Genomic DNA, 72,089 nt, shown 5'->3' with positions numbered 1-72,089 from the left:
CAATCTGACAGAAATATTTCACAATGAAACAAGACTATCAGGTCATGTTCTTTCATTGTCTGAGCCACAGTAAAGGAAGCAAAAATCTAAATAACATCAATTATAAAAACTTTACAGGAAAAGGGAAACATGGCACACACACACGCGCGCGCAATAATGTAAAGACCCTTACATTAACAATGATTAACTAAAATGGCCAAACATAATTGGTCAACCAAATTTGTGCTTTTTAGTGTTGTTGTTATTTATGTAAAGCTGCTTTGACACAATCTACATTGTAAAAGCGCTATACAAATAAAGCTGAATTGAATTGAATTATCTGGATGCGACTTGCAGAGGGGTTTGGGGGGGATTGACCCCCCAAATTCCCAAATTAAGGTTTAATCCCCCTAAAGGATGTCAAAACAAGATGTATGGGGGATCCCTACATGAACCTGAGAAAAAGTTCACTCCGATACGTATTTTAAATAACAATGTTAATAATTAAAATAATAGATATCCATTTGGGGGGCGTCACGGTGCTGCAGTGAGTAGCACAATCGTCTCACAGCAAGAAGGTTGCTGGTTCAAGCCCTGGCTGGATCAGTTGGCATTTCTGTGTGGAGTTTGCATGTTCTTCCTGTGTTTGCGTGGGTTTGCTCCGGGTGCTCCATTTTCCACAACAATCCAAAGACATACAGTCCAGGTGAATTGAATAAGCTAATTTGCCCATAGAGTATGTGTAGGAATGCAAGAGTGTATGGGTGTCTCCCAGTGTTAGGTTGTAGCTGGAAGGGCATCTGCTGCGTAAAACATGTGCTGGATAAGTTGGCAGTTCATTTCACTGTGGTGACCCCTGATTAATAAAAGGACTAAGCCGAAAAGAAAATGAATGAATGAATGATTTCAATTTGACCCCCTCTATAACGATTCGTACCATTGTGAACGCATAATTGCGCCAATCAGTTATGAAAAAAAAGTTATTCAACAGTCTGAAACCGGCAGATTTAGAGCACCATAAGAGTTCACAAGACTTATTTCTCATAAAATAGGTCTTAAATTATTTTAACCTATTATGAAATAGGTAAAACCTAAAAGTAAAGTCAAATTAAGATGCATGGTTTGATCAGAAGTAAGCCAAAATAGCTAACCAGGTCAGAATACACTAAAATTTTGTCCCATAAAACACTAAAAATGTAAATATACTTTATTAATATGTTAGATGTAAATTAAATAAATACATCATTTTGATTCACTGAAGCATGAGTTGCACAAACTAATATTACAGAAAAAGTTGATATATATATATTGGCGAGGCAGTGGCGCAGTAGGTAGTGCTGTGACTGTCGCCTCACAGCAAGAAGGTCCCTGGGTCGCTGGTTCGAACGTCGGCTCAGCAGGCGTTTCAGTGTGGAGTTTGCATGTTCTCCCTGCCTTTGCGTGGGTTTCCTCCGGGTGCTCCAGTTTCCCCCACAGTCCAAAGACATGCGGTACAGGTGAATTGGGTAGGTTAAATTGTCCGTAGTGTATGAGTGTGTGTGGATGTTTCCCAGAAATGGGTTGCGGCTGGAAGCGCTTCCGCTGCGTAAAAACTTGCTGGATAAGTTGGTGGTTTTATTTAGCTGTGGCGACCCCGGATTAATAAAGGGACTAAGCCGACAAGAAAATGAATGAATATATATATATATATATATATATATATATATAACGTAATAATTTACTCACCCTGATGCCATTCCAAGCTTGTAACTTCCTTTCTCACAAAAGATGCTCAAGTTGTCTAAACATTGTCCATAATAATGTGAATAATTAACACACTCTCTTGGCAATTTGTAACTATTTTATGTTTCGGGCTCTAATATTTGATCACATTTGTTTCTGATTACACCCCTACTATAGGTGTTGGTTAGAGCCTTCGTGTTTACTTTGGTAAAATGTAAACTTTTTATTCAGGTTGGAATGGAATAGTTTGTAACTTAAAATAGATGCAATGTAATCACTGCATGTTTTAAGCTCAAGTTGCCCACTTGCACTTTGGCTCATAAGGAGAACCAATAGGCTATTTGCACAGCTAGTGTTTTTCAGCCAATGATGAACTTCCGGTGAGAGCTTTATGTGACTATTTTTAATTTCATAAGGTTTCTTTTACAACATCGATGTTGTAATGTAGTTTAAATATAATCAGTTAAATAGACTTAATCATCCATTTGGTTGTTAAAGCGTAAAAAGAGACGAAAGAGCGTTTAAACGCAGGCGCTGTCATTAGCAGCAGGCTAGCGCAGAATTTTATTTTTTTTTTAATACTGGGTAGAAACTAATTTCCATATTCTGAAGACATGTCGCAGAAAAATATAATTTAATGCAGTGCTTCATGTTTGGTCTGATAGCCACTTTATATTAGAAAGAAGATTACTGTTTTTATTTTAAAGAAATCAGATCTTAAACAGGGTGATTTTGTATGGGATGACAATTACCTGAAATTAAAAGTCTGTGTGCATACACGCCATTTAAGTGCTATATAGAAGCTATTTGAACCTGTATTGGTTCTCCAGTGGTTCTGTGGAGTGGTTAAGGTGCTTTATTGACCTTATTCTAAAATGCTGAAATGCGCCTGTTTTATGCGATTGTTTTAGAACTTCCGATTCAGTCGCCTATGGGAGAAATGACTAGGAATAATAAATGACAGAAAATGGTCAAACTACTTGCTCTACAAAACAAATGTTTGCATGACTATACAGACCAAGTAGAAGAATATAATAAGAAAATATCCGTTTGCAACATCAAACAGCAAAACGAGCAGTTTTTAATGTCTAAAAATGAATGGAAGTGAAAGAGCCAAAAAGTCAAAAAGATTTATATGACTGCGCCCACTCGTCGGCGAAGAATAAGGTGAATAGCACACACTATATACAAGATGGTGCGTCCCCTCTGAGTACAAGCAAAAGAACCACTTTTAGTGATACAATGCACCTATCACCTGAACCACCCCAAAGAACCGCTGGAGAACCAAGCACTTAAAGTCATGGTTTTGTTAGAGCTTTGTTTTTTAGAGTGTACAATTATCTCTATAAACCATTTTCATGTAAATTTAACACACTTATATGTAACTTACTTACTCCCAGTGACATTTTTATATTGAAGCTGATATTTAACCACACCATATTAGTGTTTCGTAACATCTAGTTTTGTAACATATAGCCCAAAGCTAATGCAACATTAGATTTTAACATCTAGATCAATGTAACATCTAGCTAAACCCCCAACCTGGAGGACCAGGACATACACACATACATTTTAGCTAACACAATTCACCTACAACACATGTCTTTGGACTGTGGGGGAAACCCACATGAACACGGGGAGAACATGCAAACTCCACAAAGAAATGCCGACTGACCGAGCCGGGGCTTGAACCAGCGACCTTGTTGCTGTTAGGCGGCAGTGTTACCCGCTGCGCCACTGTGTCTACACTAAATTTATAAGCAAATATATATTGTGTGTCTTTTCCACACAACATGAAAGTATTACATCAGTGTCTATCTATCAATATGGATGTTTTTTAAGGGGGATAGAAGGGCTCATTTTGATTAAAGATTATTAAAACAATTCTTTATTTCCATGGACTAGCTTGATAAATTGTAATGCGTGCTAAAGAATAATGCGCGTTAGCAAAATAAACATTGTACATTTAGATTTCATCCAGACCTTAAAAACAAGTGGGCTATAAGCCACTGAAAGTATTACAGTGTCTACCCGTTCACAACTATGATTTTTAAAAGAAATTTAATCTTTAAAAATAAACTTATAATAAATGATGTTGAACAAATAACCTATTTGAGTGTTAAAACTGAGTGTTTTATTTATTATAAATGTGAACAAAATAATAATGTTATGGGGTGCAAATCAATGATGTGACGACAATATTTGAATAAAACAAATCATAAGGCTTGATTGAATACTCTGGCTTTGAGAAAGGGGGTGGGGAGCGGAGGCGGGAGGAGCAGCAGCACATTGGTAAACCCTCTCTTTGTCCTCTCGCTATATGAACCCCGACGGCGCACGGGGAGGAGAAAAACGACCCACATGCTGCCAGACTCCGAATGGGTTAATGAAGAGCGTGTCTTTCATCGTCAAAGATAGCTGAGAAATGTGGTGATATTAAACGCACCAGAACAAACTCTTGCGTAGGACGTAGCTGAGGAAAAGAGTGGAAATCTACTCATCGAGGTATGTTTTTTCCCGCTTTTCAACTGACTGGAATTCGACAGGGACGCGACCAACGGATTTTTTGGTGACATTTCGCGCTTATACACCAAAAATAACAAATATTCTGCTTTGTTGAATGTTTAGTGTTAGGTTTTACGCGTATTTATTTCCACAACTACGCAGTAACAGTTGAGGCAGTGCCTTTAAGTTGTTTTATAAGGAACTGTCGCGTCTTTCTTGCGTCAGACGGAGAACAATAGTAAACTTGTGCGCTTCGCGCAGCTGGATGGTACATTTTCTAGTAATATGAAGGGATAACAGACAAACCTTGCCTCACTGTGTGATGTAACGCATCTTTGCTAGCAATCAAGTCGTTATCGGGTTCCTCTGTTAAGTAAGTGGCGTTGAATAGCCACGCTGCTCTTCGGAATGTTGGCTTTTTTTCTAGGAGCGAATCACCCCTGCAGGTAAAAGCGCGCCACCAATCCACATCGACACGTTGTGCTTGATTGGAGTTTAGTGGTTATCGAAATATTTAGTTTTTCCCTCAAAAAAGTCCTAATTACTATATTATGTTTAAATTTTGACCGTATTATTTACTTAAACTAAATATTGGGCAAGTTTTTGGATTTTATTTATTTTATTATTCGTTATCTCCAAACCTGTTTTAAACCTTTTTGACTTTTTATATTAAGTTTTTTATGTAAAAAAAAAATCTGCTTTTTTTTACTATATATACAGCTGTGGATTTAACAAATAAGTGATTTAAGCAGCTGCTAAGGGCCCCAGGAAATATGGGGGCCCCAAATAAGTACCTAGAATATTCTATAGATAACATCGTTTTCTATCATGTTTTTTTTAATCATTTTTTTTATGGTGAGGGTCTAACAAAAAAAATGATGTAATTATTTCATTCATGCAATTGTCCTACTCCTTGAATTATGGATCAGTCTAGCAGTCAAACCCCGTTTACTTTTAAAACTTTTTCCCCTTTGAACACAATATATTTTATTTTGTGAAAGATTTATAATATTTTGGAGCTGTAAACCTTTCAGGCTAAATAATTCAAATGAATCATTGACTCATGCTGTCTTTTATTAGTTTCAAAAACGCATTTCTTTACAATTTAAAACAACATCATTGGATATCTTTTCTGCTGGTGATGCTTTTGTCGTAAAAAAAAAGAAAAGAAAATTTAAATAAAAAAACCTCACACTTACCTTAGGAACAGTTTTACAGAAAATTTTGGTGGTTTTAAAACATTGACTTTTCCAAACCGCGGTATACCTTAATGTTTATCGTCCCATGCCTAAAATCTGCCTCTGTGTATATAATTTATTGTTAAAGTTTAAGTAACTGATGTTTTCATTGCTTAAAAACCAACATAAATTTTTCTCAATGATAATATTGCCTACTTTTTAGGCATAAATCCACACAAACTTAATATATTGTACGCTTACTCTCACTTTAGTCCTTTCATGGCAGAATATATATATATATATATATATATATATATATATATATAAATCCGTGGTTATTTGGTCAACATTTTGAAAGACAAAACTCACCCTTAGCCTGCATGTTATTCATAAGCGCATGTTTGGTGAGTTTTACTTGGCATGTATAAGTGAAAACAATGCAAACATGGGAGAAATGAACATTACCAGCAATTGCACAGAGCATATGTATGACCATTATTTTTATTTAGCAATTTCAAAATTAAGTGCGACTCCATATCAAACCAAAAAAAAAAAAACTAAGATGATGCTTTGGGGTGAGTTCCAGTCTCCTGTCCTTCCCCCAGAGCTGAAGGAATCTGGATTGGAACGATAACTACTTTCTCAGATGTCTCCACAAAGCCACTCTGTTCCCTCTCTCCTGAAGTTAATGTCTGACGTGGTAATGGTTGCTCCGTGTGGCGTTGCTTGACTTAAGAGGAGTTCAGGGTTAGGCTCTCCCAATCTCTGGACAACATTTGGGGGATAGTTGATCCATTTATGTGGTTCCATTAGTTGTTTTTCTCTGTGGGAATGTTGATATTATTACAATGGAGTCCAGTGTTGTTGATTTTGCTAAAGTTTATAATGACTTTGTAAATCAATTTTATTCTGCTTATGTATGCTTTCAATGTATTCTATATGTATATAAACTTTACATTTTAAAGTAGGTTGACTAGGTTCCTAGTAATCATAGGTGGCATAGTAAAGGTGTATGCACTTTGTTTTGAGATCACACCTTCATAAGATCTCTAAACTAGATGTTTTGACTAGATACTGTTTGGAGCCTTGCTGATGTGTAATTTGAGGGCCAACTGGGCACCAGCTGTGGAATGGTGCAACCACACAATTGTACTGCTTCTGGCAATCGGATATAGCCCTTTGTAGACTACAAATTACAGTGATTTCATGACTTTAAATGGCACTTGCAGTCCCTGTTCTTTTACCACAACAGCGCGGCCCTCACTTCATGCAACTGTCTCTAATAAACCCTTGGTCAGAAGTTGTGGCCATTAGCAGCTCGTCACCACCAGCTCCTTTGAGCTTTATTAGGCTTGGGCTGTAGTGTGAATCCAGGTTCACACAATTCTGGGAAAAGTGGTTCTGTTAAGTAATTTAAAATGCTAATTTGACCTTGTTCATGTTTTTCCCCATAGTTAACTTACTGGCTAGAAATTTGCATTTGGAATTTGACATTTGTCACACTTAAATGTTTATACTGAAGATTTTTGTATAGCAGAGTGATTTAAAGGGGTAGTTCACACAAATAAAATTGTCATTATTTAATCACCCTTTACCTGTTTCAAACTAATTGAAGTTTTTTTTTTTTTTTTAAGTTTTGAACGATGTTTCAGACCTGTAAACATTGACTTTCAGAAAACACATACTATGAATGTTAACAGAACAACAAATCTCAAACTGGTTTGGAACAAGTCAAGGGTGAGGAAATCATGACAGAATTTTCATTTGTGGGTGAACTATCCCTTTAAGTAAAATCCATAAATTCCCTAGGTTTTGAAAACCCACATCCAGTAATCAAAGTCATGGGAAATCAGTGGTCAATAAATAGTTGGAACCCTAGAGAATCATTGAACTTTGTGAAAAATCAAGTCACATTCATGCCTAAAGCATCTCTTGTTTATTTGGAGCCGGTGAGGATTGCATAGTTTGATTAGACCTGTGGATGACCCCATCCTTTTTTTACATTTTAAGCACTTGGGCTCCAGTTTGTGACCAAACCATGTTCAACTGGTTGCCTGTTTCGAGTTTACTTTCTAAGAGCTGCCAAATCCACACTGACTTTTTAGGCCTTGGGTTGCAAAGTAATTTATTTTTGTGTCTCATACATAAAACTTAGGGTCCATTTGCTCAAAATAAGAGCATGTGACGGTTTTAATACGTTGGTGTTATTCACCAGGGGTCTTATTACACAGAGGTGGTAAATTCCTCATGTTAATAATATATCCCCCTCCATCATCCCCCTTTTTTGTTTTAATCTTGTTTAAATGTATTTATTTTCTTGCAATTTATCATTTTATTTTATGTAATGGTATGCCTTTATACACAGTGAGATGATTTTTAACTACAGAACTTGGCAAATGCTGACTTTTGTGAAAGCCTGTTAGAATAATTACCTTTCAGCTCCATCTAGTGGACTAATTCGGCTTCCAATTTGTCCTGATGTGGGACAATAAAGCAGCTGTTACAGACTGTCAACATTTTGCAGAGACATGCATGAAATTGTAAAATTCCCTTCCCTCCTATTTTATATCATTGAATCAAAATAGAGTGGAGGAACTATGACGCCACCTTGTAGGCTAATCGGCTGCTAGCATAAGACTGGTTCCCTAAAATATAAAATCTCTACAGGATTTTCCATTAAGCTTTTCAAAGATTGCAAATAATAAGCTCTGTGTTTAAGCACAGTTTATTACACTTACACATTTTGTCCAACTGGATAATCCTCGCACGAAAATACAACTTTTAGCACTTTTTGATCTTAAATGCAATTGCAAGAATTAAAAAGCTAACATTAGGCTATAAACGGACTACAGTGCCTTCGGGATGTCGTCTGTGACATCAACACCACCCTGCTACAGACAACTTTTAATGCTTATTTTTAAAAATCTAATATATGACAGCTTTACTCACTCGATTTATTATATTATAACCCATGTTATTTATTATAAACAAATACAAATATGCAAAACACATCTGTATATAGATCTAGATGCCTTTTTGGTAGTTTTTTATGTGGGAAATACATTACAGTTTTGTTTTACAGTTGTTGCAAAAGTTTTAACACTGCAAGTACAAATGTGCCTACATAGTATTTCGATGACACGCATAAGTTTATCATGCCTGTGCATACAGCCTGCTTGCCTTTAGTAAAAGGATGACAGAAATGAGGCATGAGGGACAAGTCTATATGGATAGAGAACAACATTCAGGGTTCTTCTTTTTTTTTTTTTTTTGTTACAAACTACAGCGAAAAGCAGCCCATACCACATATGATATAAATAAAGCAGTAGTGTAAATTATAATATAGAGTTAAATGTTTATTAAAAATCAGTTGATCACATAAAAATTAGTCAGTAAGAATGTATTTGTACAAACTTATTCACACATTTGCATTACTGAGAGCAGGAGAGAAACACTGCACTGGTTAGCAGTATCTCCATAATATTGTTTATGTAAAATAAATGATCATCAAGTTAATCTGTCTTGATGGTCTTTACAAGAGAAGGCATTACCTGCACACAATAAAAATTCACAATTAGAAAAATACTACAAACTATAAAATACTATTTATGAAAATATTTAAATAAGACCTATCCAAAAGCCCAACGCAAGTGGACTGCGTTCCAGACCAGATCAGCTTGATGACGCATGTGTCCAACATCACCTGTAGTCCCATCTAGCAACTTCGTAGCAAATGTCTTTTTTTTTTTTTTTAAGTGTAACCGATTAAAAAAAAAAAATAAATAAAAGTTCCAGGAGTGGGATGTAACTTGTGTGTTTTATGTCGTAGAAAAAAAACCTGAAAATATGTTGAGTTAGTGGTAGCCACGAATCAAATTTAATCGAAATCCCATTTGAAAACCGATTGACTTCGGGACAAGGGAACCGGAACTGCTAAAATGTTAACTCTCTTTCGGGTTTTTGCATACAAATTGACGTCTTAGTTCCTCCACTGGGCTAATATTACTCTTGTCAGGCGATAAGTAGGAAGGTAGGCTATTTTCATGTCATGTAATGTGCTAATTTAAATAATGTGTTGTTGTTTCCAAATACTAATAATTAATATCTTTTTTTTTATGCAGGACTGAGACGGTGGTACTTCTTGAAGCACCATGAGCTGGAGTTTTCTTACGCGGTTGTTGGATGAAATCTCCAACCACTCCACCTTCGTGGGCAAGATATGGCTCACGTTATTCATCATCTTCCGCATTGTTTTGACTGTTGTGGGGGGAGAATCGATATACTACGATGAACAGAGCAAATTTGTGTGTAATACCCAGCAACCTGGTTGTGAGAACGTTTGCTACGATGCATTTGCACCACTCTCTCATGTCCGGTTCTGGGTTTTCCAGATCATTTTGATCACAACCCCCACTATCATGTACTTGGGATTTGCTATGCACAAGATCGCTCGGTCAAATGATGTGGAGTACAGGCCAGTCAACAGGAAACGCATGCCAATGATCAACCGCGGAGCCAACCGGGATTATGAGGAGGCCGAAGACAACGGTGAGGAAGATCCTATGATTATGGAAGAGATCGTGCCTGAGAAAGAAAAGGCTCCAGAGAAGTCTGCTGTTAAACATGACGGCCGGCGGAGAATAAAGCGAGATGGGCTCATGAAGGTGTACATCCTGCAGCTTCTGTCGAGGATTATTTTCGAGGTGGGCTTTCTCTTTGGCCAGTATATCCTGTATGGTTTCGAGGTCGCCCCGTCATACGTGTGCACTCGCAGTCCCTGCCCGCACACCGTAGACTGCTTTGTGTCACGTCCGACAGAGAAAACCATCTTTCTGCTGATTATGTATGCCGTGAGCTGTCTCTGCTTGTCTCTTACGGTGCTGGAGATACTTCATTTGGGCCTCAGCGGAATTCGTGATGCTTTTCGACGACGTGCACGCCATCAAAGTGTTCAGCGCCCACGTGCCCCCATATGCAGACAGGTGCCCACTGCCCCGCCAGGGTACCACACTGCCCTGAAAAAAGACAAGCTGTCTTTGGGAATGAAACCGGAGTATAACTTGGACTCCGGTCGGGAGTCTTTTGGTGACGAGTCGTCATCGCGAGACATTGACCGCCTGCGCAGGCACCTGAAACTGGCTCAGCAACATTTAGATTTGGCCTATCAGAATGGCGAGAGCAGTCCTTCACGCAGCAGCAGCCCAGAGTCCAACGGCACTGCTGTCGAGCAGAACAGACTTAACTTTGCTCAGGAGAAGCAGGGGAGCAAATGTGAAAAAGGTAAGAATGGTAGATATAGGAGATGCACACTTAATATATGCATACAGGAGACTCGAGTTATCAGCCCTCCTATGAAATTTGAATTAAAACCAGATTTTTTTTAAACAATATATTTAATAACCAGTTTCTTTTATGGGTGACATGGTGGCTCAGTGGTTAGCACTGTCGCCTCCCAGCAACAACGTCACTGGTTTGAGTCCCGGCTTGGTCAGTTGGCATTTCTGTGTGGAGTTTGCATGTTCTCCCCTAGTTGGTGTGGGTTTACTCTGGGTGCTCCAGTTCTCCCTACAGACAAAAAATGTGTGCTATAGGTGAATTTGAATATGCTAAATTGGCCTAAGTGTATGAGCGTGCATATGAGAGTGTATAGGTGTTTTTTCCTAGTACTGGGTTGCAGCTGGAAGGGCATCCGCTGCGTAAAACATATGCTGGATAAGTTGGCAGTAAATTCCACTGTGGCGAACTGTGTGTATACTCAAGTTATATTAAATTTATTTTTGTGATGAAAAAGCTGATATTTACCATGTTTAGTATTCAGTGTCATGATCTTTAGAAAGATTGTAATATTTTCTTCTAATATGTTGATTTGGTGTTTTAAATATAATTTGTCAATTTTAAAAAGGTTAGACTTTATAATGAGTTTGTGGAGATTCAATGAGCACGTTTATGGACACCAATAATCCAATTTTAATATGATTGACTACTCTGATTAGGAGTCTACCATGTAAACAGCTGTTTTTGATTTATTAAATCCGATTAAAGTTTTATAATCGAACTAAACAGAAATCAGATTAAGACATGTGGAGTATGCTGATTTTATTGCCATTGAAGTGCATTTTAGTTTTATTAAAGTGCAGTACAGACATGTAAACATTGCAAACAAACTATTATCATTGTGTAGGATTTTCTCAGCATTTTACAGGATACAGGATAGTCAATACACACATTTCTGTTTGACACTATTTTCTGCACCTACCAAGTCCGTAAAGGACCACAGACACCTGCATCACAAAATGCGAAGGTTTTCTTTCCCCATACGGTGTGCGGTATCAAATTCCATGAAAACAACACTAGCAGTTCAGACTGACTTCCAATATCTCGTTTATCACGGGGGCATGCATGAAATGTTCCTGAATGAAAGTAAAAGTGCCAAATTGCAGTTAAAGTCCACAAATTAAAAATGAAACACCCAAAAGTAAATGAAACTCAAAAGAAAATGTTGATAGCGTGGTGACAATGGTGTTAACCAATTATGTGCTATAACATGTAAAACGAGATCATTCAAAAAGCAACTCATGTAAACGCCTTAATCATATTACTGTCTTTTTCAGATTAAGGCATATAATTAGATTACTGATGTCCATGTAAACGTAGTCACTCTGTCACTAAGGTTCAGCTAACATTAAGCTGGACTATGATGATAACAGGTCTGACCAGGGTTACTCATTTTTTAGCTTGCCAGCAATTTGCCACTTCTAGTAGAAGTATAAAACCTATTTCATCCAATTGCTTATGTTGTCTAATTGCTTGTATGTCTCCTAATTGGCACCTATACTCAATGAGCGCAATCATTGTATGACCAAATTAAGGTGTTTGCTTTATTGAATTGTACAAAAATACACACATACCTATCAAATTAGTAGTTTTTAAGTTTTTTAATCAAGTAAAGCTGCGGTCACACTAGAGTTTGATAATGCGATATTCTGTCGTGCGGCTCTGCGAAAAGGGGCGGGAATGAACAAGATTATCAGGCATTAAAAAAAGCAAGCAATTGCTCCATGTTTTAAAGTTCTGTCCATTGAAGTCATGTTTTGATACTAGGTTGGTCTCACGCAGTCAAGTGTTGCGATTTCGCAGATCAGAGTTCACCAAGCTTGAACTTTGCATCGCAGCAACCTGCAAAACTTGACGCATGACCCTGCGTTTTCGGTCTGACGCATTTGCGTGCGTATGAATGGAAGTCTTATGTGGAGAAAAGCCCAGTGTGACCGCAGCTTGAGAGAGTCTTATTTGCCACTTGGGTTTCACCAAAATCCTAAGTTGAAAACCTGTCAATATCCGCTGGAAACTAATGTATCTGAGCTAACCACTTTTGATTGAATCAATGAAGCGCCAAGTAGAGATGGCCTAATATTCAAAAGTTTTGGATAAGTTCATCCAAAAGTTCAACTAATCAAATACGACAGCAGATAATTGCATTTTTTTGTATCTTTTTTTTTTAACCAAAAATAAATCGTAGTAAAAAAAAAATGTTTCCATTCTCCATGTCTTTGTGTTCACTCTAAGGATAGTTCACTCAAATAAAAATGGTCATTTACTCAATCTTCATTTGATCGACCAATTTGAGTTTCTTTCTCCAAAGAAGATATTTTAGTAATTAAACCAAGTCAATGGGTCCCAGCTATCAGCATACTCAACAGCAGAAAGAAACTCATAAAGGCTTAACTACATGAGGGAGAATGTATAATTAGGTTGTTTTTAATTTGTGAGAAGTTAACATATTTGTTGCTTGATAATGTAAATAAATGATTTCCATGTTTTAATATGATGTTGTCTTTTCTCTTTCTCAGGGATCCATGCTTGATTGAGACTCATAGACTATCATTCGTCTGCTTTTCTTTGCAACGGAGCGCCTCACCTGGGATTAGCAATGCTCATCTTGCAAAGTGGAAAGAGTCCAGTTTGTGTGTGTGTGTGTTGTGTGTTTTGTGTTTGGCTGCTGAACATTGAGCGAAGCATCAAGAGACTGAGTGTGGAACCTGTGTCCTACGCACACTGGTGAATCTGTGAGAATGTGTCATGCAGTATTATGGCAAGTGAACGCCATGTAGAAAATCTCAGAAGCAGCATTTCACCAGCCAGTTATACTTGACATCGGCCAGTCTGCCTGATACTCCAAAGTGCCCAAAAGGTAGTTAGGAAAATGTTTGTTATACTCCTCTCTTACTAGGCGACTGTGCAATGTCTCGTTTTTTTATCATCTCTTTTTATTACGTAGGGGGGAAAAAAATCAGTGGTTCTTCCATTTGTTTACCACGCTTCTAATGAAGTGCCAAGGGTTGCATCTCAAAAATGCCTTAAACTGGAGTTTACATATTATCTTTGCCATTCCAAAATGAGATGGACGAGCCAGTGTAAAACCACATCAGAAATGTAGTTTAGTGTAGTTAGAGCATTTCTGTAGTTCTGTGTTTGGAGTAGTGTGTTTGTAACGGAAACCTGGAAAATGCTTGAATACTTGTGAATCAATTATTGATCTGCAAAGAAGCTTTTGATTATTTTATTTGCATATTGTGTACTTGGTTGTATATGAGAATTTTTGCTACTACCCCTATTGGAACTGAAAGTCATGGAGGCGAATGTTTTATATGGTACCAATGCAACTTTGTTTTTCTTTTTGTCTTGAAACTGTTTAAAGTATAAGAGTTTAATGTCTGTCAACACCCAGGTTTTCCAACTTTTGATACTTTTTTCAACAATACTTTTTCAACTTTTGATACTTTTTCAACTTTGATACTTTTTTTTTTTTATATCTTCCAAAACATTTTGTACGATTTTTTGTAAGGTATTTTGTACACTGTCCAAATAAATCTTTTGTTTAAGAATTGCAATCATGCCTAATTTTTCTGTGCTTCTGAAATGGTTGTTTTGGTCTTTTTGGCAACATTTAGATTATAGCAAACATATAAAAGAGCACATTTTGTTGCATTCTGTGACATTCACATATCAGTTATCTGTGATCCCAGAAATAATATTCACATTTCATATCTATGATAATGAGATGGTTATACACTTTATACTTAAAGCGATTGTTCACCCAAAAAAGTTCTCACTATTTACTTCACTCAAGTGGTCTCAAACATTTGGTTGAACACAAAAGCTATTTTGAAAAAGCTGGAAACCTGTAACTATTGACTTCCCTAGTAAAATAAAAATAAATACGATGAAAGTCAGTGGTTACAGGTTTTCAGTATTCAAGATGTCGTATTTTCTGTGTTCAGCAGAAGCAAGAAACAAGAAAATTAGTAAAAGGAGAGTATATTATATATTTGGGTGAAGAATTACTGCAGTTAATTATTGTGGAGACAATGTTTAAATATTTTTTATTATTATTATTTTTGCCAGTGTCAAATAATTTCTTTGATAATTTTAATATCTGTGGATTTAGTGTAGGGCTTCTGCAAGTCTTAAACCCGTTTCCATTCCACAATTTAGGCTTTAAAAGTCCTAAATATGAAAGTTCACACAACTCATGAAATGAACTGCCTTTCAAAGTGTTTCTTATTTTTCAAATAAATGAAATAGTCCATAGTAAACCATCTATTTGATATTCAAAATACATGATCTGACATTATTTAAAATGATTTTTTTAATGTTGTTAAACATTTGGCTGGGGTTGGAATAAGCTTTTTAAAAATGCTGCTAAAACACTGAAGTTGACACAGTTGGTCACAGTTGACTTTTTGCTCCTAGACTTTTATTCTTACGCAAGTGAATGCAACAGACCAAAACGCAAGCTTGTGCGACATGTTTCACTGTTGGCTGTTGCAAAGTTCAAGCTTGGTGAACTCTGACCTGCGAATTCCCATCTTGTGACTGCATGAGACCAATCAATGATTAAAACATGACCTCTCTGTATAGAAACTTTAAATATAGACCAATTGCTTTTTTTAAATGTCTAAACATCTTGTTTAATCCTGCTCTTTATTCCCAGGGCCGTACGACAGAATTTCACATGCTCAAACTCTTGTGTGACAGCGGCATAAGTGTAGTTTTATTTTAATAGGTGGGCGTAGATTTTTTTTTTAATCTAGATTAATCTCACTGTAATCTTGGAATGAATCTACATTAATGGCTCATTTGAATTCTGCCGAAGGCCTTCAGAATGCGTGCTACCCAAATAAGGACTAAATATAAGTCTTTAAGGCCCCGTTTACACTAATGCGTTTTCGTTTTAAAAAGCATAAGTTTTTCTACGCTTACGCCATCCGTCCACACTACGCCCAAGTTCTCGAGCGCCGAAAACGGAGCGTTTTGAAAATGCTGGAGAGGCCGTTTTCTTTCTGAAACGCTGCATCTCCTTCTTAGTGTGGACGAAGAAAAACAGAGACATCTAAAAACGCAGGCGGGACTGCTGAGATACCTGAATCATTCAAGTTACTCGTTTTTGATTGCAGCAGTGATTTCAGCAAAAACAGTTAAATAAGGTTAATTAAACTGCAGACACTGAATGCTAAGAATGAAACGTGAAAGTGTAAGTTATTAAGGTAAAGTTGGTTTTATATTCACACATTCATTCAGTGACAACTTGTGACATTGTTTACCACGGCACTTTGAATATTCTGTCTGAAATAACCAGCAAGTGTGACTTGAAAACAACATTCACACTGTTTAATTGACTGTGAACATGTTAAACTTTGATAGTCATTGGCTGCTAATATGATTTCGCTATTTAGAGTTTGCAAATAACACTTTTATGAAATTATATTAAGGAGAAAATATTAATGTGCGAATATAAAACCAACTTTACCTCTATGTGTAAGTAAACATATTCTGCCGTACAGGTGTAGTTCGCTGTCATGCAGTAGTTTTGCTTGTTGATGACTACCCAGACCTTGTATAGCTCCGTCTTTTTTCCTTGTCTTTGGCTAGGTAGAACCTCGATTTTTAGCACTACAGAATTTTGGATCTGGTAATCATGGAACATTATTTCTTGCACATGACCACACAGAACAACATTTTAGGCATCCAAAGACTTTAACTTTTCTCTTGTAAAAATCACTTGGAGCTTTAATGAGATTCTATATTTGAATGCTGAATGCTTGGTCATTTCGCCCTATCCAATATTCATTAGGAGGGTGTTATCGCAAATGGACCTGTCAGATGAGCGCTGCTCACTTTAATGTTAATTTTGCAGAATCACTGTGCTTATCACTGCGTGACAAGCTGTTATAATACACTGAAAGTATTATGTAATTAATATACATAATATGTAATCAATATATCTTATTTCTAAGACAACAACAAACTTTGTACCGCATCGGATGTCATTCCCTTACTGTTAATGCTAACGCCCCCATTTTTTTTGCCACCTCCCTACGTGCGCATCCTAAATGTTTACAAACATTGTAATACCAATACCTGATTGGGGCTTTTGTGTCATTGCGTATCCTTCCCTTATTCGTCAAGCCTCTATCACATGACTATAACACATGGCTTTAACGCTACCAGAAGACAGTACTGTAAACAACAACATGAGCACAGAAATGGGAGCGTTGTTTGCACTGTTGTCTGTTTTAGGCGCCATTGTGCAGTGATTCATTTGTTAGGTTTAATAACAACTCGACCTCGTCGTCTGTCCACAAAAATACCTCTCTTGCTTTCTTTGCCATCGCGTTCAATGTTCAACCGGCGTTTGTTGACTAACAATAACCAAATGCAGAGCAAGACGCATGCTTTCTGTTTATACAAGAATGCGCATGCCCAGAGAATGGTCACATGATACACGTTTTTGGTGGAGTAGTGTGGACGGAGATATGTTCAGAGACGCTAGGTAAAACACTAGTGTGGACACGGATCGTTTTTGATCTAAAACGCCGTTTTAATACTAAAACGCACTAGTGTAAACGGGGGCTAAGAACGGGCGTATTCGACCAGAAGATCATCTCCTGTTTCCAAAATGCATCACAAACTGCTTGCGAAACTGTTTTACTATAATAATTGGTGATGAAAATAAATTGTTTAATAAGACGTACTTGTGTTTTCTAACTGTTAAATCAGTTAAACATGAACTTTAAACTGTTGGCCTACATAAGCTCGAAACTGATTTTTGATCACCTTAATCCCAGTAAAGTCATAACTCATGCTCTCACTCATGCCATCAGGCAGGCGTTACAGAAGTCTGAGGAGCAAATCAGTGCAGTTTCGAGATAGTTTTTATCCTGTCATTATAAGACTTTTAAACAATACCATTTCTTAAGCATTGTTGAAAGCTAGTGTTAAATAATAAATAAATTTGTTAAACTAGCATAAATTGTTAATATTACAACAAATGGTGAAATAGGTATTTAAGTATTAAGTTATTCTCTTCAGAGATTTTTTAAAAATGGGTTATCTTATATAATTATATTTTTTATATTTTATGGAATTATAAAAGCTTATTTATCATGTTAGGATTTTATCGTGTTTTTATAGTGATGTTTTTTATGTTCTTGTTGGGTCTGTTGCAACGTAATTTCGTTCTGCATTACAATTCTATTGTGAGGATTTGAATGACATAAATAAAGGAAACTGAAACTAAACTAAACAGAAATGGAATTAAGGCGTAGAGTATGCATATATTGGTGGCATTATTGAAGTAAACACCGCAATCAAACTATTACCGTCATGTGGGATTTTCAGCCATATTATCCGACAAGATCCACAAGCACGCAAACACATCAAGAAATGCAGAAGTTTTTTTTCTTTCCATTTGGCGTGCATTATTAAATTCCAAAACACTCACCAGTCCTTACTTCTTATTTGCGTCTAATACCCCAGTTTGTCACAAGGCCATGAATTAAATGTTAAAAGTGAATGAATTAAATTAAAAGTGAAACTGCTGAACTACAGTTAAAGTCACCCAAAGTTAAAGGAAACTCTTACATGAAAGCACTTCACGTAAACACCTTAATTATATTATTGTCTATTAAGGCAAATAACTAGATTACAGATGTGCATGTTAGCGTTGTCATTAGTGTCTTTGAAGTAAGTAAAAGATCCAGGGCACTTTTTTGTCAGACGACTCACCGGTCAGGTATACATCCACTCCAAAATATCAGGGTAAAGTCTTCAGATTGTGTAGAATAGACCCATCTCCCAACCCAACATTGAGAATAGATTAAAAGCTATATTTTTTTTATAACGCGATGTCATGCTTATAGCAGGTCCCGCATTAGCTAGCACATGATTCACCAATTAGATGATTCCTAACTCACTAGAAATAAAACGTTTTTTACCTCAGTATTTTTGTCTTTAAAAATCCCCCTCCCACCCCTACTCCTCCCTCCTTTTTATAGATTGGGTGACATGGCAGCCCAGTGATTCGCACTGTTGCATCATAGCAAGAATATCACTGGTTAAAAGTCCTTACTGGACCAGTCAACATTTCTGTGCCGAGTTTGCTTGTTCTCCTCGTGCTCGCATGGGTTTCCCTGGTTTTCTCCCACAGTCCAAAAACAAGCAATATAAGTAAATTGACCACACCAATTGGCACTATCGATGAGCTCTTAGTAAGCAGTTTAACTATCCCTACAATTTGTCATTAGCCATTAACAAGTCAGGGAGTTCATCGAGATCTACCTGTGCTCAAACTCCCCTCTCGCCATCTTAATAGCTCAGGGCTCTCTCCCAGGACAGCATGCCAAACAAGCTTTATTATCAATCGTCATCTAAGTGCGAACTCCTGATATTTTATATTTATTGCATTCACTTTGATTTTAGTGTTCACTTTAAAATTACCTTTATAATACCTGTTACTCTCTGTGGGGAAAATGTTTTATTGGTCGCCAACCATTTGGATTAGATTTCTCAAAGATAGGAATTTATGGATATTTGATCTTATAGATGAAATACATGACATCACATGGGTCCCGGTTGCAAAAAAAGACTGGCTGCAATAGCAAGCATGTAGTGTTGTGCAGTAGGATGCCAAATTTTACCATACACCACACTGCTTTAATGCCAACTGCGGACTTCTTTGGCTAAAAGGGAGCTGAATAAAGAGACGACTTAATTAGAAATGCTGGACTCTGCAGTTCTTGTTATATCAGGTAAGTTCCTGCTATGCTGAATCATTCAAGTTACTCGTTTTTGATTGCAGCAGTGATTTCAGCAAAAACAGTTAAATAAGGTTAATTAAACTGCAGACACTGAATGCTAAGAATGAAACGTGAAAGTGTAAGTTATTAAGGTAAAGTTGCTTTTATATTCACACATTCATTCAGTGACAACTTGTGACATTGTTTACCACGGCACTTTGAATATTCTGTCTGAAATAACCAGCAAGTGTGACTTGAAAACAACATTCACACTGTTTAATTGACTGTGAACATGTTAAACTTTGATAGTCATTGGCTGCTAATATGATTTCGCTATTTAGAGTTTGCAAATTACACTTTTATGAAATTATATTAAGGAGAAAATATTAATGTGCGAATATAAAACCAACTTTACCTCTATGTGTAAGTAAACATTCCCTGCCGTACAGGTGTAGTTCGCTGTCATGCAGTAGTTTTGCTTGTTGATGACTACCCAGACCTTGTATAGCTCCGTCTTTTTTCCTTGTCTTTGGCCAGGTAGAACCTTGATTTTTAGCACTACAGAATTTTGGATCTGGTAATCATGGAACATTATTTCTTGCACATGACCACACAGAACAACATTTTAGGCATCCAAAGACTTTAACTTCTCTCTTGTAAAAATCACTTGGAGCTTTAATGAGATTCTATATTTGAATGCTGAATGCTTGGTCATTTCGCCCTATCCAATATTAATTAGGAGGGTGTTATCGCAAATGGACCTGTCAGACGAGCGCTGCTCACTTTAACGTTAATTTTGCAGAATCACTGTGCTTATCACTGCGTGACAAGCTGTTATAATACACTGAACGTATTATGTAATTAATATACATAATATGTAATCAATATATCTTATTTCTAAGACAACAACAAACTTTGTACCGCATCGGATGTCATTCCCTTACTGTTAATGCTAACGCCCCCATTTTTTTTGCCACCTCCCTACGTGCGCATCCTAAATGTTTACAAACATGGTAATTCGTCTATTGAGCAATTAAAAAAACTGACACGTCTTTTTAATCCATCCACTAGCCACCATAACCAACTTAACGTCACTCTTGTACAAAGTACTCAGAGATTGATTTTTCCTGATATGGTTTGTCAGTTAAGCTTTAATGTCTTTGCATAACCAATATATTGCCGTCTTATGTGATTCCCTTATGCTCTTGATTGATATTATTAATTGTATAACTTGTTTTATAACAATATGTAACAGATTGTATAACTTAGCTTTGTCACGTTTTCTTCTCATAAGCATCACTGCAAGTATTGCATAAATGGACAGGAGGGATAATTTTAATAGTTTTTGTTGAAGTGAGGAACAAATGTTTGAGAGACATATTTAATGTTCTAGTATATTTTTTTTTGTTTCTTAAAAGTATTGATCTACATAACAAACTTATCTTGGTCCAGAGTCTATATCATTAACACTTAATGACTATCATAAATTTTACCACTAAAGATGGTGTGACTCTGTTATGTGTTAGATTATTAGATTAGCAGTTGTTATAAAGAGCCTGGACAACTGTATTCCTTTGCAACACTCTCATGATGAAGATCCTAGGGGTATTTCTGTCTCTGGGTGTGTTGGCTATTTTCTGGAGCTACAGTAATGCAGATGAACAGGAGTTCATGCTACTTGCGGGCCCTCTGACCACCAGCAAGACTTTACATTTAGAGGAACAATATGTGTTTAACTGTGGAGGTCCACTGCCACAGCAATCCAAAGACTACTTCTTGTACCTTCAAAGGAGAGGGGTGACCAACTTCAAGGTTCCCCTGTCTTGGTCTCATATTCTTCCTACAGGTGATGCCAACCAGCCACATGAAGAAACTGTGATGTGCTTTAAGACACTTGTACAACAGCTGACTGAATCAGGCATCAAACCTCTGCTGGTTCTCCATCGTTCTGCAGTACCAGAACTCTTCAGAGCCAAATATGGAGGATGGGAAAATCCATTGCTAGTGCAGATGTTTGAGCAGTATGCAGGATTTGTGTTCAGCACATTTAGGGATCACGTTGACACGTTCGTTACATTCAGCCACCTGCATGAGCTACAAGATAGACAACTAAAAAATGCTCTCCAGTCCCATGAAAATGCTTACAAAGTCTGCCATCAAAGGTTTACAGGTAAGACTTGAGATTGATTTATTAACTGCAATATGTACACAAAACAGATAAAGGTTAGTTGTCTAAGGATACCTCTCAGTAATAGAAGCCAGTTGCAACAGTAGTTCAATTATCACAGCATGATAAACACACTAGTAAGAAAATATTGGCATCAAGTCCCCAATCATTTTGTCACATTTTTAATGCTAAATATGATGATGTCTGTTGAACAAAATGTTTGAATATTTCTGTATGTGTTACCTTTTACGTAAAATGTATAAATAGCATGTGAAAGTGGAATATGTTACTAAGACTAGTCAGTAAGAGCTTTTATGATTGTGTTGCGGGTATTGGAAGCATTTGTGTGATTATTTTGAAATTCTGTTTTCGAATATGTATTCCAAGAATTCTCAATTAAAAAATCATTGACTTTCCCTAGGGACAAATAAAATAATCCTGAAGTGCCTGAAACTTTGTTAGCACATCTGCTTTCCAATTAGGAAACACTGCTTCAAGTGAAGGTTCATAAACTGATTTCGAGAGGATCATATGCTTAATATCTTAATATTGGCAGCTGGTCTCGCATTATCAATCACATGACAAACCAATCAGATGACAACTGATTACATTCAAAATGCAAATAAATAGTCTGCTCTTCTTACCTTAGAAGAAGATATAGGAGTTCTCGAGAATGAGCTCAGACTCTCCTCTCTCCTGACTAAACAGAAGGAAACTCTAGGTTCAAGGATCCTTCAAGCTCAGTGATCTCTCCCAGCCAACCATGCATTAACCTTATCAAGCATTAGCTAAGTGTAAACTCTTGAAATCCTGCTTTGAGTATAGATATGTACACATTGGGGGGGATCTCCTCATCCACCACCAGTGTGCAGCATCCACCTGGATAACACGAAGGCAGCCATATTGTGTCAGACCGCACACCACACACCAGCTAATTGGTGGAGAGGAGAGTGATGAAGCCAATTATGATATGGGAGGCCATGATGGACAGAGGACAGTGGGCAAAGTGTCGAAGAACATCCTGGGATTTTTAACAACCACAGAGATTTCGATTTAACGTCTTATATGAAAGACGGCGCACACTAAGCAGTATAGAGTCCCCTTCACTATACTGGGGTATAAGGACCCACACAGACCGCACTAACATCACTTCCGGCAGAAAGCTAGCTTTTCCATGTGGCCCCCTGCAGGTACTGACCAGGAACAGCCCTGCTTAGCTTCAGTAAGTGACCATGTGAGAGTTGCAGCGGGCTAGCTGCTGGCTAGCAGGTAGCATGACCCAGGCAGAGATGGGGTTTAGGTGTGAGCGCAACAAGCCAACCAGTAGGATCCATGCAAGCAAACTTCACTCCCTAGGTGTCAAACTAAAGGCTAATGCTAGTGTGTTTTGGCTAGGCTAAACCATGGTTTCTAATATGGGAGGTAGACATGATAACGAGTATCACATCTACCTCCCATATAAGAAATCCTGGTTTAAATCCTGCTCGGTGTTGGAAGATTAGAACTGCCATGACTTCGTCATTATCCATGATTGAGGTTTAGAGGCAAATGTTTACTTAAAGAAAAACAATTTGTCTGGTGAGTAGACCTGGATGAGATACACAAAATTATTTATAATCTATAAAAAAAATAAATAGGCTGCATTAGTACAGGCATTTCAAAATATATATTATTCATTTAGGGTGACATGTGGCGCAGTAGGTCAGTTGTCATTTTTGTGTGGAGTTTGCATGTTCTCCTTACGTTCCCATGGGTTTCCTCCGGGTGCTCCGGTGTCCCCCACAAGTCCAAAGACATGCGGTACAGGTGAACTGCCAACTTATCAAGCATATTTTTTTACGCATGCCCTTCCAGCCGCAACCCATCACTGGGAAACATCCACACACATTCATTCGAACACATACTCTACAGATAATTTAGCTTACCCAATTCACCTATACCACATGTTTTTGGACTTGTGGGGTAAACGGGAGCACCTGGAGGAAACATGCAAATTCCACACAGAAATGCCAACTGACCCAGCCGGGGCTCAAACCAGTGTCCTTCTTGCTGTGAGGCGATTGTGCTACCCACTGCACCACCGTCCTGCCCCATAAAAATATATTATTATCATTAAATTCAAAATAACAAATCTGACCAACCCATAGCCTCTGTCTCCAATAGCATAGTTCTTTGTACAACAAGGCTGTCACTTATGCTGTTTATATGGTTTTCAGGGCTTCGTTTATCTCTTGGAATCAAAGCCAGTGATGTTACTTCCATTCATCAAATGGGGTCAAAAATCAAGGTAAAAGCTCAATGCAGATTTATATATATATACATTTATATCTCACTGATTAATAGGTAATATTATGTAATTTATCACATACTTCACTTATCTCACTTTCAGACACATGTGGATTTCCTCTCAGTGCACATGCAGTTCAACTGCAAAATGCAGACAGCTCTTACTGAGGAATTGAGAAAGGTACAGGTAAGTGGCTTATCTGGCTGAGCAAATACTGTATAATCATCTTCACAATAAATCAGCTTAGTAATTAGCCAATAGATTTCAAAAGATTTTTTTAATACCGAAAAACTGCTTAAATAGTTTTTTGTTACATTTTTCAAGAACACTAAAAATAACATTTTATAATCTTTGCAGATTGTCAGCGGTCAAAAGTCCCTGCTTATTTATCAGCTGACAGTGAATGATTGTGATGGATATGAACATGGTTTTGAGGCACGTACTGGAATTCTTGGAGGTAAACATTGACAAAAGTCTAAGATGCTGTTCATGAAATAAAATGATCAGTTTCTAAACCTATTTTCTTATATTTGTGTCAGTTTTACAGAACGAAGGCCATCATATTATAGGCTGTGACATCACATATGTTTTTGAGGAGCTAGATTATGAAGAAACACTCAGGTAAGACTGAGGTGAAAAACATACATACATATTGTATCATTGTGCAACTGTTTTTAAGTCAGTTAAATGATTGTTTTCATTTAGTCTGCAGAAGGAAAACACTAAAATTCATCAGAAATCAGCTTCTGCATTCTCATATCAGAAGGTTTGGGAGAAATTCAAAAGTCAGACTGAAGCTGAGCGGGATCAGTTCCTCAGTGGTTCCTTCCCAGTTGATTTTCAATGGTCCGTCTCCAGTGAGAGTTTCAAAGTCGAAGGTGGATCAGCAGAACACGGGAAGGGTGAAACCATATGGGACCGTTTTAACCATGAGGCCGGGGTCAACGAATCCATTTTGGGCTGTGATAGTTATCACAAGGTGGACTATGATGTGTATCTTCTTAGAGGCATGATGGCACCAAATTATCAGTTCTCAATCTCTTGGGCTCGCATTTTTCCCACTGGACGCAAAGAAAGTTTTGTTGAAAAGGGGGCTGCTTATTATGATAAGATGATTAATACACTCCTGCAATCAGGAATCGAGCCCACTGTTACCCTGCATCATTGGGACCTTCCCCAAGCTCTACAGGAATCAGGAGGCTGGACTAATGACTCCATTGTGGAAGCATTCAAAGAATTTTCAGACTTCTGCTTCTCTCGTTATGGAGACAGAGTAAAATCATGGATCACCTTTGGCAGTCCCTGGGTTGTGAGCAGTTTGGGATATGGAACAGGGGAATATCCTCCAAGCATTAAAGACCCAGTATCGGCCTCCTACAAGGTGTGCATGTTAATTTAAGAGTGCTTTCAGACTAGCACTGTTGGTCCGCACCTGAGTTTGTTTGACGCCAGAGTTCAGTATGTTTAGCTAGTATGAACACAGTCTTTTCTGTACTCGGGTGCACACCCGGCAAACAATACCAGAGTCCGCATGAAAGAGGTTGTCTGGGGTATTGTTCACTTCTGATATAAAAGCAATCTTACCCAATAATGGAAGTGAACCACCTACTGTACAACAAACTTTAGTTTTCATAACGTTAATTTTTATGTAGGTGATGTTTGTGTGTCACCTACCTTGGCAACAAGCGGGACTGACCCAGTGCAAACACAGTGATAATGTCAGCTTGTGTCCTGCAAAACTGACTTCTGCGGACATTGCGTGATGTTCTGAATGATTTTTACATTTTTGCAGCCGATAGATGCAAGTGGCTCTCTGTAATTTGGTAACAAAACCAAAAGATTTGGTAAAAGCCGAACGACCTGGCCATGAAAGTGCCTTCACTTTCATGGCCTTCACCTAGCAAAAGATGTACACACAACAGCGACTTTATGACACAACCATACCAGGGATCTGAGGGATTTAGTGAACACAAGATAGTGTGAACACAAACCAGCCGAGAGGGTGGCAAGAGGGAGCAATCAAACTTGGGTTTGGACCAGGCAATCGAACCAAGTGTGAAAGCACCCTTAGAAAGTCCCAAATATAGTATGATTTTAAAAAGTGTATACTGACAATTCTTTGCTTGTATTCACAGGTGACGCACAATATTCTGAAATCTCATGCTGAAGCCTGGCATATTTATAATGATAAATACAGGAAACTGTATGGTGGAAAAGTGGGCATTGCTCTGAACTCAGATTGGGCTGAGCCGAGGGATCCCTCAAGTGATCAGGATGTAGCAGCAGCTGAGCGTTATCTAAACTTCATGCTGGGGTGGTTTGCTCATCCAATATTTGTAGATGGAGATTATCCAGCGGTACTGAGGGAGCAAATTGAGAAAAAGAAAGAATTGTGTACCCAAGACCTGGCAAGACTCCCTGTCTTCACCGAGGCTGAGAAACAAAGAATTCGAGGCACAGCTGATTTCTTCGGACTAAACCACCAAACATCCCGACTGATTAGTGAGAATTTGACTAGCTGTGATGCTGGGCCAGATAATGTTGGGGACTTCCAGGCTCATATTGACCCTACATGGCCCACTACAGCTTCTGACCAGATCCAGTCTGTTCCATGGGGGCTCCGGCGGTTATTGTATTACATCTTTTTAGAGTACACATCTATTACAAAGGTGCCCATCTATATCACAGGAAATGGAATGCCAACTGAGTATACTGGTGACGGGATCAATGACACTCTGCGTGTTGACTATCTCAAAGCTTACATTAATGAAGCAATGAAAGGTAAGAGTAAAAGGTCAAAAAAAGGGTCTTTTACTATTGCATTTTAACACTAAATGCTGCCATGAAAATAGCCAGAGATGTTGGTTTAGCATTTAACTATAAAAAGTATGTTAACTATTTTTTATTTGTCTAAACAGCTGTGCATTTGGATGATGTTGTCGTTCAGAGGTTTACAGTCCAGTCTCTAATGGATGGATATGAGGGTCCTCCAGGTTACACTCAACGGTTTGGTTTGCACTATGTGAACTTTGATGATCCTGACAGGCCAAGAACCCCTAAAGCATCAGCATACTATTACTCAAAGGTGATTGAGAGAAATGGATTTGCTGAGACTGCTGCAAGCCCTAAGATGCATATCCGTGGAAATCAAGTCGAAAGTAGAAGACTCCCTAGTTTGCCTCCATCTCAAGTGCCTTCAAAATCCAAGGTTGTTTGGGAAAAGTTTTCACCTCAGACCAAATTTGAGAGGCAGCTTTATCACTATGGAACATTTTCAGAGGGATTTCAGTGGGGTGTCTCATCTTCAGCTTATCAAGTTGAAGGTGGCTGGAATGCAGATGGAAAAGGACCAAGTGTTTGGGATACTTTCACTCAGAAACCTGGTAATATCCCAAACAATGCCAATGGCGATGTTGCATGTGATAGCTACAATAAAGTAGATGAAGATCTACACATGTTGAGGGCCCTAAAAGTGAAGACTTACAGATTCTCATTGTCATGGTCTCGGATCTTTCCAAATGGCTATAAATCTTCTCTTAACCAGAAGGGGGTGGATTACTACAACAGGCTCATAGATGGTCTCATAGCAAATAATATCACACCCATGGTGACTCTCTACCATTGGGACCTGCCGCAGGCTTTACAGAATATCAATGGTTGGGACAACACTGAAATGGTTAGCATATTCAATGAATATTGTGACTTCTGCTATGCAACATTTGGAGATAGGGTGAAGTTTTGGATCACCTTTAATGAACCCCAGACGATTGCATGGTTGGGATATGGGCTGGGTCAGATTCCACCTAATGTGAAGCAACCAGGAGATGCTCCATACAGGGTTGCACACAACCTCCTGAAAGCTCATGCACAAGCTTATCACACATATGATGAGAAATACAGGGCATCTCAAGGAGGTCTGGTATCCATTAGTCTGAATGCTGAATGGGCAGAACCCCTGGATGTCAACATCCCTCGAGAGGTGGAGGCTGCTGATCGAGCTCTTCAATTTCAATTAGGCTGGTTTGCACATCCAATCTTCAAGAATGGTGACTACCCTGATGCCATGAAGTGGCAAGTTGGCAACAAGAGTGAACTGCAAGGCTTAAAAGAATCCCGGTTACCTTCTTTTACTAGCCAAGACAAAGCTTTTATCCAAGGAACAGCTGATGTATTCTGCATTAACACATACACTACGAAAGTCATGCGCCATGTGACCAGCAGACTTAATATCGAATCCTATCAGACTGATCAGGACATTGAGAAGGACAATGCAGATAGCTATGAAGATACAGCTGTTAGTGAGCAGAAAGCTGTTGCTTGGGGACTCAGGAGACTTCTCATTTGGTTGAAAGAAGAGTATGGAAATCCTGAGATTTATATTACGGAAAATGGTGTAGCTACAAGCACTGCCTTTACAACAGATGACACTGATCGTATATTCTATTTAAAGACCTATGTTGATGAGGCTCTTAAAGGTATGGTAATAGTCTATTTCATTTGTGTCATCTCAATGTTTAAATTTTCAAAATGTATTTTTGTACTTATATGTGCTCTATTTTTAGCGCACAACCTGGATGGAGTACGTGTTAAAGGATACATTGCTAGTTCACTCATGGACTCCTTTGAGTGGCTGAATGGCTACAATGTCGGCTATGGACTTCACCATGTGGACTTTAAGCATTCAAGTCGGCCAAGAACCCCAAAGCGCTCAGCTCACTTTTACTTCGATATAATAAGAAATAACGGCTTTCCAATCACAGCAGAGGAAGAAATACTATATGGACATTTCAGAGAAGGATTTGAATGGAGCACAGCAACCGCTGCATATCAGGTACAATCCATTTCTTCTTGTTTTTATTAGCATTTCTTCACTCAGAGTATGAGGGTAATGCTCATGCTTTGCTGCATCACCACAGATAGAGGGCGCCTGGAGAGCTGACGGAAAAGGCCTAAGCATTTGGGACAAATTTTCACACACTGATTCAAAGATAACGCAAGATGATAATGGTGACATTGCCTGTGACAGCTACAACAAGATCGAAGAGGATATCAATGTTCTCAAAACACTTGGGGTCAAACATTATCGGTTTTCTATTTCATGGCCCAGAATTCTGCCAGATGGAACAAACAGGAAAATTAATGAGGCTGGGCTCGACTACTATCATAGACTGACAGATGCTCTTTTGGCAGCCAATATCAAGCCACAGGTAAATTATTTCAAAACAATTTGAATGAAAAAAACCTATTTTGGTCATTTCTGACAGTCTATTGATCACTGGCAGGTGACACTTTACCACTGGGATCTGCCACAAGCTCTTCAGGATGTTGGTGGTTGGGAGAATGACACTATTGTTGATAGATTCAGAGACTATGCTGATGTTGTATTTAACAGTCTGGGTGAAAAAATAAAGTTTTGGATCACTTTAAATGAACCCCTAAATGTTGCAGCACATGGATATGGCTATGGAAGCCAAGCACCAGGTATCATTAGCATTAAAAATAACCTTTTCCTGTAATAAAAGTTGCTTAGCTTAACAGTGTTAATAGTTAATAATGCTACTGTCCTGTTCAGGTCTTAGTGATAGTCCAGGCACTGCGCCATATACTGTGGCACATAACCTCATTAAGGCTCATGCTGAAGCTTGGCATTTGTATAATGACCAATATCGTGCTAAACATGGTGGAATGATTAGCCTCACTATGAACTCCGACTGGGCTGAAGCAAGAAACCCATACAAACAAGAAGACGTGGATGCTGCCAGACGTACGATTCAGGTACAGCTTTGTTGTACAGCGATATCTACATTAATTTCTACATGCCACTTCACTTTTTATCTCTTTTAAACAGTTTCAGCTTGGTTGGTTTGCTCATCCCGTGTTCAAAGGAGATTACAGTGATTTAATGAAGGATGTTATTCGAGAAAGAAGTTTGGCAGCTGGCCTACCTAAATCAAGGTAAATACAGACATTTTCTTGTGAGGAATTCACAACTTTGCATGCTTCTAAATGCCTTTACATTTGACAGGCTTCCAGAATTTACCCCTGAAGAAGTAGCAAGAATTAAGGGTACTCATGATTATTTTGGATTCAACCACTACACCTCTGTTTTAGCCTTTAACGTGGACTACGGTGATCAACAGCACATTGAAGCAGACAGGTAACCCTTTAGTTTGAGATGTTTTAGGTCCATGTTTCTGAATTCAAGCATCAGGATTCAAAAAGTTGCCATTTATTCCAGGGGTGCTGGAGCTATTAGGGATCGTACATGGCTAGATTCTGGATCCATCTGGTTGAAAGTAGCTCCTGTGGGATTCCGAAAGATTCTGAATTTCATTAAGGAGGAATATGGAAACCCTCCTCTTTACATTACAGAAAATGGAGTATCAGAACAAGGACCAGAGAATCTGAATGACGTCACCCGAATCTACTACTATGAAAACTATATCAATCAGGCCCTGAAAGGTAAAGATCTTTCCTCTTAAAGATGTCAAAAGGAACATTATTAAATGATTGTTTGCTATAATAGTTTTGCATGTATTTTTTTGTTTAGCATTTTCAGTTATTTGGTGCTAATTGCAGTGTTATTCTTAGCATATATGCTAGATGGTGTGGACATCCGCGGCTACACTGCCTGGTCACTAATGGACAATATGGAATGGGCAGCGGGTTATACTGAAAGATTTGGTCTTTTCTATGTAAATCGGTCAGATCCCAATTTTCCACGTATTCCTAAGAAATCTGTCTGGAGCTATGCTACAATTGTCAGCTGCAATGGCTTCTTAAGCCCAGAAGAACGTCCACATAAATGTGAGGTGCATGAACCTGAAGACGACATCCCAGGTATCTATCTTTCATCCATCCATCTATCCTTCTGACCATCTATCTATCTATCTATCTATCTATCTATCTATCTATCTATCTATCTATCTATCTATCTATCTATCTATCTATCTATTTATCTTTGTATTTTCTTGTTTTTACAGGAATCACTACTTTACCTCCACCTGTTGAGGAACTGTCGGTCAGTTTCTTGGGTTTGGAAGTGTCTGTTTCTAATGCTGAACTAGGTCTTAATGTCCTCTTCAGTCTCACCTTCATCGCTGCCGTCACTGTTATCTTCTTGGTGTTTGGACTTGTCAGGACATCCAAAAAACAAAGACGTCCTGCGGGGGAACATATTGAGCTTGCGAAAGAAGACAAGTTCTAAACATTATACTGTTGTTAATTTAACAGATGCATTTTATTGTAAAATGTGCCACAGATTAATATATTTTATGTACTTAATGACACTCCACTTCTACTTAAACATAATTATATGTTAGCTTGTGTAAATATATTTACAGTTATCAGTAAAATGTTATCTCTGTATAAACTGACTTTACAAACTAAGCCAAATAAATGTATTCAGTTGTTCCATATGTCTCGATTTTACTTGATCAGACATAGCACAGTTTAAAAAGCATTTTGCCAATTCCCTTTCAGCTTTTGCTCATACCGTCAGACAATACAGGCCATAAATCTGACTTTGTGATATAATTTCATATGATAAGCATATAATGAGCACAGAGATTAATGTAATTTTTAGCATAATAGAGAATGGATCTAATTGATTGACAGCCGGGTCAAAAGACTTTCTACGATCAGTGCTGCAGTTACTGAAACTACATTTGCTTTATATTTTAACAATAAGCAGTTCTACCAGAAAGACGTCAGGGGGCAGATAAACCTTGTAACATTTATTGTAAATTGTTTGGATAAATGTAAGTTTGTTACTGTCCTTTTATAAAATCCTTTGGCGTAAGCCCTGTCTGTGGTGCAGAAGTCTGGATGAGCTGGTAGATCCTGCCTGAAGATGAAGGCAGGGCGAAGCCAACCCCCGAGTGGAAACGAGGCCGACCTGGTGGTGGTGGGGAGGATGGAGGGAAACTTCTGCAATGTCACCTGAGTACAGCGAAACAGATTGTTTAGATGGGCTTATATGTAGTCCGCTTGGTCATTATAGGCTGATAATTAAGGTTGGAATAGGCTGAGATAATTATTATGAATGATGTGACATAGCAGAACTATGGCTAAATCTTTCATTTCTTCACCTGGAGATCTCAAAGTGTTAGCAGGAGGGTGAGGGCAGGTTTATTTTCCAGATATTCAGATATCCATACATGCCGAATGCTGAGAACTGATTGATAGTCTGGCACTGAAAAAAAGTCTCTGTGAGATTGTTTTTCAGTGACAGGGTATATGTGGCGAGGGGGCGTGGCCGAGAGCCGTGGGAACGGAGTGAGGCCACCGCGTAAGTGGATACACCTGCGGTGCGCACCTGCCTAGGATCCCACGGTAGGAGCTCTGGACAATAAATGGAGGAACGATGGCAGAGGAAGCCGAAGGAAGGACCGGGCCCGGACATATTTTACTTTCAGTTGGACTGCCGTCAGTTTGTTTTAGTTTAGATGGCAGTCTCCGTGAGGAGCTGCCGTCACAGTTATTAATAAATAATTTAAACCTGCGTCGGTTCTCCGCCTCCTTCTTCCCGGCGGCTAAAGGGCCGTGAACATCATTACAGTATACTTAAAAAAACTTTTCTTCACTTCTGGGAAATAGAATGCCTTTTAGGGATGGCATATCAGTGCATGTCTTATTTCTGCCCTGCTTTTGTCCAATCGTCCATCTTCTTTCATTTTGTTAGCAACAGTCTTTCAACAATACAATCGCTTCCCAAAGGACGTGATCGGGATCACCTTCATTGTTTCTCATTTTAGAACAATGGTCTCAAACTCAATTCCTGAAGAGCCACAGCTCTGCACAGTTTATCTCCAACCACCTCCAACTTACACCTGCTTAATAGTCTTACGTAGACCTGAACACCTTGATTAGTTAGATCAGCTGTATTTGATTAGCGTTGGTGAAAAACTGTGCAGATCTGCGGCCCTCCGGGAATCGAGTTTGAGACCTATGTTTTAGACCATTTCACTCAGATGTTGCGTAATGGGGAAAAAAGGACAATCTTAACTCCCAGCAAAATAAATGCGCAATGACATTCAGTCATCTTCACCATCCAATATGAGAGTCATTGCAAGAAAATTGTTTGCATTACAATTTGTGGCCCACAAAACAAATAACTCATTCTTCCTAAACAATCATGTCCTCTTGAAATGCTGACTTTGGGGACAAGGCAGGGTTTGGCAGTAGCGCAACCCTACCATCATCCAGAGTCAAGTTCAGGCATGCTTGATGAACCAATAAGGTATGTGGATCACTCACAAGACTAAAGCAAGCAGTAAGAACATCCGTAGAGACAGAAGCTTAATATGGGTATAGTTTTATGCTGACTCACTCAAACTCCTTTGAACCCCACATGGCAAGCACAAATAGTAGCCAGATAAACTTTAATATAAAGATGTTTACCAAATCTATTTGCCAGCCTATATATAGCCTATATATTCTATTATATAGCATGCAGGGGTTTTTGTAATTATTAAATAACTGAAGTAGTAGCCCATTTAAATGTCCCCACTGGACCTCATCTTATAGCTTTTTTTCCAGGACAGTCTTGCGCCAAAAATAACTTAAATATGGTAGTTTCACACAGCCAGGTTTTATTGCAGATGTTGTACAGATGGAAATATGCGATGAAGGTCAATGGAAATCTTTGGATTACCAGAGCTATGGAGCATGGTAATAATGCTAGGGGATTTCCAGGAGCTTGTATAATGTTGAGGAAATACAGGAACACAACACATACAGGAACAACAATGGAGTATAGGAGGAGATGATAATCACATGTAGCATCAGCAAAAGCTGGCAGCATGATTCAGAGTCCTATCTGTGAAGGATTCTAGACAGTGAGTCAATGGGAATAGGGTGCTTGTGTTGAGGGTGTTGCAGATTGGGTAATGGTGAACAGGTGCGCATGAACTTAGTACACAGGTGATTGAGACTGGTGATTAGTAAGAGAGCCTGGAGTATCCATGACAAACAGATAATGGCTGTTTTTCAATTCCAAGAACCTAGAGAACGGACTTGCGTTCTTCTGGAGAACGGTCTTGCCAGGTGTCCTCGGAAGAACGAACACAGGAGATCGCGAGGACAGAGAACGCGTCCTTTGAGAAATGAGATGCTGCGTTCTTCCTGATGGTCACGTGACCTTCACACGTTTTAAATGGTAAATTATTTAAACATTAACGTTACAGCATTCATACAACGATTTATTGTTTGTCCCATTTTCAAAATATATACTCTGCATAAAAACATTATAAATATACGATGCACAATATAAATAAAACAGATTTTAATACGAATTTCACCAAACAAACATCCTTAATGTGTATATTCATTTATTAAGATATTCATGGTGATGTTTAGTTTCATTTAGGGAAACACCTGAGGTAAAAAGTAATATCTCTGAACTTTAATAATAAATATGAATAAAATGCTGCGCTTCCCTCCTCCAGTCGCAATGACTTCTGGGACTTCCAGAGCGAGTTCGGTGCTCAAGTCGATATCAAGAACACATCCGGGCAGTTTCAAGTGTCCTCCGTACTTGCAGTCTTGAGTATTGGAACTGAACTTAGGCAGCTGATGATGACGCTGCACGAGAACACGAGGACGCAAGAACGCTGAAGAATGCATATTGAGAAACAGCCAATGGTTGCATCTGAAATTGCATACTTCCATACTATATAGTACGCTAAAATCAGTATGCAAGCCAAGTAGTATGTCCGAATTCATAGAATTCGAAAATCAGTATGCTAGATGTACCCGCATGACCTTCTACTTTCAGCAAGATTCTGAAGTGCGCATCGAATGGACTCTATGCCACATGATGCCCTGCAAGAGATTTCATGAATGGGAGTGACGCGACGCAACTTATGCTGTATTCATTCTGTATTCATACTTTTCCAACAGCCGGGTAGTACGTTTAAATTTAAATGCAATGCCTATTGAGTAGTAGGCAGTTTCAGATGCAGTTGATATTTCTGCCTAAAACCCCGTTGTAAACAATGATTTAACTTTGTTGAAAGAAGAGGTTTTATAGCAAATTAAAACCTGTAACCCTTAGTTACAGTCATCAGGACCAAAGGGTGTGCAGAACATTTTATCCAAGCCTCCTGATGAAGAGCTAGAAGGTTCAACTAAACCAGTGGTTTTCAATTCCAGTCCTCGCCCTTCCTGCCCTGCACATTTTGTATGTCTTCCTTACTTGACACACCTGATTAAGATCATTAGCTCATTAGCAGAGAGATCCATGAACTGATTCCTGTGTGACAAATAAGAGAGACATACAAAATAAAATGGGGCCCGGAAACCGGAATTGAAAAACCACTGCACTAAACTGACTCTATTAACTATAGGTCTCAAACTCAATTCCTTGAGGGCCACAGCTCTGCACAGTTTTGCTCCAACCCTAATTAAACACAGCTGATCCAACTAATCAAGGTGTTCAAGACAACTAGAGACTTTAAAGCAGGTGAGAGTCAGAGGTGGTTGGAGTTAAACTAAGCAGAGCTCCAGACATCCAGGAATTGTGTTTGAGACCAATGCTATAGGCCAGTGGTTCTCAAACTGTGGTACGTGTACCACTACTGGTACGCAGGCTTCCTTCTAGTGGTACGCGGAGGAATGAAATATGTCTTGTACATGCTTCACACATTTCCAAGTTTACCAAAAATGATGTATATAATATGCCATATATGACATATAGCCTATATTTCTGAGGTAATCTGCCATGATCTTTCTAACTGTGCAGTTGTAGCTGCTTTACTGGGCCTACTACGCTACTGTATTTCAATACTACTCGTTTTGGTGGTACTTGGAGAGACAAATTTTTTCTAAGGTGGTACTTGATGAAAAAAGTTTGAGAACCACTGCTATAGGCTATAGGTCTTAAACTCGATTTCTGAAAGGCCGCAGCTCTGCACAGTTTGATCAAACCAAGCTGATCCTACTAATCAAGGTGTTCAAGTCTATTAAACTAGAGACTATTAAGCAGGGGAGAGTCAGAGGTGGTTGGAGCTAAATTGTGCAGAGCTGTGACCCTCCAGGAATTAAGTTTGAGACCACTGCTATAAACCACAGGTGTCAAACTCGGTTCCTGGAACCCTAAATAACCATAATTATACACACCTGATCAAACTAATTAAGTGCTTTAGGCTTGTTTGATGCATACAGATGGGTGTGTTGAAGCAGGGCTGGAACTGGAACCTGCTTTAGACTGAGGGGGCTGTCACCCTCTAGTGGCCAGAGTGAAAAAAAGCCAGAGACTGATCTCTCAGTTATTTATCTTTATGTTGTTCTTGGCTCCCTGTGCCCTCAACATTGAGCCTGAAAGTGACAGAGGGTGTTTTATTTGCTTTAAACAGAGAAGCTCAAATGCTCTGTGACAATTCACTTTAGAAATTGACATTGAACTCAGCCGACCACATTCTCTTAGTGGCTACATTTTTCACACTTGAACATCCATGCAACATTTTAAATCAGTTCAGTTTAATTCAGATCAATTTAATGCAAATGTCACTACTGAAGGCAAACCCACTGGATGATCCACAGGATGGCGATGTAACACCACAATTTTATTTGTCAATATTCATGCTAGCTTGTTTCTAAGACCGCTTCTCTTCTCCATTTACATGACATCACTTGGGTCTATCATTCCTATGTCTATAACTATGCCAACCAACTCTACCTTTCATTCCAGCCCAATTTATCTATTCATCAAATAAAGGTATTAAATAAAAAAAATCTTACAGATCAACTGAATGCTTCATTAAAAAGCTGACACATTGTGTCCTGTTAATCCATCCATAAGCTACCATAACCACCTTAATGTCACTCTAGTACAAAGTACTTTGAGATTGATTTTATCAGACGGTTTGTTAGATAAGATTTAATGTTTTGCACGGTGAATATATTGCTGTCTTCTGTAATTTCCCTTACGCTCTTGATTTTATTACAACTTTTGTTTATCACAATAACTTCTAATGAAGCATGACTTCAAGCTTTATTCAAACGGACAGCAGGGACTGCTTTAAAGGTAAAACATTTTTAATAAACAAACTGTTGAAATGAGAGAAAAAAATGTTTTGAGGCTATATAATGTTAAAGTGTTATTTGCAGCCCAGTGTTTCTAAATGACTACTATTCTTACTCTATAGCAAACTTATCTTAGTCCAGAGTCTATATGATGAAAACTTAACGACTACCATAAATTGTACCACTAGAGTTGACCTGTGACTCTGATATAGGTATGTCTCTTTCTAAGATTAGCAGTGGTTATAAAGAGCCTTGAGCACTGCATTTCTTTGCAACACTCTCATGATGAAGATCCTAGGGGGATTTCTTTCTCTGGGTGTGTTGGCTATTTTCTGGAGCTACATTAATGCAGATGAACAGGAGTTCATGCTACTTGCGGGTCCTCTGACCACCAGCCAGAATTTACCTTCAGAGGAACAATATGTGTTTAACTGTAGAGGTCCACTGCCACAACAATCCAAAGACTACTTCTTGTACCTTCAAAGGAGAGGGGTGACCAACTTCAAGGTTCTCCTGTCTTGGTCTCATATTCTTCCTACAGGTGATGCCAACCAGCCACATGAAGAAACTGTGATGTGCTTTAAGACGCTTGTACAACAGCTGACTGAATCAGGCATCAAACCTCTGCTGGTTCTCCATCGTTCTGCAGTACCAGAACTCTTCAGAGCCAAATATGGAGGCTGGGGGAATCCATTGCTAGTGCAGATTTTTGAGCAGTATGCAGGATTTGTGTTCAGCACATTTAGGGATCACGTTGACACGTTCGTCACATTCAGCCACCTGCATGAGCTACAACATGAAGAACTTCAAAATGCTCTCCAGTCCCATGAAAATGCTTACAAAGTCTGCCATCAACAGTTCAAAGGTAAGATATATGAACTCTTATGCAGAAATAAACTGTGGGTATGAGCTCTATCACTAGGGCTGGTGTCTTTTTAGTAGGTCCACGTTTTACCTGAAGCGTCCATATTGATATCTCAAACTTAATGTCATGAGGTACTCTTTTGCATTGTTTAGGTACTAATATGTATCAATATGGAGACTCAGGTACAAATGTGTATCTTTTGAAAAGTTACTTCCCTAGTGATAGCTCGCATACCTTTATATTTGACAGTGTGTACATAAAACAAATAAGGATTAGTTGTCAAGGGCTAACAGTAACTCTGCACTGCTAAAAAATCCAGCTAAAACCAGCTTAGGCTGGTTGGCTAGTTTTAGCTGGTCGACCAGCCTGGTTTTAGATGGGTTTTGGCCATTTCCAGGCTGGTTTCCAGCCATTTCCTTAGCTGGTCAGGCTGGAAAATTACCAGCCAAATCCAGCTAAAACCAGCTTGACCAGCCTGGTTTAAGCTGGATATAGCTGGTTTTGACTGGACTCCCAGCTTGGCTAGGCTGGTCAAGCTGGTTTTAGCTGGTCATCTCCCAGCCTGACCAGCTAAGACCAGGCTGGAAATGGCTGGAAACCAGCCTGGAAGTGGCCAAAACCCCTCTAAAACTAGCCTGGTCAACCAGCTAAAACCAGCCAACCAGCCTAGACTGGTTTAAGCTGGATTTTTCAGCAGGGTGGAGGTTCTGAGCTCAGTTTAATTCGCACAGTTTGAAGAAAAACCACACTAGTGAAACAACAACTAGACAATGGTTTGAATCCTGCTTGTAGTGGAGAGGTTAGACTAGTAAGGGTGACACTTGTGGACAATGGTGGCCAGATAGTAGGAGCTATGTTATCAAACTTCACTCTCCTGGCCTCAAGAGGCTAACCAGCTAGTAACACTTGAGGCTGTATCCTGGTTATATCTGCCTCCCATATTAGAAATGCTGGTGCAAATCCTGCTTGCATTTGTGGCAAACGTCAAACAGCCAAAATCGAGTAACAAAGTATGGCTAAAACAAAGTTTGTTTTGAGTTCATTTTTGGCAGTTCAAAACAGCTCACCAATGCAAATTTTTGGTAAAATAATTTTAGGTTTTAAAGACTTATACAGGTCAAACAGGAGAACCACATCAACCACAACCACATCGAGTTAGCAACATGAATAAACTGGAGGAGAGAGTAGCAGAATCAATCCACCTGTACAATCACTCTGTCAGAAAGTCGCGCCACATCTTTTAAAGTTCTAAACATTGTTCCATTTGGTGTCTTTTTGCAGCAAATAGAAACAAAGTAAAGGTATGAAAGGCTAGAAAAGGCGGTTTGTTTATGTTCATGAAACTTTTATTCTATCCCAGCTGCCAAAATTGTAGTGATTAGGAGTATACATGAACACTTTTACAACCCTGGGTAACACTTTATTTTGATGGTCCACTTGACTATTAGTAGACTGTCTGCTTAATAGCTGTTGATACTGCTCCTTCGACAGACATATAACTGACTATAAGATGCTTTGCAAGTACATGTCAGCTAGCACTAACCCTAACCCCAACCCCAACCTAACAGTCTAGTTATAATCTAATGAGAATTAGTTGACATGTAGATGCAATGTAACAAACGGACCATCAAAATAAAGGGTGACCCAACCCAGACTACTGCAGTGCAGGTGTGTATAGCGTACCTCAGCCTTTTCAAACTTCTTTTTGCTCCCAGTGACAGCGTTTAAACCTTTATTCCTGGGTGTAAAAAAAAAAAAAAAAAACTTTAATAGGCTGTACCAACACACACATTTCAAAAGATATAGAATTATTGTATTCAAAGGGTATATTCACATAGCATCTGACTTCAATAGCGTAGTTAATTTGTACAACTAGGCTGTCACTTATTATGATGCTTATTTGGTTTTCAGGGCTTCGTTTGTCTCTTGGAATCAGAGCTAGTCATGCTACATCCATTTATCAAATGGGATCAAAAATTATGGTAAAAGCTAAATCTGATTATCATGTACATTGTTGGTCAATGGTTAATATTATGTAGTTTATCAAATACTTCTCTTATCACATTTTCAGACACATGTGGATTTCCTCTCAGTGCACATGCAGTTCAACTGCAAAATGCAGACAGCTCTTACTGAGGAATTGAGAAAAGTACAGGTAAGTGGCTTATCTGGCCCAGCAAGGATTATATAATCATCTTCACAATAGATCAACCTAGTAATTAGCCATAAGATTTCATAAGACTTCATAACTCAGCTGGTTTTTAATACTGAAATACTGCTTAAATTGCATTATGACATTTTTCAAGGACACTGAAATGGTATTTGATAATCTTTGCAGATAGTCAGCGGTCAAAAGTCCCTCCTTATTTATCAGCTGACAGTGAATGATTGTGATGGATATGAACATGATTTCCAGCCACTTACTGTAGTTCTTGGAGGTAAGCGTTAGCATAACTAATGCATCCAAATGCTGCTGCTCATGAAAATAAAAAACAGTCGCTAACCTACTCTTATTAATGCCAGTTTTACAGAACAAAGATTATAAAATCATAGGCTGTGACATCACACATGTTTTTGAGAAGCTAGATTATGAAGAAACACCCAGAAGGTAATTCTGAGATCAAAATCATACATATTTACAGTTAGAACACTTACTGTTATTTCACATATACAACAGTTACTGTTATACAAAAAGTATGATCTCTTTTAGTCTGCAGAAAGAAGATGCTATGTCTGTCTTCAATCAGAAATCAGCTTCTGCATTCTCATATCAGAAGGTTTGGGAGAAATTCAAAACTCAGACTGAAGCTGAGCGGGACCAGTTCCTCAGTGGTTCCTTCCCAGTTGATTTTGAATGGTCCGTCTCCAGTGAGAGTTTCAAAGTCGAAGGTGGATCAGCAGAACACGGGAAGGGTGAAACCATATGGGACCGTTTTAACCATGAGGCCGGGGTCAACGAATCCATTTTGGGCTGTGATAGTTATCACAAGGTGGACTATGATGTGTATCTTCTTAGAGGCATGATGGCACCAAATTATCAGTTCTCAATTTCTTGGGCTCGCATTTTTCCCACTGGACGCAAAGAAAGTTTTGTTGAAAAGGGGGCTGCTTATTATGATAAGATGATTAATACACTCCTGCAATCAGGAATCGAGCCCACTGTTACCCTGCATCACTGGGACCTTCCCCAAGCTCTACAGGAATCAGGAGGCTGGATTAATGACTCCATTGTTGAAGCTTTCAAAGAGTTTTCTGACTTCTGCTTCTCTCGTTATGGAGACAGGGTCAAAACATGGGTCACCTTTGGCAGTCCTTGGGTAGTGAGCAATTTGGGATATGGAACAGGCGTATATCCTCCAAGCATTAAAGACCCAGTATCTGCCTCTTACAAGGTGTGTATGTCAGTATAAGGAAGTACCAAATATTGTATAATTTTTTGTACATAATGCCAATTTCTTTCTGGTATTTACAGGTGACGCACAATATTCTGAAATCTCATGCTGAAGCCTGGCATATTTATAATGATAAATACAGGAAACTGTATGGTGGAAAAGTGGGCATTGCTCTGAACTCAGATTGGGCAGAGCCGAGGGATCCCTCAAGTGATCAGGATGTAGCAGCAGCTGAGCGTTATCTAAACTTCATGCTGGGCTGGTTTGCTCATCCAATATTTGTAGATGGAGATTATCCAGCGGTGCTGAGGGAGCAAATTGAGAAAAAGAAAAAATTGTGTGACCAAGACCTGGCAAGACTCCCTGTCTTCACCGAGGCTGAGAAACAAAGAATTCAAGGCACAGCTGATTTCTTCGGACTAAACCACCAAACATCCCGACTGATTAGTGAGAATTTGACTAGCTGTGATGCAGGGCCAGATAATGTTGGGGACTTCCAGGCTCATATTGACCCTACATGGCCCACTACATCTTCTGACCAGATCCAGTCTGTTCCATGGGGGCTCCGGCGGTTATTGTATTACATCTTTTTAGAGTACACATCTATCACAAAGGTGCCCATCTATATCACAGGAAATGGAATGCCAACTGAGTATACTGGTGACGGGATCAATGACACTCTGCGTGTTGACTATCTCAAAGCTTACATTAATGAAGCAATGAAAGGTAAGAATGAAAGGTAAAAAAACAGGGGCCTCATGTATCAACGCTGCGTACGCACAAAAACTTTGCGTACGCCAGGTTTCACGCTCAGAATCTCTCACGTTTGGATTTACTAACAATGAACTGAACGTGGGAATGTGCACAGCTCCACGCCAGCTTTATAGCTGGCGTACGCACATTTTTTGTGCGTGTCTGTTTTATTTCCATTGGCGACTCCTAGAGGCAGTTGTGTTAAATTCCTGTATATAAGGTTTCCATACCATACAGTTGACCAGCTAAACATTAAAGCACAATTTGCAGCGGTCGCCTGTTTTCCCAATGTAATCTGAGCTATCTACTGCACGCACATTGCTATAAAAACACTGAAGATGAATTTCCATGCGTAAATCAGAAACATTTCCATTTAATAAATGTGCAAATAAAATATGATGCACAAACTTATTGATGATTCCTACTTGTCTTTCTCGTGATAAATAGTAGGCAAAATCTGATATGTAGCGGGGGAAAAAAGAAGAAAGATGCTCAAGACTGTTAAGGGCGTTGCAACATTTTACAGATATAAACCACACTATTTCTTTTTTAATTCACTCAGTCCAATGTTCAGACCCAACTGAGTTAACCGCATCAGCTAAACTCTCCCACTCTATTTTTTTCTTTTGCTGTTAATTCCGGAGAACAAACTTGCAAATAACACCGCTTTTCTCCGGTCTACCTCCGAAAGCAGCACCTCCAATTCACATTCTGTTCAAAGTTTCTCTTTTTGCTTGCTTTTGCCATTGCTTTTTCGTTGGGTTTTGCCAAAGAAGAGTCATTAGCATATTCATACGAGGGAGGAGGCAGGGAGGGGTTTTGTGCTCGTGCATGTTGCGCTCAGTTTCACGTTCATTCAGATGTACAAAAGAATATGCGTGAGATTCGGCGTACGCAGTGTTTCATACATCTGAATTTTTTTCTGCGTACGCACATTTACAGCTTTGTGCGTACGCAATGTTTTAGTAAGATTTCCACGCAAGTCTTTGTACATTAGGCCCCTGGTCTTTACTATCATGTTTTAACCTGCCATGAAAATTGCAAGATATGATGGTATGGCATTAAAAATAAAATCAAGTTTACTATTTAAATTATATTAACTATCTTTTTTGTGTCTAAACAGCTGTACATTTGGATGATGTTGTCGTTCAGAGGTTTACAGTCCAGTCTCTAATGGATGGATATGAGGGTCCTCCAGGTTACACTCAACGGTTTGGTTTGCACTATGTGAACTTTGATGATCCTGACAGGCCAAGAACCCCTAAAGCATCAGCATACTATTACTCAAAGGTGATTGAGAGAAATGGATTTGCTGAGACTGCAGCAAGCCCTAAGATGCAAATCCATGGAAATCAAGTCGAAAGTAGAAGACTCCCTAGTTTGCCTCCATCTCAAGTGCCTTCAAAATCCAAGGTTGTTTGGGAAAAGTTTTCACCTCAGACCAAATTTGAGAGGCAGCTTTATCACTATGGAACATTTTCAGAGGGATTTCAGTGGGGTGTCTCATCTTCAGCTTATCAAGTTGAAGGTGGCTGGAATGCAGATGGAAAAGGACCAAGTGTTTGGGATACTTTCACTCAGAAACCTGGTAATATCCCAAACAATGCCAATGGCGATGTTGCATGTGATAGCTACAATAAAGTAGATGAGGATCTACACATGTTGAGGGCCCTAAAAGTGAAGACTTACAGATTCTCATTGTCATGGTCTCGGATCTTTCCAAATGGCTATAAATCTTCCCTTAACCAGAAGGGGGTGGATTACTACAACAGGCTCATAGATGGTCTCATAGCAAATAATATCACACCCATGGTGACTCTCTACCATTGGGACCTGCCGCAGGCTTTACAGAACATCCATTGGGACAACACTGAAATGATTGGCTTATTCAATGAATATTGTGACTTCTGCTATGCAACATTTGGAGATAGGGTGAAGTTTTGGATCACCTTTAATGAACCCCAGACGATTGCATGGTTGGGATATGGGCTGGGTCAGATTCCACCTAACGTGAAGCAACCAGGAGATGCTCCATACAGGGTTGCACACAACCTCCTGAAAGCTCATGCACAAGCTTATCACACATATGATGAGAAATACAGGGCATCTCAAGGTGGTCTGGTATCCATTAGTCTGAATGCTGAATGGGCAGAACCCCTGGATGTCAACATCCCTCGAGAGGTTGTGGCTGCAGACCGAGCCCTTCAGTTCCAACTAGGTTGGTTTGCACACCCCATATTTAAAAATGGTGACTACCCTGAAGCCATGAAGTGGCAAGTTGGCAACAAGAGTGAACTGCAAGGCTTGAAGGAATCCCGCTTACCTCATTTTACTGACCAAGAAAAAGCCTTTATCCAAGGAACAGCTGATGTATTCTGCATTAACACATACACTACCAAAGTCGTGCGCCATGTGACCAGCAGACTTAATATCGAATCCTATCAGACTGACCAGGATATTGAGAAGGACAAGGCAGATGGCTCTGAAAATACAGCTGTTAGTGAGCAGAAAGCTGTTGCTTGGGGACTCAGGAGACTTCTCATTTGGTTGAAAGAAGAGTATGGAAATCCTGAGATTTATATTACGGAAAATGGTGTAGCTACAGGCACTGCCATTACGACAGATGACACTGATAGAATATTCTACTTGAAGACCTATGTTGATGAGGCTCTTAAAGGTATAGTTGCATTGTTCATGTAAACCAATCATAAACATACATTTTTGAGATTTGTACACAACTGCCAAATATTTACCCCTGCAACATAAGACTGGTTTTGTGTCCCAGGGTCAGAGATATATTGTATAATATTGACAAACTGTAAATCGTTTATATTTGCTCTCACTTTAGCACACAATTTGGATGGAGTACGTGTTAAAGGATACATTGCTAGTTCTCTCATGGACTCCTTTGAGTGGCTAAATGGCTACAATGTTGGCTATGGACTTCACCATGTGGACTTTAAGCATTCAAGTCGACCAAGAACCCCAAAGCGCTCAGCTCACCTCTACTTTGATATAATGAGAAATAATGGCTTTCCAATGCCCGTGGAGGAAAAAATGCTATATGGACATTTCCGAGAGGGATTTGTATGGAGCACAGCAACCGCTGCATATCAGGTACAATTCGATTTGTATTTAGAATCATTATCATGTACTTGCTCAGAGATAAAGAGAAAATATTGTATGCAATGCTACATCACCGCAGATAGAGGGCGCCTGGAGAGCTGATGGAAAAGGCCTAAGCATTTGGGACAAATTTGCACACACTTCTTTAAAGATATCCCAAGATGAAAATGGTGACATTGCCTGTGACAGCTACAACAAGATCGAAGAGGATATCGATAATCTCAAAACACTGAGGGTCAACCACTATCGATTTTCTATTTCATGGCCCAGAATTCTGCCAGATGGAACAAACAGAAAAATAAATGAGGCTGGGCTCAACTACTATCACAGACTGATAGATGTTCTCTTGGCAGCCAATATCAAGCCACAGGTAAACTATTTCATAACACAATAGAAATATAGACAAATATTTCACTCATTTCTAACAGTCTGTTGATCAACTTGAACTGGTAGGTGACTCTGTACCACTGGGATCTGCCACAAGCTCTCCAGGATGTCGGTGGCTGGGAGAATGACACTATTGTTGATAGATTTAAAGACTATGCTGATGTTGTATTTAACAGTCTAGGAGACAAAGTAGAGTTTTGGATTACTATAAATGAACCCTACAATGTTGCAATGGTTGGACATGGCTATGGAAGTGCAGCACCAGGTATAATTCTCATTAAAAAGAAACCTTTTCCACATACAAAATATGCTTAGCTCATCACTGTTAATAGTTAGTAATGCAATGGCTGTTCTGTTTAGGTATAACTTTCAGACCAGGCACTGCGCCATATATTGTGGCACACAACCTTATTAAGGCTCATGCTGAGGCCTGGCATCTGTATAATGATAAGTATCGTGCAAAGCACGGTGGGATTGTTGGCATCACTATAAACTCTGACTGGGCTGAACCAAGAAATCCATACAAACAGGAAGACGTAGATGCTGCCAGGCGTGTGGTTCAGGTATAGTTTTGTTGTTATGCAATTTCTACATCAACGTTTCATGAATATGTCTTTAAATATGTACATATGTAATGCCAAAGTTAAGTCATTTCACTCGTTGGCCATTTATGAAATGCCTCTCGGACATACAACTGCAAGTGCCTTGAATGAGGAAGCATCATTTCCTTGAACGGGGAAACATCATCTCACCAAAACCCTTTGTCAACCTTATGATTAAATTTCCTTTTTGTAATCACCAATAAAATTCAACAACAACTGTCTTCACAACTTCATTTCTAAACATTCAAATCAAATTTTAAAAATTCAGGTTGCCCAAGCTAATACGCAATCGCGCTTTAAAGGAATGTGATCCCGACACCAACCTCCTTTATATCAGTTTCTGGAGGACACGCTCGTACATCATCTTTCAATCAAGCTATTTACAACTGTAAGAATGTGTTATACATGAATAATGCCTCATCCAATTGCTTCTTCTTCTGCAACTTAATCCTGATGGCAAATCTTTTCCCAAAATGACAGTGACATGTTTGTGGGTGTTCAAGTTGCATTTGAATGGTGGAAGCAGGAATTCATGAGGTCACATAGGACAGACTTTACCTTGCGTATAATTCATAAAGATTACATTTTTTTTAAAAGTAGAAATTTCAAGCTTTACCTACATTTCTTATATCTTTGAGGCAAGTATTTGCTGATTCCAGCATACTTGTTGACCCCAGGAAGGTTCATAACAATGAAGCTGCAGAAACACAAGTCATCAAAGCACGAGTCTGGCCAGTCCCCTGCTCCAGGGAATTGTCAGTCTATAGCACAGGTGTCAAAGCTAGTTCCTGTAAGGCCGGAGCTCTGCACAGTTTAGTTTCAATCCTAATTAAACACACCTGATCAAACTATTTAAGTCCTTCAGGCTTGTTTGAAACCTACCGGTAAAGCTGCGGTCACACTTGAGTTTAAGCGTGCGAAATTCTGTCGTACGGCACTGTGAAAAAAGGTGGGATTAAACAAGATGATTAGATACTTAAAAAAGCGAGAGATTGGTCCATATTTTACATTTCTGTCCAGAGGTCGTGTTTTTATCCTTGATTGGTCTCACACAGTGAAGTGATGCGATTTCACAGGTCAGAGTTCACCAAGCTTGAACTCTATAACACAGCGAACTGCGAAACTTGTCGCACGAGCTTGCATTTCCAGTCTGACGCATTAACGTGCGTATTAATGGAAGTCTATGGGGAGAAAAGTACAATGTGACTGCAGCTTATGTGTGTTGAAGCAGGGTTTGAACTAAACTGTGCAGAGCTGCGGCCCTCCAGGAACTAGCTTTGACACCTGTGATCTATAGTGATCAATTATTGGCTCCTTTACTAAAAGACGAGGCTCCCTTTACAAGCTAACAATGAAGCTGCAGAAACTGTCGTTAAAACACAAGTCTGGACCAGGGCCCTCCCCCAGTAAATTGTCAGTTTATAGCACATGTGTCTAAGCCAATTCCTTAAGGGCTGCAGCTCTCCACAGTTAAGTTTCAACTTTAATTAAACACACCTGATCAAACTAGTTGAGTCCTTCAGGCATGTTTGAAACCTACAGGTAAGTGTGTTGAGGCAGGGTTGGAACTAAACTGTGCAGAGCTGCAGCCCTCCAGGAACTGGCTTTGACACCTGTGCTATAGACTGACAATTCTATGAGGGAGGCGCCCTGTGATCAATGATTGGCTCCTTTACTAAAAGACGAGGCTTTCTTCACTAGAACAGCCATATTGACTGTTACATTCTTCCCTATGAAAAACTATACAAGTTACACGTCTTGTGTATTCTATAGTTTTTGATAATGTACCACTGCTTTTTTGTCCCTCTAAACAGTTTCAGCTTGGTTGGTTTGCTCATCCAGTGTTCAATGGAGATTACAGTGATTTAATGAAGGATATTGTTCGAGAAAGAAGTCTGGCAGCTGGCCTACCTAAATCAAGGTAAATATGGATATTATTTTTCTCAAGACTTTGGATGCTTCTAAATGACTTAACATTTTCATTTTACATTTGACAGGCTTCCAGAATTTACCCCAGAAGAAGTAGCAAGAATTAAAGGTACTCATGATTATTTTGGATTCAACCACTACACCACTGTTTTAGCCTATAATTTTGACTACAAGGATCTCCAGCACTATGATGCAGACAGGTAACATTTTAGTTGTAACTGTTTCTGGCACACTTTGCTTGGTTTACAAGCATTCGTATTACAATACTGCCTTCTATTTCAGAGGTGTAGGAACTGTTACGGATCGTACATGGCTAGATTCCGGATCCTTTTGGCTGAAAGTAACTCCTGTGGGATTCCGAAAGATTCTGAATTTCATTAAGGAGGAATATGGAGACCATACTATTTACATTACAGAAAACGGGGTGTCAGAACGAGGGCCAGTCAATTTGAATGACATCCCCCGAATCCACTACTATGATAACTATATCAATCAGGCCCTGAAAGGTAAAGATTTTTTTCCCCTTTGAGATGTAATTTAAGACAGCATTCATTTTCAGTTATCATTTTCAGTTAACTCTTGAATAAATTTTATTCTTTAGCATATATGCTGGATGGTGTGGACATCCGTGGTTACGCTGCCTGGACATTAATGGACAATCTGGAATGGGCAACAGGTTTTGATGATAGATTTGGCCTCTTTTATGTCAATCGATCAGATCCCAATTTACCACGTATTCCTAAGAAATCTGTTTGGAACTATGCTACTATAATCAACTGCAATGGCTTCATAAGCCCAGAAGAACGTCCACATAAATGTCAGGTCCATGAACCTGAAGACGACACTCCGGGTATCTATCTTTCATCCATCCATCTATCTTTCTGACCATCCATCTATCTGCTCATTCATCCATCTCTATATCTGTCTATCTATCTATCTATCTATCTATCTATCTATCTATCTATCTATCTATCTATCTATCTATCTATCTATCTATCTATCTATCTATCTATCCATGAATTCTTCCATCCACCCATACATCTCTCTATCCACTCATCCATCCATCATCCGTTCATCTATCCATCTCTCTATCTGTCCATCAAACCATCTTTTCAACTATCCATTTATCTATCTTTCTGTCTTTCTATCCATCTGTCAATCCATCCATCTTTCTGACATTCCATCTATCTGCTCATTCATTCATTCATTCATTCATTCATTCATTCATTCATTCATTCATTCATTCATTCATTCATTTATTCATTCATTCATTTGCCTGTCTACCTATCTGTCTGTCCATAATTCCATTTTTCCATCTATCTATCTATCTATCTATCTATCTATCTATCTATCTATCTATCTATCTATCTATCTATCTATCTATCTATCTATCTATCTATCTATCATCTGTCTCTCTGTCTATCCATCCATCCATCTTTCTATCCATCTATCCATTCATCTATCTTCCTGTCTGTCTATCCATCCGTTAATCCATCCATATTTCTGACCATCCATCTATCTGCTTATTCATTCATAAATCTATTCATCCATCATCCTTCCTTCAATCCATCATCTTATTCATCTGTCAGTCTGTCTGTCTGTTTAATCACCCATCTATATGCTCATCTATCTATCTATCTATCTATCTATCTATCTATCTATCTATCTATCTATCTATCTGAAAAATAATTTTCTTCTTTTTTTTACAGGAATTACTACTATACCTCCACCTGTTGAGGAACTGTCGATCAGCTTCTTGGGTTTGGAAGTGTCTGTTTCTGATGCTGAACTTGCTCTTAATGTCCTCTTCAGTCTCTCTATTATTGCTGCCGTCACTGTTATCCTCTTGGTGTATGGACTTGTCAAGGCCTCCAAAAAACAAAAACATCCTGCAGGGGAATACATTGACCTTGAGAAAAAAGACAAGTTCTGAACATTATTCTGTAGTTAATTTCACAGTATGATACGTTTTGCTGTAGTGGAATGTTTTTTGAAAATGAATACTATTCATAGCATTCAATTATTTGGTTAGATTTAACTCCCTCAGAAGCTATGTACTATAGTATTTACAAAACTGAAAATTTAAGTTATTACATCTTAATTTCACTATGTACCATCAGGAAATATTGAAGTATGAACATGGTGACACTCTGCTTTGAAACATTATTATATAATGTTAACCTCCTTATTCTTCTATATATTGTTATTTTCCAATTGCATAAGCCTACTTTGCTAGTCTTTTTAATGTGTTCATTTGATTGTTGTTGGTTTTGCCTATGCGGTAAATATTACCTTTGTAAGTGCAACAGTCAATTAAATTCATAGAATTTTTATATACTTCTCACTTTTACCTGATCCAATATAACACAGTTTAAAATAACAATTCTCCAATGCTATCACCGAAAAATACTAGCCATAACACGTTCACTGTGATGTAAATTAACATGATAAACATATGCAGAGAGATGCATTTAAACAAGACATAGAGTGGATTTGTATTTACCCGATTGCCAGGTCATAAGACTGTCAGTATAATTGGATAATGAGATACTAAAGATTCATATCAGTGCTGCAATAACTTAAACACACACATTTGCTCTTTATCTTAACAATAATAATTTACTTTAGCTTGTAACCTCTGAGGGGAGGGGGTGGGGTTGTGTTTTAGCAAAAACACACAAAGATAACAGATGTTACAAAATATATGTGATAGATCTTTGCTTAGTCAGATAATGCAAACAAAAAAAATGCAGACGGATACAATTAATGCAGTTTGTTTTAAAGCAAAGTTCACTGAAAACTGATTTTGCATTTACGACTGCTTTGACAAGATAAACTGATCATTATTACGCCCATATTTATTATTTAGTCTACAGTTTATTTGTTTTATACAGAAAAATCTTATTTACAGGATTTTTAATGTGCAGATTAATGGATATAGACCAAGTGTGCCGCAAGCCTGCGTTTGAGTGAAGGTCTCGGCCGTTAGATCGCCCCCTGGGGGCTGGCTGCAGTACAAGTCATAAAGCCCGCCTCCTCCGTGTTAATGAAGGAGACTTGAGCCCAAATAAAAAAATTAATTACACTTGCAATAAAATGTGTCGAAAGATGGTTCTGGTCGATTAAGGCACTGATTATTGTGCTGAAATAGGTGCAGATCCTCATTTTTGTAAACAGTTTGTTTTTAGCAGTAATTTAATGCTGGGCGTGTCATCGTGATTAACAGCAGTGATTGACAGTTTCTCAAAGCAGCGCGTCTGAGCTTCGGTAGAAGACTGAAGTGTTATTATTCGATTTCTGTGATATTTTACTATGACAAAATGAGTTCAGCAGTAAACTACAGTTTCTGACATACATGATCTGGTGGAACACTGTTTATTCGCTAAGGTCAGAGCTTTTTTCGGGCTTTATTAGTTTGCTAATAAACGCCTAGCCACCCAGATAGCAAAATACACTGGGGCCAGTTCTTGCCTGGCGGAGACTTACCCCTCAGACTGACTACCTCTGCTGGACCTACTCCGGATGCCTGGACTCACTGCCCGATTCCAGCCTGAGTCAATTGAGCCAGATGCGGCGGGCGAGCGAGCAGGTGCTGCCGCATGCGAGCCGGAATCAGCCCGCGACGCCGCGCGCGACTAGGTTATGCGCTGATGCCTGGAGCTGGCGCGATTGAATCTTCATTATATAAAACCCTCACATTTGTTAACGTTATTACACCCATTTTTGTTGATATAACAACAAACGCATGCTACTATGTGAACGCAAAGTGTATCACTGAGTTTAACCTTTGAATAAAGATGCAAACAGCATAGCAATTATTTAAATAAAGGACAAAATAAATAACAATAAACCTGTATCGATTGCACAAGTATTAAATAATAATAATAATAAATACGAAAATGACAATAAAACTGCACAATAAAATAAACCCATTTAAGTACGGGGTATACAGGAGATCGTTAGCAGTAATTCTCTTTGTGTTTAAATAATAATCTCCACTTTGATCTCCTGTAAGGTTATTTGAACTTGCTTTATAGGACGTCTCTGCATTTTAAGTTTTGGCATGTTATTAAGTGATCTACTGAATGTGCTGTTATAAATCATTATAAGGTTCTTGAAATCGAATCTTATATAACCTAATAGAGCTGTAAATGTTAGATATTATTTATTTACATCATTTACTGTTGGCGTTTTATTTGAACACTCCAGCTAACATTAAAAAGAATGTAAATTCCTCGTTGCCAGATATAATAAAGGCATCGAATAAACCAAATGAAAACGGAGGCAAAAAAATTAAATAAATAAACAATTCAAGCGAAAATGAATAAACAATATACTAGTGATGTTACAGCAGATAGACGTTGTATTAATAGTGCAAAGTTTTTTTGCACAAATTGACAAATTGCAGGGTTGGGATGTGTAAATATCCTGATATTAAGTAATCTTGCTGTATTTATCTTATAAACGCACGATTGTTCCCGCATGGTAAATCGTTATGGTGTGTAGGCTATATTTTGGGTTCTGTTGATGGCTAATTAAAAATAAAAACCTTTCTAAAAATGTACGTGTTGTTTATATGTTATTGTTCATATTTTACAAGTGTTATTTCTACCCCTATGAAGATAACAAATACCAACAACAAATATAACAATAAGAGAATATATTATTTGTGCTCATATTCAGGCTAGAGTGTATAAAAGATCGTTTATTTCTGCAGTCCACCATGTATTGCTTTTATTAAAGTTTAACAGCTTACATCACACCGTTTTTAAACCGTATATTATTGTGTTTTTTTAATGTAAGTGCTTCTATTTACATCAGTGAGCGTTTGTTATAGTGCAGACACCGGCAGTCGAGTGAGAAGTTCGGGGGGCGTGGTTGATTTTACATAAAGCGTTTGGTTGGAAGCTCGACTCCGCTCATTATCGCGGCTCCTCCTCTGGCTCCATCAGACAGTCCTTCTGCGCATGTCTGGCTCCAATTTCAGCAGTCTTTTGCGACAGTTTGTGCCCGTCAAGCAGGCGTTTTGCCCTCAAGGCGTTCAATAGCAAAAGGGGCTGTCGCGTCGTCCATATTTTTTACAGTCATTGATATAGACAAATATTTTAAACTCTTGCAGCTGGAATTAGAAATATAGTTGACATTTTTTTACAGAAATTAAAAAGTTATTTTGTACAAAGTACAATTAGGAACAGAATCCCTGCTGAAAAAACCCCAGCTTAAACCAGCCTAGACTGGTTGGTTGGTTGGTTTTAGCTGGTTGACCAGAGTGGTTTTAAAGCAGTTTTGGTCTGGGAGATGTCCAGTTAAAACCAGCTTAACCAGCCTAGGCAGCAAAAACCATGCTGGTCAAGCTGGTTTTGACTGGTCATTTTTTCAGCCTGACCAACTAAGACCAGGCTGGAAATGACCAAACCCCCTCTAAAACCAGGCTGGTTAACCAGCTAAAACCAGCCAACCAGTTTAGGTTTTTGTTAACTGTTTTTTTTATTTTTATTTTTTTTTTTCCAGTTGGGTAGTCCGGGACTATAATACATTTTATTTTTAATGTTTTTTTGTTTTGTTTGTTGTTTGTTTTTTTGGTCAATTTTTTTTCTGTCTGCTAACATTATAAGATTAAAATAAATATCTCTGTCTTTTGCATATTTTTGACCATTTTTTATTACTCTTTCATAATCCAAGCCTCTGGTGTCAGTATATGGTTAATTGTAATCCTTGAAAAGTAATCTAATGCTGTGTATTTGTTCCCTATACAGTCATTGACAGTTTTATCAGTGACCTAAACTTCACCTTTCCCTGCTATTATCAAACTTTCCTATCTTGCTGAAAATAGCTTTTATCACAATTGCACTTTTGTATTATTGGATGCTGTCTTTTATTTTTAAATTAAGAAAACCAGATGCTTTCAGTCAACAAGGTCTCTGTGGATTATAGCCTGCATGGCGACTAATGACTTTATATACAGGGTTCATACGGTCATGGAAAACCTGGAAACGTCATAGAATATTGACATGGCATTTTCCAGGCCTGAAAAGGTTTTGGAAAAGTTATGGAATTAAGTTTAACAAATATCTGTATACTTGTATTAGGGCTACGTCTTTCGGATGCGATGTTAAACTGAGGACCTGACTCTTTGTGGTCATTAAAAATCTCATGGCACTTCTCGTAATGAGTAGGGGAGTAACCCTGGTGTCCTGGCCAAAGTCCCTCAATTGGCCCTTACGATCATGGCCTCCCAATAATATATTACTCGATATTGGAAAAATCTGACATTACCATATTTTGTATTTCTGTGATATATATATATATATATATATATATATATATATATATATATATATATATATATATATATTGAGATGTGAATACAATTTCACTAGATGATTTAACAGGTTTATTTGGATTGATTAGGGGAATTTTGTAGGGGAGTAAATCTCGAATAATATATAACAAATAAATTACAAGCATAGGTAAATAAAATATAGTAAAGATAAAAGTGAATTATAGTTTTCAGGTATTCACTATTCAGGTACAGATAATGAATAATCAACACTGCATAGTCTTCATTGTACATTGTATTTAATTTTTATTAAAATTACCAAAAATGTCTTGTGATCGCATGTTTTAAAATTTGAAATATTAAAATGATCACACAGTCACAGGTCTTAAAGGGACAGTTTACTCAAAGATTAAAATGTACTTACTAATATTTACTCACACTTCACTTGATTCAATACTAGGAGTTATTGAATTATGTTATTTTTGTTTTCATTTAAAAAAAATCATAAATGTTGGAAGCAAGTGAAGGGTTTAATGAAAATGGTAATGACTATTGTGGATGCACACATTGCGATCGATGCTGAAACGATAGCCTACTGTGCAGCCCTAACTTGAATATAGGTTGTCTTTACTTCTTTTCTGTCCTTAGCCAAAAGCTTGCTCTCACATTGTTAGTGCGATTTAAGCATTATCAAAATAAATTTTAAAATACAGTTTTTTAACAAAATAGATTGTTGCATGAAAAAAATGCTGTAATAAAATTGAACGTTGTTTTTCTTATTATTTACCATGTATATGTAGACATTGAACATGAAACATTACATCATGAAAATGTTCTTGAAAACTGCGGAAAAGTCTTAAAATAGTAAAAATGTGTATGAACCCCGCAAGAAAAAATATTTCTAAGAAAATTTTAGGAAACTTTTTGTTTGTAAAGCGCTTAATTTTAAACAAATCTCTTATTTTGTATAATTCAGTCATGCTCACTGCTTGAAACATGGCAAAATTTTCGACCTCCTAAACTATTATTTAGGCTACGTCCACACTTGGCCATATGATGAAGGATTCTTTGTATTATTATTTACCCGGGTAAAACGAACCTCAACATGTTTCAGCAGCAGAAAAAACGAGAAAAAAGAGAAACTGGCTCAATTGTTCCAAAGAATTACTACAAAAGTGTGTGAATGATTTTCTAAGTAGGCTAATCCTGTCTGAAAACCGTAAGTAGGCCTAAACTCAATACTTTTCAAACGCGATGCTATGCTAATTTGCTATCTTTCTCCACTAACGTTAGCTGACTTTAAAAACGCTATACTAATTTGCTAATTTCTTTCTCCAATAGTTGACTTTAAGCTTAACGTTATTTATGTGGGACAATTTGTGATTATTTTCGTAGTCTCTAGACAATTTAGTATGCATTAAAACTATATCAATGCATGTTTCACTATTTTGTTGTTCTTTATTTCTCAAAAAAAAGAAAGAAAGAAAAGAAAGCCTGAAGTTGTGGAGAACTCTGCCATAAAAAGGATAACTGTGACAACTTTATATGTGACGATAATAAAAAAAAACGTATTTCATGTTAGAAAAAAATAAATTTTTAATTCAAATTCAGTTTACTCAAATGGCTGAGCCCTTTGAACGTTTTATTTGCTTCCGTATAACATGTAGCTCACTGTATGTCTGTCCGTCTCGCTTTCTTTTTTCATAAGTGCACGGTATTTAATTAGCAAAGAACTGACTCTTGAGTTTAATGTTTGAATATCCATGAGTCGATTTAATCTGTTGTGTACAGTCCATCTGTTGTCCACAGGATGGCGATGTAACACCACTGTCACAATTCACATTCAATCCCTATCCATCATCTCCGAGTCTGTGGAGGGAAATGTAGCCTATTATAACATTCATTATTATTTATTAATACCACTATATATAAATGTATATTGAATATACAAAAGAATTATGTGTCTTAGATCGTTTCCTACAATAAAAGGAATTATGGTGCATTCACATCTGTATATTTATAGCATTTATTTTACTCAGCGTCCAGTTTTTCTGCAAGTCTGTTCCTATTTAATAGTAAATCGGTGATAGTACAAATTACTGAGGGATGACCTCTTATATTAAAGGCTGTAGTTAAATTTTTATAGTTCTGTCACTTGAAGCAAAACCAAATATAACTTTTTTTTTTTTTTTTTTTTTTTTTACAAAATCCACATTTGTAAACCTATTTGATTTCATGATGCTCTCCTTTTTTACATTTGTAATCTTTTATGCATTTGAAATTCATGAAATTTCTTTTTTAAGATCTAATATTGACCCCGATCATGCAAGGGTCTTCTCTGAGAGACCGACTATGGCCCAACACACAGAAACAAGCCACAGCAGATGTAAAGCTGCTATAGATAGATGTATTTGCATGGATGTTTGCCAGCGTCTTTTGGCCCAATTTTTAGCAACCCTACTGAACACCATATTGTGGTGTAGGTGTTATGTTTATATATATATAATAGGGCTGCACAATATATTTTTTCAGCATCAATATCACAATGTGCGCATCCACAATAGTCACATTACAAAGATATTCAATGTTAAGTCTGGATTATAGTTCACCAGTAACTACAGAATTGTAATTATTCACTGTATTTATATGGAATTTATACGATTTATGCAACAACAGAAAAAGTTTTTCTTACACAGAATTTTTGTCTTTGTTTCTAGTCCAAATATCCACATTTCAAAGCAAAAACTAGAATTTTTCACTTACCCCACTGGCAGATAATTTGCTTGTTTTAAGGACAAATTATTAATTTTGCCATATTTCATCTGAATTTTAGAACAAAACAATTTTTTTTCTTGATCGAAGAATGTTTGCAATGCGATCATTAATTTTTTTTACCTGCTGTAAGACTCTACAGAAAACTGTTAAATAGAGCTTGTAAAATTATTTTTATCGTAATATTTATCACAGAAAAATAAAATATCACAATATCAGATTTTTCCAATTTATACAGTTGAAGTCAGAATTATTTAGAATTATATTATCTTTTTTTTATATATATTTTCCAAATAATGTTTAACAGAGCAGACATTTTCAGAGTATGTCTGATAATTTTTTTTTCTTCTGGAAAAAGTCTTATTTGTTTTATATTGATTAGAATAAAAGCCATTTTTCAATTTTTTAAACACAATTTTAAGGACAAAATTGTTAGCCCCTTTAAGCTATTTTTTTAGATAGTCTACAGAACAAACCATTGTTATACAATAATTTGCCTAATTACCCTAACTTGCCTAGTTAACCTAATTAACCTAGTTCAGCCTTTAAATGTCACTTTAAGCTGTATAGAAGTGTCTTGTAAAATATTATTTACTGTCATCATGACAAAGATAAAATAAATCAGTTATTAGAAATGAGTTGTTAAAACTATAATGTTTAGAAATGTATTGAAAAAAATCTTCTTTAAAACAGAAAAGGGGAAAAAATAAGAGAGAGGCTAATAATTCTGACTTCAACTGTATATAAAAATAAATACAATATATGTATATAAATACAGTTGAAGTCAGAATTAAAAGCCCCCTTTGATTTTTTTTTTTTTTTTTTTAAGTTTTTAAATATTTCCCAAATGTTATTTAACAGCAACAAAATTTTCACAGTATGTCTGGTAATATTTTTTTTTCTGGAGAAAGTCTTATTTGTTTTTTGTTTTTCTAGAATAAAAGCAGTTTTTAATTTTTTTTAAACCATTTTAAAGTAAAAAATATTAGCCCCTTTAAGCTATTTGTTTCCGATAGTCTAAAGAACAAACTGTGTTATAGAGTGACTTGCCTAATTACCCTAACCTGCCTAGTTAACCTAATTAACCTAGTTAAACCTTTAATTGTCACTTTAAGCTGTATAGAAGTGTCTTGAAAAATATCTGGTCAAATATTATTTATTTTCATCAGTTATTAGAAATGAGTTATTCAAATTATTTTGTTTAGAAATGTGTTGAAGAAAACTTCTCTCTGTTAAACAGAAAACAGGGAAAAAATAAACAAGGGGGCTAATAATTCAGGTTAACTAGGCAGGTAAAGGTAATCAGGCAAGTAAGTTATTATATAATGATGGTATGTTCTGTAGACTATCAAAAGAATATACATATCTTAAAGTGGCTAATAATTTTGACCCTAAAATGTGTGTTTTTTTTTTTTTTAATTTTTAAACTTTTTTTATTCTAGCCAAAATAAAACAAATAAAACTTTCCCTAGAAGAAAAAAATATTATCAGACATACCGTGAAAATTCCCCCTGCAAACTTCAAAGTTTGATGAATAAATGTCAGTATATGACATCAATATGACGTTGGTTTAAAATGTTGGCTCCACGTTGGATTTTGGTCACTTTCCAACACAACCTAAAATCAACCAAATATCAATGTCATTACTGGGACGTCAAAATAACGTCCTTAGACGCTGACTAGACATGTAATTTTGCTCACCTGACACGACCACCTAAATCTAACCTAATATTAATGTCTTACTACATTGTGTGCCTTCTGGGATGTGACCCTGAAGACTGCTTTAATGTAGTGTAGCTGAGATTTGCAATGTCAGAAATTATTTACGCATAGAAATGACGAGACTTTTAATTGTAAAAAGAAAATCACAATACTGTCATTATTTTATGAAACAGATTTTTAGTCAGCATACTTGACATATTTCATATTAATAACATTAAATCCAATGTTTTCCTATTGAGATCCAATGTTTGGAACTGTAGTGTATATAATAAGATTCTCTCTGCAGTGACATTAAGAGTTAGCCATTTCCAGCATCATAATATGTGAAGTGACGTTGACAATGTTGGTTGATTCAAATGAGATAATGTCGAACAAAGGAATCAATCAAGTGATACAGGTGAAAAGGCATGAGCATAGACTAATTTCTGTCAGTGCAAATGGGCCTTTAGACATGACAAAAATGCAATTGTGACAAGAGAGGCCTCGCAGGACCCTCATCTGTTCTTGCTTTTATTAGTCTTGTTTGAATGAGTGCCTTGATGCATATTTTGAAGAGAGCTTTTAACTCCCCGCCCAGGAGGTCACGACTGCTCTCCAGAGCAAATTCTGTTGGAAGGAAAGATCACATCAATTAAGCACAGGTGGATGATGTGCTGGAAGTGAGCTCCTAATCACCTAATCAGGGCTGTAAACATGCATGACAGCACTGCATTCCTCATTGTTTCTAACAGAGGATTAAAAAAGCTTGCTGGGACTTTTTATCCCCCAATTCTAGAGGTTTTTTTTCTTTTCACGTTTAAAAGACTAAAGACAGAATCTCGAAATATGAATTTGCATAAAAAAGTCAGAATTTTTATCTTACATAATATATACATGCAGTGAACATTTGAAGTGGATCAATAAGTCTTTCGAAATTGTCCTAAGACAAGAATGGGTGTTGCTTAGGGATGTAACGGTATCAGAATTTCACGGTACGGTAATACCTCGATATGAATGTCTCGGTACGGTATTTATTGAATCATTTACAGAAAAAACAAAACTACAAAAAATACTCCAAAAAAGTGCCAAAAGTGTCAATGACATACAAATTAGCCATCTATCTGTAAGCTTTGAAACAGGAACTTCAATTTTATTAACAAAAAATTATTAAACCATGTAAAAAAAATTCAGTTTCAATTTAGTATTGTTGAAAACTCATCACATTCAACATTTTATCACTTACTCACTTACTTAGATAGAGATGGGTTTAAAGGAAAATTATCATATAACTATAATCTGGTAAAAACTGGTATCTCTGGGCATTTACAATTTCCCCTGCAAAAGAAAAAACCCTCTCATTTGGGACTGAGGTTTCTGGGACAGAGATATGACTTGGCCCAGGTTGACAGCAGTGGGTAACGTTGTGCATTGTCTTTCCCCCACTTGAGAGGACAAGCCATGAGTGAGATAGAGGTCTCTTTGTGGCACAAGTCAATGTCTGCATCAATCTGAACAGTGCTATGTTTCTGCAATCCCCATGACTGTTATTAGTCGTATTCCCCAACTTGCAGGCACGTGCACACATAGGGCTCAACCTGTGCAGTGCACATGCCCTTTTTAGTCTTGGATAGAAAATGCCCTTCCAAAATGATCATAAGTGCCCCAGCGACGCGACACACCCTCCGTCCCACCCTTCAGTAGGCGCGCGACAACACCGCTCTTGAGTATGTGCGCTCAACCCCCCCTCCCCTCTTTACAGTACGCACGCGACAACACAGCTGATCAGAATGCTCGCGACAACACCGCTATTCAGTACGCGCGCGGCGACAACACCCGCTTTAGGTTTATCATTTCCAGCTCTTTTTCATCCCCGCTACTAGGAGCACACTCCATTTCTGCATTACTGGATCTGTAGCGACAACAGATCGCAAAGGATGATGGTCAGGCATGGGATGATGGGAATTGTAGTTTCCGCTTCCTCCCGTTCGCTTCATTCGCCTGTGCAAATTTTCTCAGAAGACCTATAGTTTTATCGAGTCATGCGACTACGGTAATATCGGAAAAAATTTCTATAATACCGTTACATCCCTAGTGTTGCTCCATAGTTATGAAGGGCACCTAATTTACCCATATTCAAGATTTAATATAACTCTTTTGTGTCTCCAAAATTTGTTTGTAAAGCTGAGTTTCCTCTCTGATTTTTACCAGCTGTGGCAGCAGGCCTTTTTTACACAGATCTACCAACTACCTGTGGCGTTATTTCAATGACAAATGTCGTGAGCTCAGTATTAGAAGACAAGATCGCATTTATGTAATAGCCTACGAGCATGCCAATCTCTTTGCTTTGCGTGCCGATTTCCTCTGCTCGTGAACAAAACTTCTTGCATGTCCCCTCAAATGTAAGCCGCTTCAAGAGCACGCAGATCTTCTTGTGCGCTCTCAAATAAACGCTGCTGAAGTGCCATTTAGTGCGTTTATGTAACGAGTATGTCTCCAGCATATATTATATTTGCTAGGAATATTTATGAATGTCTCGAATAGACCTACAGAGCGGTATTAATGCGTCCTGAAGTGAAGTGAAACGGCTATACGTCGTGTTTGCTGTTCTGGCTTTGTTCTCACATGCCAGAGTGTGCCTCAATCTCCGGCTGCGCGCGTCAGATAAACAGCACAGTGCCAGACATGAAGGAAACAGATCTCACGTAACGTTTGTGAGAAATACTACTGTAAGATCTTTTCCAATGATTATTTGATGTATTTGTTGTGGAGTTAATTCAAGAATTTCTGCATCGATGAGTCACGCACAATGTTGTTACAAAGTTTACACACGCACACAGATATTCACACAGCGATTGCATTTAATTTTGCACTTTTTGCATGGCAAATGTGACAGGATACACGTTAATATCTACTGCTGTACATAAATCTGATTTACCATCCACAAACCTGGATTGAATCGTCTTCTTTTATAATTATACTGACAAGCGGCTGTTGTGATAAAGTAAAGACGGTAAAATCGCTGTAATTTATTACAAACATGCACAGTTTTAAGACTGTTTTAAACTTGTAAGACTCATTCTTGATCGCAATTGATGATTTATGATCACAGAGAGCTGAAAAGATCTTTGAATTCAGTTGATTTGCTCACGTCCTGTCTTGTTGGTTATATGCGTAACTATGGAGACATGTTATTAAGCGCTTCTCTATCAATTCGGTGGGCGGGGAAACCACACTCCTACGTCATGTTGCGGTTGGCCTCAAAGTTGGAGGGATTTGCATCCTATTTTAATGCCATAGACATTAAAAAAAGACTGATTGTCTTTATATCACCTCACAGTGACTGTAGACACACTATACCTACACACAGCCCTTTCCAAACAGCTTTCAAAAGATTATTTTCATTATAGGTGCCCTATAAGACAACTTTGATTAAAGGTTTTGATGCACTTTAAATGTTGACTACTGTATCTAGAGTTTTTAGTATTATTAAAGAGAAGTGAAGATTTAGCTTTTTCTTTTTTTTTATCTTGCAGTTTTTCCCCATATAAAATCAGGACTTTATTTCTCACAATCTCAGAATTCTGACCTTATTTTTGTGCAATTTCAAGGTTAAATATTTTAATAAATAAGTTTCATTTTTTGCAATTTGCAATTGGCTGTCTGGTAATTCCAGTATCTTGCAATTTTATATTTTAGAGTTGATCTCATGAGGAAACTTAACTATTTTTCGTTTTGTCAGTTTAGTGGCGAGATCAGTCGTACGAAAAGGTTCGAGTTTAAAAAGAAGGTATGGCACCCAACTCCACCCCTAAACCCAACTATCCTTGGGGGATGAGCAAACTCGGGTTTAAATGTGCGAATGAGAACGGAAGAATTCATATGAATTAGCCACTAAATCAAAAAGTTACAAATTGCTGTGAGATTGTGTTGGGAAAAAAAATCATATATTATCACAGTTCTGACTTTGTTTTCATAATCTTGTCTTTGTCTTTTTTTTTTCTCAAAATTGTGATTTTTATTGCAATTTCTGTCTCGCCATTCGAAATTTGTAATTATTACAAGATATTAACTTATATAAACCCGCAATTCGAAATTTATATGAAGAAATCTCAGAAAACAAAATGGTAGAGACAGCCTATAAGCATGCAGAAAATACTGACTGAACAACAAGACCTCACTCATAATTTAAAGTCAGAATTTTAGGGGTTGAGGGAAGTTGTGACTGCATAAAAATAATAACAATGATAATTATTATTCATTTATTTTCCTTCGGCTTTGTCCCTTTATTAATCAGGGGTCACCACAGTGAAATGAACCACCAATTTATCCAGCATATGTTTTACACAGTGGATGCCCTTCCAGCTGCAACCTAACATTGGGAAACACCCATACGTACTCTTTCACACTCATACACTACAGCCAATTTGTTTACCCAATTCACCTATGGCACATGTGTTTGGACTGTGGGGGAAACCGGAGCACCTGAAGGAAACCCTTGCAGACACAGGGAGAACATGCAAACTCCACAAAGAAAAGCCAACTGGCCCAGACGGAACTCGAACCAGCGACCCTCTTGCTGTGAGGCGACAGTGCTAACCACTGAGCCACCGTGTTACCTGTAAACACGAGGCATTCTTGACAGAATTCTGAAACTGTGAGTCACCATGGAAACAGGCGACAAAACCATGCATCATCTCTTCTTTCTCCTTCTTCTGTTTAATGATGAGTTACATTCTTAGTGCTTATCTCCCTCTATTGGTAGTTGTGCATCTACTGTGTCCATCTATCTATCTATCTATCTATCTATCTATCTATCTATCTATCTATCTATCTATCTATCTATCTATCTATCTATCTATCTATCTATCTATCTATCTATCTATCTCTATCTGTCTGTCTGTCTGTCTGTCTGTCTGTCTGTCTGTCTATCTATCTATCTATCTATCTATCTATCTATAGAAACTAAATAAATGATTAATATTTTGCGTGGATAATTATTTTGCATGATGGCTCAGTGGTTAGCACTGTCGCTTCACAGTAAGAAAATCGCTGGTTCCGTTGGGATTTGTGTGAATGTTCTCCCTGAGTTGGCGTGGGTTTCCGGGTGCTTTGGTTTCCCTCACAGTCCAAAGACATGCAGTACAGGTAAATTAAATAAACTAAACTGGTCTTTGTGTGTGTGTGTGTGTGTGTGTGTGTGTGTGTGTGAGAGAGAGAGAGAGAGAGAGAGAATGAATGTGTATGGGTGTTTCCCAGTACTGGGTTGTGGCTGGAAGGACATTGAGTAAAACAGATGCTGAAATAGTTGGCGGTTCTTTCCACTGTGGTGACCTCTGAAATAGCTGAAGGAAAATGAATGAGTGAATGAGCTCATGGTCAGAATATAAAATGCTATGCTATTCTTGCATAACCTAAAGTTATCTCAGTTTTTGGAAGCAAAAACTGAAGTTTTCCACTTATATGCTTTCTGTCTGTCCATCCATCCATCCATCCATCCATCCATCTGTCTGTCTGTTAATTAAAGGTTTTGATCTACTTCAAATGTTGACTGCCTTATCTTGAGTTTTTTATTACAACTGTTAGAAAAAAGTTTTTAAAAGTTAGTCTTTCTTAAAATCTTTCTTAGTCTTGCAATTCTGACTTTTTTTTGTGCAGTTTTAAGTGTAAATATTTTAATAAATTTGTTTGCAATTGTAAGCGTATAGGCTATGTAGTCAGTTTGAATATATTTCTCACAGTTTTGCCGTCTTGCTCTATCTGCCTGCCTGTCTGTCTGTCTGTCTGTCTATATCTATCTATCTATCTATCTATCTATCTATCTATCTATCTATCTATCTATCTATCTATCTATCTATCTATCTATCTATCTATCTATCTATCTATCTATATGTCTATCTGTCTGTCTGTCTGTCTGTCTGTCTGTCTGTCTGTCTGTCTGTCTGTCTATCTATCTGTCTATCCATCTGTCTATCCATCTATCTATCTATCTATCTATCTATCTATCTATCTATCTATCTATCTATCTATCTATCTATCTATCTATCTATCTATCTATCTATCTATCTATCTATCTATCTATCTATCTATCTATCTATCTATTATGAAAAAGATTTACACGTTACATGTAGGTTTAAATAGATAGAAACTAAATAAATGATTATTATTTTGCAGGGATGATTATATTGCACGATGTCGCCTCACAGTAAAAAGGTCGCTGGTTCTAGTCCTGACTGGGTCAGTTGTCATTTGTGTGGAGTTTGCATGTTCTCCTCGAGTTGGCGTGGGTTTCCGGGTGCTTTGGTTTCCCTCACAGTCCAAAGACATGCAGTACAGGTAAATTAAATAAACTAAACTGGCCTTGATGTATGAGTGTGTGTGTGAAAGAGTATGAATGGGTGTTTCCCTGTACTGGAAGGGCATCCGCTGAGTAAAACAGATGCTGGAATAGTTGACTGTTCGTTCCGCTGTGGTGACCTCTGAAATAGAGACTAAGCTGAAGGAAAATGAATGAGTAAATGAGCTCATAGTCAGAATATAAGTTGCTATGCTATACTTACATAAATTTATCTCAGTTTTTGGAAGTAAAAGCTGAAGTTTTCCACGTATATGCTTAAACCAAAAACCAATTTTGCAAAAACAGCTAACAGCTAGAAAGATACACTTTAGTTCACAAATGCTATGTAAGAGAAGTTTGCATGTTACAGTCTATTGTATTTTTTCCCATTTGTTGTGCTTTTATGTACAATGAACACCTCTCACTGCTGTACCAGGTCTTTCTTTTTCTTCCCCAGTGCCACACACCACTAATGTTGTGTTTTCAGGATGATGTGTCAAGTTAAAGATGCTGTAAGTGATTTTCACCCCATTTTTGGTGCTATACCTCACATGAAATGTCCCCACCTCCTGACAGCTATCACTGAAATGAGTGTCCTGGGAAATCACACCTGTCTCAGTGACAGCTCAGAGCTCTGGAAAGTGCAAACACAAAACTGACAGCGGGTCACCGTTATTCAGCCCAACACATTTACAGTCTCCGTCTGCCTGCTTGTGTTTGGGTTTTGCTGACACTGAGTTTTCAAGTATGTGCTTAAGGTTTTCCAGTAGAAATTTTGGAGGGATCAATAGGTCTCAAGTCAGACTCGCGCTGTGCAATTTAAAAAAAATAATCCTTAAGTTCGTAGCTTGTCAGACTGCAAGAATATGATCCCTATGTCACCCTAGATCTCAGTTGTCATAAAGTCAAGATGTGTCAAACAAACATGGACCAACGCAGGATTTATCTGCAGTTTGATGTCATCAATCCATGCCATGTTCAGTAACCCGTGTTCTGAAATGATACTACACAGTAAACATAAACAATCTGTAGTGTTACTTTTACTCATAACATGCTTTAAACATTTCCCAGGTGGTTCATGTTAAACACTCTCATTGGTTTTTAGTTTGATCTCACATTAAGAGACGTCAAACTACAGGAACGTTGCTGAAATCTTCTGAGTATGTCAGAACTTCATCAGAAGGAAAATTTGATCACAGCAGCCATTAATCTGCTATTGGTGAACATGCCAAACCAACAATCAAAGACTACAGATTTTAGAAACTGTTCATCTCTAGAATATTCAAGTTTTCATATATATGGTTTCCGCTACATTCGTTCTTCTATGGCGGGCGCCACACCAAAATTTATCCCGCCATGGCTACATTACCGCTTCTCATTCAAAACATTCAGGCGTTGTTGTTTTTTTAATAGCAGGTTATTATCGCACCAAAGTGTATTAAAAGGTAGTGAATTATAATATAACAGCACAAACTTTTCTGTAACTGTAGTAGTGCTGTGTGTTATTTGTTTAACCCTTTAAGGTGACATGCTGACTGAGTGACTGACAGGTGCTTGATGCATGAGCCTGGCAAACAAAATGTAGCTTTCAGTTAAGATGAACACAATTTCCATAATTATACTTTATAGATAAAGGTGTATTGTTCAGCATTTTAACTTCAGGACGCATTATTGGTACTCTGTCTATTGGAGACATTCATAAATATACCTAGGAAATCTAATAAATGTTGGTGACATACTTGTTACATAAACACACTAAATCGCACTTCAGCAATGTTTATTTGGGAGCACACAAAAAAATTGCTCCGGTTACTAATAGTAACAACCGTTCCACGTGAGGGGGAACGGAAATGTTTTGTGGAAACTTCCACTATGGGGATTTCCCCTAAGTGGAAGTTTCCACATAGCTTTGACGTTTCCCTCCCAAAAGGGAACTGTGCTTGTGCAGCGTATATTCGAGGGCGTGCAAAAGTTGCGAATGCAATCTCGACTTGTAATACTGCGCTCATGCCATTTGTCATTGAAATAACGCCACAGGTAGTTGGTAGATTTGTGCAAAAGTCCTGCCAATAAGTTTGATGTGTCAAATGACCCTCTTCCTATATAATTTTTCTTCCCTATGCAGTTTTAAACCTTTTATGTGTTTTTTAATTGAACACAGAGTTCGATATTTTAAAAAATACTGGTTGTTGGTATCTATTGACTTCCATAGTAGGAAAAATACTATGGAAGTCAATGGGCGCCAGCTACTAGCATTTTCCAAAAGAGCTTCTTTTGTGTTCAACAGAAGAAAGAAGCTCAAACAGGTTTGGAACAAGTAAAGTATGAATAAATGATGACAGAATGTTCATTTCTGGGTGAAATCGCTTTAAGCTCAGTTCATGTGTGATTTCGGCTACAATTTGGCCATCTGATCCAAATTTGGAAATCCTATAAGATTGCATAATCCCCATGGCTAACAATGGTGGTGAGTGTTGCTTTGACATGTTCTACGGACAGCAGAATAATGACTGTTGTGATCTAATTTTCCATTCGATTAAGTTCTGGTATTTTCAGATATGATATAATCAGTGCGACAACGTCGAACCTTCTGGAAAATGTTGTTTTTACTAATTTTATTATCAAGGGATGTTATAAGTATGATTAATGCTACAGATTGTTTATGTTTTCTCTTTAGTATCATTTCAGAACATGATTACTGAACATGTCATGGATTGATGACATCAAACTGCAGATTAGTCTTCCATGTGTCTCTGTTTGTTTGCGATATCTTGAGTTCAGTTGAGTTGAGTTCATCTTCAATCTGACATTATGACAACTGAGATCTTACAGTGTGACATAGGGATCATGTTTGTACAGTCTGACAAGCTACAATCGGGGTTTTGATAAATAAATACACTAAAACCACCAGTAGGTGGCATCAAGTCTCTTTTAATGAGTGATAAACTGAATCATTCTTTCAAATTAATCCATCAACCAAAGAAAAGTGACTAGCTGTGTCCAAAGTTGCTTACTTAGATACAATTTAGTATTTGAAAAACAAGTATGCAAGTATCTCCAAATTCATAGTATTTGAAAAAACTGTATGCGAGGAGATGGGTGTGCATTTGATGGACACCATTCTGTCCCATCATGCCACGAGAGAGATTTCATGAATGGAAATCATATAACACTAAAATGACACTTTCATTTATGTGCTGCACATGCACACAGATGTAAGATATTTTCACCCACGTCATATCCGCCTGCTGTCTACTTTCCATCTCTTGGAAATGATGTGGCAAAATATTGCGTTACAACAGCTCCCAGTAAACATTCTGTGGACATGTACAAACTTACAATAATCTTTAATAAAGCCATCAAAACAGACAGCATCCAAAAACATCTGCTTTACAATGTTATCCAGCATTTTAGTTAAATAATTAAGTTGGCAGTTCATTCTGCTATGACAATCCCTGATTAATAAAGGGACTAAGTCGAAAAGAAAATGAATGATGAATGAATGACTGCTCCACATGAATAAACTTTTTGTTCCCTAAAAATGCTGTCTCAGTGTAGACGGAAGGCTGAAACTGAGAGAAAAATATGTTTTTACCAGCCTTATCTTACAAGGAAACGTAACTATTTTAAGTTTAGTCAGTGTAGTGGCTAATTGTATTAAATTGTACAAATTCATACGAATTAGCCACTAAGTCAAAAAGTTACGAATTGCCATGAGATAGCATTTGTTTTTAAATGAAAACATATTAGTGTGAATATAGCCTTAATTTAACCTTATAATTTACACATAACAATTAGTAGTGTTTAACAGTGATTATTATGATTTCTCCCTAAAAGCAGTGTCCGAGTTGGAAGCCTTAATAAATAAATATGAAACTAAAACCACCAGTAGGTGGCGACAAGTCTCTGTCTTAATAAGTGATTAACTGCATCATTCAGTCAAATTATCCATATCAAAGAAAGAAAAGTGACTAGCTGTGTCCAAAATCGCTTGCTTATCAGAGTAATTGACACAGCAATAGTAATGTTTAATTGTCATTGTTTTGATTTTTCCCTAAAAGCATCGCCCAAGCTGGGAGCCTAATTCAATAGAGACCTGCTCATTCCCTACGAGTACCAGGTCTAATCTTAGACAATCGAAATCAGATCTGGTTGAGCGTCATCAGTGAGTCCCCATGGATGGCACTGGCAGCCTTCGGTGACGTTTTTGCAGCCCTGCGCTGGGCCACACAAGACTTGCTCGATTTGTCTGGGGCATTATTAGCAAGGGCCCAGGTGGCAGCAATGTTGCCTGGGATGCTTTGACGTCAGATAAACCCCTGCTCCGTAAATGACCCCCTAGGACACCTTCTGTCCACACAGTAACTAAAAGACAACACGCCCAAAGATTTGTGCAGAATTACAACAGTAGAGGTGAATGTTTATCCTCTTACACGGTGCCACAAGAAAGATGTAGCACTCGCTCTGTTGTTTTAATCAAATGCTTGCTGTGTATAACTGCACCTCGGTGTCACATATTCTGAGAAATTGTGATTGCAAAGTGCTCTAACCCAATAATTCTCCCAGGAGAGAGCAACGCTGTCTTCCTGTATAAAAGGTGCAGAATGCGTTCCACAATACTGCCGGTTTAATGGTTCTGTTGTCGCTTGATGTGCCTGAGCACATTTTCAGGAAAGTGAAATCACATGCTATAAAAGTATAAAATAAACAGCCAACATATGCACTGTAGTTCTGCACATTTTTGCGTGCACTTTATGTCTTGTTGCATATTTGAATGATTCAAGATGGCCCACATTTTTCATAAATTGTTCTGTGGGAATATTTCTAAACAAAGGGGATAACCAAACCCTATGGACGTCTCAGCTGTGGCATGTTTTCGCTCTGCAGTGCTGGATGTCTGGCATACTCCCTTTTTTCCTGGAAACTGCCTGAAATCTTCCCCGTTTGAAATGCGAGATCATGAAAACATTATTGTAAAGGAATGGTGCGGGGTGGGACGCGGAATCTGCAGTGCAAACTCGAGGGGCGATTATTTTCACTTCAATAATCTGAACATGATACTGGAAGAATGTTTCCAGCTGAAAGAGTTGCTTGGGCAAAACACAGCCTTCAAAGTCAGATTTCTGAAGGGGAAAAGATAGCTATTTAATGTTTGGAATATATTTTTATTTAAACAGTTTTGGCCCAATATTTTTAATCTCTGGAAGAGAGACGTTTGTATTACTGCTTTCTTTTCAATGGCAAAACAGTTGTTTTAGTATTCACACCAAAAATATTGAGTTGTTTTATCACAAGATTAGGTCAAATATGGACAAAAACCATCTGAAAAAATTATCCAATGCTTGGTTTGTTCATATTTGACCTAATGTTTTGTTTAAATGGTGAATTTTACTTCAAAAATAGTAGTTAACTACTAATTATATCATTAAAAATGTATTTAAATAATTTGTTTGTGTCTCAAATTGATTACTCAATAAATCAATTACATACCATGTATAAACAACCCAACATTTCTAGAGTGTATACTGATAATTATGTTAATATTTCGCTACAGCAATATCACTCAGCAGGGCTGGGCCTGGTCAGTACCTGGATAGGAGACCACATGGGTAAACTAGGTTGCTGTTGGAAGTGGTGTTAGTGTGGCCAGCAGTGGGTGCTCAGCCTGCAGTTTGTGCGAGTACTAATGTCCCAGCAAACTAAAGGGGACACTATACATCCACTATGTAATGGTCCATCCCAGATTCCTCTGAGCCCAGAGAAGTTGACTGTGCTACTGGACACTGTTAACATAGGGCTTTCTTTTGGCATAGTACAATTTTACTAGCATTTATAGTTGTAACTACGTATTGTAGTACTTGACATAGGTTTACCAAAGTAATCTTGACCCCATGTGGTAATTATAGATACGTTCATCCAGGGCTTAACATTAACACCCGCCAACCTGCCAAATTCAGGTAGACTTCAGCTTTGGTGGATTAGACAGTCACTCCAACTAGCCACTTTGGCTGGTTGAAAAAAAATTTTAAATTGTGTGTTTTTTTTTTTTTTTTTTTTTTTTTAAGCTGGGTTCGACTATAAGAATGACCCAATATGCGTGCAAATGTGATCTCAGAATCGAGAAACAGCACAACTAACAAGCAGAAGAAAGCAGATAAGTACCAAATGAGAGGATAATCACTCGCTCTCACTGCTGATGTGATGCGCACGACTGTTTAAAGCGCGTGCGCGTGACTATTTCCTTGCTTGATGCAACCATGCCAGGAACGCAACTGTGATCAGTTCTCTTTCATATAGACCAGACCAGACAAAAAGTTATTCTAATGCACCCTCAGCCCTCAGTCTTGCTGCTTTCAAGAGCTCCAAATATGTCTTTTTGCAAGCAGCACCGGTTGCTTTCGCTTTGAACAGATTATTAATTGGCCTTAACCGTGTGATCATTCTTTCAATATCACACAGTATGTTTTTAACCTGCTTTCTTTTGCTTCCTGTTATTTTTGTTTATATGGTTTAATCATTTTTTTAGAACAACATTACTTTAATATGAGATTAACTCTTCATTTATGTGTAACTAACTTGTGATCTGAGAGACCTTTAGCGAGGAAAGATTACTGTGAATATTTTTGATACATGACAATACATTAACAAACAATAATTATTTTTAAAAGGCAATTGTTTTTCTTTTAGTTTTTTTAAAGAAATGTTTTGTTAAATCAAAAGTGTAGTATACAACTATATTTAGCTTGTTTTGACACATTTAAAACTTTTGTCTAAGAAATAATCATTGTTTGGTGTGGTCAGAGATAAATTTGGTAAATCCTTAATTTTGAGTTCTGAAAAGTCATGTGAAATAAAAACTAATTGCAGTATAACAGTATGAAATCATGACCTGTTTGCTCATACACGACACAAAACGTGAAATGAATGAGAAGGCATGTGGACAAAACACAAAATCTAAATCGAGTAATTTTAGCATGTCAAAGTCATATTTATGCATATAAAAAAT

The 72,089-nt window shown here is 37.9% G+C and overlaps 3 protein-coding genes and 3 long non-coding RNA genes across 11 annotated transcripts in view; 4 read left to right on the top strand and 2 right to left on the bottom strand.

The window, feature by feature from the left end:
• The window catches only part of LOC110440050 (uncharacterized), a 66,082-nt gene extending 61,466 nt beyond the window's left edge, over positions 1-4,616 (bottom strand). For all 3 annotated transcript variants that reach the window (XR_015499894.1, XR_015499893.1, XR_015499891.1), the window contains exon 1: positions 4,513-4,616. This is a non-coding gene — a long non-coding RNA (uncharacterized LOC110440050). The remainder of the gene's footprint in view (positions 1-4,512) is intronic.
• Positions 4,020-14,275, top strand: gjc4b (gap junction protein gamma 4b). 2 transcript variants are annotated; one of them, XM_087265938.1, is made up of 3 exons: positions 4,020-4,652; positions 9,506-10,664; positions 13,235-14,275. In XM_087265938.1, the coding sequence occupies exons 2-3, from the start codon at positions 9,536-9,538 to the stop codon at positions 13,246-13,248; spliced, it is 1,143 nt and encodes a 380-aa protein (XP_087122064.1). In that variant the 5' UTR covers positions 4,020-4,652; positions 9,506-9,535; the 3' UTR covers positions 13,249-14,275.
• On the bottom strand, positions 13,983-17,966 carry LOC141376207 (uncharacterized). Its single transcript, XR_015499899.1, has 2 exons — positions 16,806-17,966; positions 13,983-15,807 (listed from the first exon to the last, which is right to left on the bottom strand). It is a non-coding gene; the product is annotated as an uncharacterized LOC141376207 (long non-coding RNA).
• A 2,608-nt stretch (positions 17,967-20,574) lies between these two features.
• lct (lactase) lies at positions 20,575-31,334 on the top strand. Of its 2 annotated transcripts, none has more exons than NM_001446863.1 (17): positions 20,575-21,632; positions 23,846-23,916; positions 24,019-24,102; positions 24,274-24,373; positions 24,456-24,537; positions 24,622-25,297; positions 26,052-26,697; positions 26,835-28,391; positions 28,479-28,747; positions 28,833-29,123; positions 29,199-29,397; positions 29,489-29,691; positions 29,765-29,871; positions 29,942-30,073; positions 30,155-30,378; positions 30,508-30,756; positions 30,900-31,332. In NM_001446863.1, exons 1-17 carry the CDS (start codon positions 21,050-21,052, stop codon positions 31,121-31,123), a joined length of 5,697 nt encoding a protein of 1,898 aa, NP_001433792.1. In that variant the 5' UTR covers positions 20,575-21,049; the 3' UTR covers positions 31,124-31,332. The 2 variants fall into 2 exon arrangements, with proteins under 2 accessions (NP_001433792.1, XP_087123275.1); XM_087267149.1 differs by having other exon boundaries at positions 20,588-21,632; positions 24,019-24,096; positions 30,900-31,334.
• Positions 31,335-36,956: 5,622 nt separating this feature from the next.
• On the top strand, positions 36,957-50,329 carry LOC559107 (lactase/phlorizin hydrolase). 2 transcript variants are annotated; one of them, XM_087268412.1, is made up of 17 exons: positions 36,957-37,807; positions 39,719-39,789; positions 39,879-39,962; positions 40,146-40,245; positions 40,331-40,415; positions 40,518-41,199; positions 41,280-41,925; positions 43,076-44,629; positions 44,801-45,069; positions 45,158-45,448; positions 45,532-45,730; positions 45,826-46,028; positions 47,882-47,988; positions 48,065-48,196; positions 48,279-48,502; positions 48,598-48,846; positions 49,706-50,329. In XM_087268412.1, exons 1-17 carry the CDS (start codon positions 37,225-37,227, stop codon positions 49,927-49,929), a joined length of 5,703 nt encoding a protein of 1,900 aa, XP_087124538.1. In that variant the 5' UTR covers positions 36,957-37,224; the 3' UTR covers positions 49,930-50,329. The 2 variants fall into 2 exon arrangements, with proteins under 2 accessions (XP_087124538.1, XP_087124540.1); XM_087268414.1 differs by having other exon boundaries at positions 37,172-37,807; positions 45,158-45,453; positions 45,537-45,730.
• A 4,965-nt stretch (positions 50,330-55,294) lies between these two features.
• Positions 55,295-68,764, top strand: LOC141376204 (uncharacterized). The gene is made up of 3 exons (XR_015499898.1): positions 55,295-55,495; positions 64,921-65,082; positions 65,541-68,764. It is a non-coding gene; the product is annotated as an uncharacterized LOC141376204 (long non-coding RNA).
• The last annotated feature ends 3,325 nt before the right edge of the window (positions 68,765-72,089 follow it).

The sequence above is a fragment of the Danio rerio genome, chromosome 9, assembly GCF_052040795.2.
Source record: "Danio rerio strain M-AB ecotype USA chromosome 9, GRCz13ab, whole genome shotgun sequence".
Classification (NCBI taxonomy): domain Eukaryota; kingdom Metazoa; phylum Chordata; class Actinopteri; order Cypriniformes; family Danionidae; genus Danio; species Danio rerio.
The sequence above is the reverse complement of the archived record's forward strand: the minus strand, read 5'-3'. Positions and strand labels throughout refer to the sequence as shown.

Bases quoted from the DNA above. Each gene is read 5' to 3' on its own strand.
- gjc4b (XM_087265938.1), top strand. From the start codon at position 9,536: ATGAGCTGGAGTTTTCTTACGCGGTTGTTGGATGAAATCTCCAACCAC.
- lct (NM_001446863.1), top strand. From the start codon at position 21,050: ATGATGAAGATCCTAGGGGTATTTCTGTCTCTGGGTGTGTTGGCTATT. The intron at 29,398-29,488 runs GTATCATTAGCA...TGTCCTGTTCAG, and splicing joins CTATGGAAGCCAAGCACCAG to GTCTTAGTGATAGTCCAGGC. The intron at 30,757-30,899 runs GTATCTATCTTT...TTGTTTTTACAG, and splicing joins ACCTGAAGACGACATCCCAG to GAATCACTACTTTACCTCCA.
- LOC559107 (XM_087268412.1), top strand. From the start codon at position 37,225: ATGATGAAGATCCTAGGGGGATTTCTTTCTCTGGGTGTGTTGGCTATT. The intron at 40,416-40,517 runs GTAATTCTGAGA...GATCTCTTTTAG, and splicing joins TATGAAGAAACACCCAGAAG to TCTGCAGAAAGAAGATGCTA. The intron at 41,200-41,279 runs GTGTGTATGTCA...TGGTATTTACAG, and splicing joins CAGTATCTGCCTCTTACAAG to GTGACGCACAATATTCTGAA.